The sequence below is a fragment of the Myotis nattereri genome, assembly GCF_964212035.1.
Source record: "Myotis nattereri genome assembly, chromosome: X".
Taxonomy (NCBI): domain Eukaryota; kingdom Metazoa; phylum Chordata; class Mammalia; order Chiroptera; family Vespertilionidae; genus Myotis; species Myotis nattereri.
In genome coordinates, this window is record NC_138078.1 from 140,251,462 (window position 1) to 140,322,909 (window position 71,448).

The window sequence follows — 71,448 nt, forward strand, 5'->3', positions numbered from 1 at the left end:
GAACAAACTCTCCAACAATTCATCTGGAATTAAAAATGACCCTGAATAACCACAGCAATCCTGAGAAAGAAGAAGAATGTAGGAGGAATCACAATACCAGATATCAATCTATATTACCAAGCCACAGTTCTCAAAACTGCCTGGTACTGGCACAAGAACAGACATATAGACCAATGGAACAGAACAGAGAACCCAGAAATCAACCCAAGCCATTATGCTCAACTAATATTTGACAAAGGAGGCAAGAGCATACAATGGAGTCAAAACAGCCTCTTCAATAAATGGTGCTGGGAAATTTGGTCAGATACATGCAAAAAAAAAAAATGAAACTAGATCACCAACTTACACCATACACGAAAACAAACTCAAAATGGCTAAAGGACTTAAATGTAAGATGGGAAACCATAAAAATCCTACAAGACTCCATAGGCAGCAAAATAGCAGACATATGTCGTAGCAATATCTTTACAGACACAGATCCTAGGGCAATGGAGACTAAGAAGAAAATAAACAAATGTGACATCAAAATGATCATCAAAATTACATCAAAATAAAAAGCTTCTGCACCGGAAAACAAACCATCAACAAAACCACAAGAAAGCCCAATGCATAAGAGAATATATTTGCCAATGATATTTCAAGTTTAATCTCCAAAATTTACAGAGAACTCATACAACTTAACAAAAAGAAGATAAATGATTCAGTCAAAAAATGGGCAAAGGACCTAAATAGACACTTTTCGAAAGAGGACATACAGAAGGCCAAGAGACATATCAAAACATGCTCAGTCACTAAGCATCTGAGAGATGCAAATCAAAACAACGAGATACCATCTCACACCTGCCAGTATGTATCAACAAATCAAAAAACGACAAATGCTGGCAAGGATATGGAGAAAAAGGAACCCTTGTGAACTGCTGGTGGGAATGCAGACTGGTGCAGCAACTGTGGAAAACAGTATGGAGTTTCCTCAAAAAATTAAAAATGGAACTCCCATTTGACCCAGTAATCCCACTTCTAAGACTATATCCCAAGAAACCAGAAACACCAGTCAGAAAGGATATATGTATTCCTATGTTCATAGCAGTACAATTTACAATAGCTAAGATTTAGAAATAACCTAAGTGCCCATCAGTGGATTAAAAAACTGTGGTACATCTACACAATGGAATACTACACCACTATAAAAAAGAAGGAACTTTTATCATTTGCAACAGCATGGAAGGAACTGGAGAGCATTATGCTAAGTGAAATAAGCCAGTCAGAGAAAGCGAAATATCACATGATCTCACTCATATGTGGGCTATGATGATCAACATAATTTGATGAACAAGAATAGATCTAGAAGAAAAAAAAAAAAGAATAGACCTAGAGACAAATGGCAGTGGAGAGGGGGTTACAGAGCAACCAAAGAACTTGTATGCATGCATATTAGCATAACCAATGGACACAGACCTTGGGGTGGTGGGGGCTTGCCTGGGGTGGGAATGGCTGGGTCAAATTGGGGGAAAAGGAGACATATGTAAAACTTTAGACAATAATAATAAAAATAAGAAGAAGTAAAGATTAGAGCACACTGACACACAAAGAGGGAAACTCTGTGAGGACACAGGGAGAAGACAGCCATCTGCAAGAGGAAGGAGGCCTTAGGAGAAACCAATGCTGCCAACACCTTGATCTCAGATTCCTCAGCATTCCAATACATTTCTGTTGTTTAAGCCCCCACCCCACACCAGTGTGTGGTACTTTGTTATGGCGGCCCCAGGAGACTAGTATAATATCCTTCTCTGCTCTTACTCCTATGGCATAGACTATGAGTATCTCACAGAGGAGAGACCTGAGAATACAAGGGTTAGGTATCTTACTTAGGGCCACACAAGCCACCACATAGCCAAGCCAAGACACAGACTCAGCTTAGTTTGACCCCCAAGCCTGTGTTTACAAGTCAGCTAGCCTGGGTGATTTGCAACCCAGCTCACCCTACTCAGAACAACCAGAGGCCTTTCCCGGGTAAGCTTGTACCTCTGCTGTCCTGTGGGCTCAGGTATTTCTGGTACAGCTCACTTGTCCCCAAGGCCCATGACAAGCACATTTCTGTCTGAGATTCCAGGTCTCAAAGCTTTCTGGTGGTTGGCTCCTGTGCCCCAGGCTGAAATCATTGCCCTGGCTATATTCTTTCACTGAAGGACTCAGGCCATGTTGACATTTATTGTCCCAAAGACAAAACAAAAGAGTGGTTATGAAAGAACTTTGAAAAATGTCACACAGCAAAGTCTCAGCTGCATGGGGTCCCTAAACCTTTTAGCACTAGGGAGACACTGTCTTTTAAGGTTAAAATGGCTGCCTCATGAAATCCCAGATTCTGCTCTCCTCATGTGAAGGAGTAATTTAGCACTCTCTCTAACCTTCGTTTTATCCCTGAGGCAGCCAACTATCTCCCTAAGCCTAGTTTGACAAGAACTATTTAGCCAAAGAAAACCATGTCACTCACCCTGGAAAGCAAAAGAAACTGCAGGTAGTTAAGGGGGAGCTTGATTCTTTTTTTTTTTTTTCAAATTAAGTTAACAGCTTTTGTGAGGTATAATATATATACAATAAGCTGCACAGATCCTAAGTGTAAAGCTTGATGTGAAATTTAGCAAATGTACACTCCCATGTAATCATCCAGGTCAAAATAATAGTTGTGGTTTTAAATAGAAACCCCCACCACTCTGCTGGAAGGTTCCCATGCACAGTGTGCCAATTCTGGCCATGTCAAGTTTGAGCCTGAGGATGCAGAGTTGAGGCAGAAGGTCAGTGGAGTAGATGGCCTTGCTAACCCAGCAGCACCAGAGCTATGATGGAGAGGACAGGGGCTGAGGGATAAGAACGAATATGGTAGGGGGAGAGGAAACGTAAGAGAACATTGTGGACATAAGGATGTGCAAAGGTTCAGGGGTATCATATAGCTTAGGAAAAAGATTTCAGAGTAAATACAGCATAGATGGCTCATAGGGTGTCATTTGGGTCAGGGACAAGATATGGTTATAGAGAAATGAAACTGAGCTTTCTTTCTGACTTAGAAGCTGTCTCTGAGGCCAGAACAGTCTGTTCCTGTCTAATGGGCATGTCATGCTTTATTGCTTGTGGTCAAAGGCTACTGCTGCACAATACATGGGACAAAGCGCAGGGATGGCATAATTCTCATAGCAATATCGAGAGTTAATGCAAGTCTCTGCCTGAAAAGTGACATTGCAGAACAAGTTACATAGACAGAATTATCTAATAGATCCCAGCACAAATTGATCCACGTACCTACGACCAGCATAGCACTGATGTTTAAACCACTGAATATCAAAGAGATGTTTAGGGTTATAAAATCTAAATGCATATTTCTTTTAAAAAATATTTTTATTGATTTCAGAGAGGAAGGGAGAGGGAGAGAGAGATGGAAACATCAATGATGAGAGAAACTCATTGACTGGCTGCCTTCTGCATGCCCCCTACAGGGGATTGAGCCCACAACCCAGGCATGTGCCCTTGACCAGAATCGAACCCAGGACCTTTCAGTCCACAGGCCGAAGCTCTATCTACTAGGGCTCTAAATGCATATTTCACTTCATTGTCCCAACCTGTAATTTTCTCCCTCTTTAAATATTTGTTTTATTTTGTCACCAGATTGTATCTTTTTAAACTTCCTTAAATCCTTTGGGGAATAAAAGCAAAATATACAAATAGATTACTAGGTACATATATGCATGAGAAACAGTCCATCATTTCACACCATCCCTGACAAAACCAAATTGCTATATACAACTAAGTCTGTTTCAAGATAATTTCTTCAGTTCCAATAGTCATTTGTTTCTGATCTATACCACATTGTTTTTATTTACTGTGATTCCTTCCCTTTAGAGATTCATTCTGAAGTACCTTCCATTTAAAAAATTCTCCCACATGCCACTTCCACATGACCACTAGTTACCATCTTTCTCTTCTTACACTTCTACAGTCAAATTTCTTAAAGTGTTTTACATATAATCCTCTACTTCTTCACCCACATTTTACCCCCAAGCACCACACGATCTGATTTCCACAGAAATTGCTCTTGCTAGGGTCTGTCTCTTGACACATTCTCCCCTTGCTTCTGTGACATTCTATTTCCTTGGGTTTCCTGTTGTCTCTTTCCTTATTTTCATTTTCTTTGCTTTGCCTCGTTTCCTTTCCCATTTCTTAAACACTGAAGCTCCTGGGACTTCAGTCCTGGGCAGCCTTCTTTTAGCAAGCCCACAGTTACCCTAGGAATTCTCCCCACACATATCATATTTATAACATAAGCAATGCTACATATTTATCAAACACCATTTCCTTTTCCTCCTTTACTTGAAGCTAGACCACATTTCCCAGAATCCTTGTGATTCAATGTAGTCATGTGACTGAGTTCAGATCAATGGGAGAGTGGCGGAGGCAATGACACTTGCAGGTCTGGCCACTCAAATCTCGCTGATGGTCCTCCAAGATCTCTCTCTTCACTCATCTGCCAGCCAGTGGAGAGAGAGATACAAAGAAGCCAGTGGAGACCTCTGAGTGCTTAGGGGCCTCTGGACAGAAGAAGCTGGGTCTCTAATAACCTATGTGGAGCAGAGCTCAACCCCCACTTCAACCTAACCCCGCTGACTTTGAACTGTAACATAAGTGAAAAGGAATTTTATTAAGTAAACTCACTAAGATACAGAGATTGTTTGATATAGCAGTTAGCCCATTCCAACTAATACACTACCCCTATGGTAATGATAATCAAATATATGAATTCTAGGCCTGTATTTATTGTGCATTAAATCATTGATAATAGTTCCCAAAATGATAAACTAGAGAATGTTTTTTACTTTCAAGTAACAGAAATTTATTTTCATTCAATAAATATTTGAGTGCCTACTCTGCACCAGACTCTGTTCTAGTCTCTGAGGTTGCAATGATGAGCAAAGATAGATCCAGTTCTCCCTCTGACAGAGTTTAGTGTGAACTGGATAACAGCAGATCCTCGGGTCTCCTTATGATATTCCAACTGTCAGAAACTTCCTCAGCACTTGCTACTTCACACAAACACCCTATCCATAAAAGTGAAGCTGCATCTCTATAGTCCCTAGAAGCCACTCTTTTCCCCTTTATAAAAGGGTACAACTGGATCTAATACTACAGTAGCCCTTTCTCAACAATTCTTCAAGTTTTTTTTTACTTTTGATAAAATATACATAATATTTATCATTTTAATGATTCATACCTGTACAATTCAGTGGCATTAAATATATTCACAATGTTGAATAACCATTGCCATTATCTAGGCTCAAAACTTATTATACTCATCAAAAGCTCATTAAATAATATCACCCCTTTCCCCCTTCCACCAACCCCTGGTAAACTCTATTCTACCTTCTGTCTCTATGTATTTGCCTATTCTAGGTACATCATATAGGTAGACTCATACAATATTTGTCTTTCGATTTAGCATATATAAAAATTTAATTCCTTTTTATAGCTGAATAACATTCCATTGTGTATATATACCACATTTTGTTCATTCATCTGTCAACAGACACTTGAGTTTTCACCTTTTGGCTATCATGGATAATGTTGTTATGAACATGGTTACATAAATGTCTTTTCAAGTCCTTACTTTTAATTTTAGTTTAAAATATACCTAAAAGTGAAATTGTTGGGTCATATGGCAGTTCAATGCTTAACCTTCTGAGAAACCATCAAACTGTTTCCCAAAGTGGCTGTACCATTTTATATTCCCACCAGCAATGGATCAATATTCCTATGTCTTCACATACTTGCCAACATTTGTTATTTTCTGGAGTCATAAAAATTATAGCCATCCTACTATGTGTGAAATGTTAATAATAATATATGTATATATATATATGTATATATATATATGTATATATATTCATACATGAATGCAATCTTGTTTTAAGAAATTCAAACCCACAACAGAATAAAAGCAGGAAGTCCATTTCAGTGTAGCTCCCTCCAAGAGGCTTTCTATCTCCAGAAAAAAACACTGTTAAAAGTTTAGTGTGCATCCTTCCAGATCTTGTTCTCTGCATTTATAGTTTTACATAAGTATAATTGTAAGATTACATTACTGGCATAATGTACGCATACTACTATATCAGTTTCCACCCTTCTTTCTACTCATTCCACTGTACTTTCTGTTAGAGAAGTTCCATCTCTGAAATCTATCCACTAGTTAGAATGCAGTCTTTGATTTCCAGGAAGAGTAAGCTGTGTTGGGTAATTTTGCTGTTCATCTCATGCAGAATGCATTTCCTGCACTGTCTCAAGCCTGTTATGGAATGACCTTCTCTCTCTCTCTCTCTCTCTCTCTCTCTCTCTCTCTCTCTCTCTCTCTCTCTCTCTCCGAAATTACCATTTTTGTCTGGAAAAAGAAAATAATTAGAATGATTTTCTCCCTTTTGAAGAAAACTGTCCAACAGTTCCAAATGGAAACAGGCAGTGTGTGGTAGGAGATCGCCCTCTGCTGGCTGTGTCAGTCGGGGTTCTCCAGAGACACAGCAGCAATAGGAGATGAGAAGAGTGAGGGGAGATTGATGTATAAGAAATTGGTTCACAAGATTATGAAGGCTGACAAATTTTTCAATATCCGCAGGGTGAGTCAGCAGGCTGGAGATAAGGAGAGAACCAGGGTGAGTCAGCAAGCTGTCATTCCAGTCTGAAGGCTGACAGGCTCAAGACCCAGAAAAAAGCCCATGCTTCCAAGGCAGAAAAAAAGCCAGGTCCCATTTTGAAGGAGGGTACCCATAATTTGTGTTCCTCGGCCTCTGGATTTAAATGTTAATCTCATCTGCTAACAACCTCTCACTGAAACACCCAGAATAATGTTTGACACTCCATGGCCTAGTCAAGTTGACACATAAAATTAACCATCGCACTGGTCATGTGAGCCTCTTTGGGGGGCCTAAACCCATAGCACTTAAGTAATTGCCCTGATGGGTGTTGTAGACAATCAAAATTCTAAGTAAGACATTAATAATAGAAACCATGCAAACCAAACCAAAGAGAAAGAGCATAGGATAAATCATTTAGTTTTCACTTAAAAATATTTAAACTAATTAAAACAAGGAGCACATTGTCTTACTTAGACAGCAGAGTGATAGAGTACAATGGGCATGAATTCTCGAGTCAGAAACCCTGAGCTTGAGCCTTGGCTTCCATGCTTAACCTCGCTGAGGAAGATTGCAAGGATAAAGTCCTTTCTAAATCATAAAGAGTTTGGGAAATCCCAGCCCTGGGAGCTGTAGGCCCCTGTCTCTGGAATGATCTATTAAATTGACTGTGAGTGAGGAAATGATCAGAACTTGGGGGAAATAATGACATTTTGAAGTGAATAATAATAATGCAGAAGCTTAGGTGAACATCAGCCACGAGCTTAGGCTAGAGTAGTGGTTGGCAAACTGTGGCTCACGAGCCACATGCGGCTCTTTGGCCCCTTAAGTGTGGCTCTTCCACAAAATACCACATGTGGGCATGCACATACAGTGCGATTGAAACTTCGTGGCCCATGCGCAGAAGTCGTTTTTTTGTGAAAGAGCCACATGTGCCTCGCGAGCCGCAGTCTGCCAACCACTGGGCTAGAGGAAGTGAGAAGGAAGACTCCAGGAAGAAAAAGGCAGAAAACAAAATAGCACACAACACATCTGTGGTCCCACTGCTAGAGGCTCTAGAACAGTGGTTCTCAACCTTCTGGCCCTTTAAATACAGTTCCTCATGTTGTGACCCAACCATAAAATTATTTTTGTTGCTGCTTCATAACTATAATGTTGCTACTGTTATGAATCGTAATGTAAATATCTGATATGCAGGATGTATTTTCATTGTTACAAATTGAACATAAAGCATAGTGATTAATCACAAAACAATATGTAATTACATATGTGTTTTCCGATGGTCTTAGGCGGCCCCTGTGAAAGGGTCATTCGACCGTCAAAGGGGTCGTGACCCACAGGTTGAGAACCGCTGCTCTAGAAGATAAGGTGGCTACTGAAAGCCGATGATTCTAAAAAGGGGAAATTGTCTTCTGTCGCTTCAAATTCCAGATCAAAAATTTCCCAATCTCAAATAATCCAAATGCGATTTTTAAAAAAATATATTTTATTTATTTCAGAAAGGAAGGGAGAGGGAGAGAGAGCTAGAAACAGCAATGATGAGAGAGAATCACTGATTGGCTGCCTCCTGCACACCCCACACTGGGGGATCGCGCTCACAATCTGGGCATGTGCCCTGACCAGGAATCAAACTGTGACCTCCTGGTTCATAGGTCAATGCTCAAGCACTGAGCTACACTGGCCAGGCCAAATGTGATTTTTTAAAAAAGTCAGCCATGTGGTTATGCAGGGAGATCTCTAAATGAGCTCATATGTGAAAAGATATATGCTTCCACCTTTGCTTCCATAGGTAATTCTTAACATTCTCAGCACAGCTGCCAGTACAATCCTTTCCAGTGCAAGGCATGTTACTTTTCTGCTCAGGTCGCAGTGATGGCTTCCCATTGCCCACAGAACATTAACCCTTACCCATGGGGTTTATAAAACCCCTTACCATACCTCTGCCTACTCTGCAACCTGCCATTTTTCACTTTGTTCACTTTGCCCCAACCACATGGGCCTCCTCATTGTTCCTCACTCACACCAAACCCACTGGTGCCTCAAGGCCTTCCCACTTGATGTTTCCTCTGCCTTGGTTGTCTTTCCCCAGATCCTTGCACAGCTTTGGGTCTTTGCTTGAATGTTATCTCCACAGAGGCCCTCCCCGACCAAATAGTACCCCTTTCATCTTTTTATATCTCCGTATCCTGCTTTATTTTCTTGAGATTTTTTTCTCAGTGTCTCCTTCACTAGAATGTAAATCCCATGAGGCTGTATATATTCACTTCAAAGCCTGGATCAGACTAGGTGTTCATTTAGTATTGCTGAATGAATGAATGAATGAATGAATGAATGAATAGAGAACTGATCTAATTATGAATTTTAAAAAAAGCAATGGTGTCATCCGACTGGTGTGGCTCAGTGGTTGAGCATCAACCCAGGAACCAAGTGGTTGCCAGTCAGGGCACATGCCCCAGTTATGGGCTCCAACCCCAGCGGGGGTGTGTTCAGGAGGCAGCTAATCCATGATGTTCCTCTCTCATTGATGTTTCTATCTCTCTATCCCTCTCCCTTCCTCTCTCTCTAAAAAATCAATAAAACGTATGTTTTTTAAAAAGCAATGGTGTAGATCCCAAAGAATAATTTCAGTGAGGCTAACACCAAAAATGGATTGAGGTTTTCAAAGAAAACTAAAGACAGAGAAGTAAAAGTTCTTTCAGGCAATGTAAGGAGGGGTAAGAAAAAGTTTTTAGAAGAAAATAAATTCCCCCTTGTTGGATTTTTTCTTCAAGAAAATTGATTTTCAAGCTAAGAAAGACTGGAGGGAAGGGAAGGAGATGGGGGAAATCCAGGAGAATGGTGAGGTTGCTGGATCCCGGAGGCTCCAAGGAGCTTACGATTGCCAGGAAGTCTAAACAGCCACAGAGACAGCTTGGTAGAGTTTCCCCAAGCCCCAGAGCAGCAGGGAAGCAGCAGCTGCTTTATTCGGTTTGCAGTCATCAGTGTACCTATTGGACCTCTTTGTATGAGGTACAACAGGCTGGCCCAGGAAACAGACAGACCTCAGCCAGTACCTGTGAAAACACACACACACACACACACACACACACACACACACACACACACACACTCGATGACACAATTCTATGGTTTGCATAGTTCTCTTCATGTCCCAAAAGGCAATGTCCAAATCCAGGGCAATAGGTCTAAATCTTTTTTGTTTCATGGACTCTTTGAACAAATCTGATGAAAATTGCCCATTTTCCTGTACACACAAATTGTGCATGTTGTTTCAGGAAATTTAAGAGCCTCCACTGAAGTGTAAGTGTTCCAGGCAAGGAATTCCTTTTCTACTAGTCTACCCCTAAATTGCACCACTGGGAAAAATTATGCAACCCCATAGTTAAAGATTGCAGCCTAATTTTGAATTTATTCATTCAACAAGTGTTTATTGAATGTCTACTATGTGCCAGACTCTGTTCTGATATATTAGCTTATTTAATCCTCATAGATACCCTTGAGGTGAGTGCTATTAATAAACTCCCTTTGGCAGATAAAAACCAATGAGGTAATTTGCCAGAGGTAACATAGAGGAACTTCACTAGTCCAACTCCAGAGATATTTGATTGCTACTCATGGTGCCTTTCATGAGGTTGGTTTCAGTTCTTTCATATAGCCAGGTTCATCCCAAAAACACTTCTTTTCAACTGTATAGAGCAGAAACAAGAAACCACCACCATCACCATCCGAAGCTCTGTCACCTGCTTCTTTTCACTCATCATTCCCATGCTTTTCTGACTCACTCTATAGTCATCAGAGTACCTGATGGACCTCTTTGTAGTAGGATTTGCACAAATATTTTCCCACGTACATGATCTCACAAGGATATAGCTTCACATCAATGTACAAGCTTTCAGGAAGAATGCTGCCCACCCTCATGTGTTCCAGAAGAAGCCACATCCAGCGTGCATGGAGTGAGGAGTTCTACAGTAGAGAGTCCAAGGCCAGGCTTTGTTTCCCCAACAGGGCCATGTGTACTTCTGGTCAGGACACTTAAGGAACAAAGAAAGTTTTCAGTAAGAGAGCAGGATGAATGAGTTTGCTGGGGCTGCCAAAACACAGTACCCCAACTGGTGACTTAAAACAACAGAAATGTATTGTCTCTTCATTCTGGAGGCTAGAAGTCCAAGATCAAGGTGTCAGCAGGATAGGTTCCTTCTGAGGCTGTGAGGAAGAATCTATTCCAGGCCTCTCTTCTTGGCTTGCAGAAGGCTGTCTTCTCCCTGTGCCCTCACATTGCCTCCCCTCTATGCATGTCTCTGTGTCCAAATTGCCACTTTATAATAATAACACCAGTCAATTTGGATCAGGGCCCACCCAAATGACCTCAGTATCACCTGGTAAAGATCCTGTCCCCAAATAGTCACATTCTGGGGTATGGGGGTTAGGACTTCAACATATCTTTTAAGGGAGCACAATTCAAATCATAACAAAAGATAACGGTCAGAAAAAAAAGAGCCACAGAATGCTAGAATTTTTTAATGAGGTAATAAATCATTGATAGTCAATCAACAAAGTTGGTAAGCGAGTGAGACTGCCTGTGAACAGAACATTATACCAGGCACAAAGCACAGCTATGAAGAAATCAAAGGCACATCTGTGCTCTGCCCTTGAGAAATTTTCAGTGTAGTTTGGGAGTCTCAGCAAGACCATGTAGCACGTAAATAATTTTCCCTGCACCAAACACAGAAATGCAAACATATCATTTAGTTATCTTTTAATTAGACCCAGTTGAGCTTCCAATCAGACAAGCTGTCATTCCATCATTGTCCACACCTGGTGCCTTTTCTGAAGGGTCCACAGTCCCTCCAGGAATGTCTCCACTATGGCATCCTTTCCATTGCAATCCGAGGCTATTTGGGACCATAGACCTCTGGAGGCACCAAGAAGCTCCAGTTTGAACCCACTGTTAGATTCCAGATGATTGGGTGCCTTGGAGCTTCTCTGTCCTGGCACTCCACCTCATAGGAAGGGACATATCTTCAAAGCTGCTGTCTCAGAATTCCAGCTGGAAAGTAGCCCACAAGTACTCTCTACTCTATAACCAAAGTCTTTTTCTGGAAGGAGGGAGCTCAGGGGTGGGGGAGAGTTTTATGAGAAGAGAAAAATACAGATTTGGGGAAAATATGGACATAATACTTCGTTAGGGACAATAGCAGAGGCATAAGTACATGTATGAACTCTATATCAAGGGTAACACACATAGGCACTTTTTAAGGACAGAAAAGTCTAAGTTAAGTGTTAGGGTTTGGCAGGTGACGCAGGCTGTGAAAGAATTCACAACTAAAAGAAGAGATGCAGAGAGGAAGTTTATTTTACTTTCCACAAAGGAAGAGGGCCAAATACTGCTAGTCAATAGAGGGCAGACAATAAAGAGTGGCCTGGTCTTTTAAGCAGACATTGTTGCTAGGCAACAGGAAGGGAGTGGAATTCTGTCAAGACTGAGCAGAGATATCTGGAGTTGTCTTGAAAAGTGTTAGTTTGTTTGCTTCCCAGGAGACAGGCAGGCAGAGGTCCTAAGGAGGTGTCTTACAAGTATTTTTCCCAAGCCTGTAAAACAGACTGGAGCAAAAGTTATGAAAAGTTCAAAAGAGGCTTGTTTGAAAGATAGGGGAGAAAGGAACTTTCTACCAACTAGAAACTCCTTGGTTCGAATTATCTCTGAGTTGTGAAAATAGCAGGGAGGACGGGGATGCAAGAATGTTGCCTTAAGACTTGTATGCATGCATATAAGCATAACCAATGGACATAAGACACTGGGGGGTAGGGGAGGCCAGAGGATTGTCAAGGACGGGGGGGAAAAAATGAGACATATGTAATACTTTTTGTAATACTTTAAGCAATAAAAATAAAATAAAATAAAATAAAATAAAATAAAATAAAATAAAATAAAAGTTGTAATAAAAAAAATTTTCCATTTAAAAAAAAAAAGAATGTTGCCTTAAGAGTAACTTATTTTATTCCACAGTTCAAACAGAGGAGCCAAAAGACTGTGGGGTTTAATTATCAGGTGCTTCTCATAGATTGTGGAAGACCACATACAAGAAAAAGAAAGACTTTTTCCCTGTTCTTACACTAAGGAAAAAGAAAAGCAGGCAAATGGACAGTGATAATTGGTAACCAAGAAGGTGGATGGCCTCTACATGAGGCTGTGATGGGAGCATCACCCATTGCATGTCCACCAAGTGTCTGGCACTACCCTATGCACCTGACATTTGTTAGCTCCCTATGCACAGCACCCCTGTTTTCTAAATGAGGAAACTGAGGTTCAAGGCAGTTAAGTCATGTCCCCCAAGCCCACAGCTGCTGAACAGAAAAGTGAAATTTGGACCAGGTATGACTTAATTTGAAGGCCAGGCTCCTTCCTGAGCAAGGTAATGGCATGAGGAAGATAGTACCACAGATCATCTTGGGAAAAGACAGGACAGAGAAAGCAGATAAGAAAACATTACAGCAATCCAAATTTGGTTTGAGGTAGTAGCTTAAGAAATGAAAAAGTAAGGGGCTGATCAGAGCAATTACTATAGGGAAATCTTGGTGACATACCAGATGTTCAGGGCAAAGAGGAGAAAGGAAATGAATATGATAGGCTTCAAAACTATAGCAACCAGAAAGAAAAGGGGGAGGCTCAGAAGAAAATACTGCGGATCATCATATAAAAGCTAGAGAAGAGGTAACTTGGCTTCCAGATACATCAAGTTCCCATGGTGATGTTTTAAGAAATTGCCCCTAGTCCCTGTGAGAGTTTCAGGCACCGCTGATACCATTACTAGGATGCTGTTACTGCTCACAATTGCAATCAATGCAGACTGCTTACTTTTGCTACAATTGAAGATGCACAATATCCCAGCAGCTTCTAGAATATAGGGTGGTGAGCTGAGCTGGTCATGAGACATGGAATGGAGAGAGCTACTTGCTGTAAGATACTATCACAATGGTCCTGAAGGGCTCAAAGAAAAGGTAGTTCCTGGACTTTGGGGAAACTTGGCATCATGAAGGAGGGCGATTTGGGAGCAAGCAGTTCTAATCAAACCAAAGAGTGACTGTGTAGAGGGATGACTAACGGCTATTTTCTATGGAGGTGTGACTGAGTTGTAACCATCAGTAAAGTGTTGTTTGGAATGTCTTACCCCTTTGAGTGTGCTGCCAAAAATCCTAGTATTTTAAACTGTAACAAAACCAAGAATTTAAAATCTGAAGGTGGAAGGACCTCAAGAGGGTCCCCTAGGTCAGTCAATATGCATTTCCACCCTTTAGTGTCCAGTCAGTGGTCTGGGTCCAGCAGCAATTCTATGTCTGTAAGGACAGGATCTGAGCTACCCCCCCCCCCCTTCTTTAAACACTTCCTTAGATAGAATCTACTTAACTCAAAGCCTGAATATAGCTACCAATGAATCCAGATGTTCCCAGCAAGTGAAACAGTTTAGAGCAAAGAAAAGACTAATCCACCAGAGAGTTCATTGAAGGAAGCCTGATACGTCCCTGAGTTACTAGGGAGGACCAACAGGCCCCACAGAAACTGACTTCTTATCCCTCCTCATTTCTCTCACCTTTCTTCCCCTAAAACTCCCATTCCCTCCACCTCCCAGTATCTGTCCACATCCTCATAGGAACTGACTCCATCTCCTTCTCCATCCCCACCTCTCCACTCCCTACACCTCCCTACTCCAGCTTTATATGAAGGAACTTCTCCATCCACATTCCTGTCATCTCACTATGACTCTTTCTGGTTCGTGTTATATCAACTAACTTTGGCTCCCTCTCCTTCCCAATACCCAGCCTAACATAAAATGCCCCCTCTTGCTCTCCATATCCCCCATGTGCATATACTTCTCTATTCCACCCACAAGAACTAACTTCTACTCTCAATCCCCTCAATTACACCTGCATATCTCTCTGGTCAAGCCCCATATGAAGGCACCTTTCCTCCTTCCTCTCCCCCTACCCACAACTCCCATAGAGCTCTCCAGTTCATCCTCCCATAAACAGATGTCTGTGCTCTCTGTGTCAAAATCCCACTTCCACTGCCCTAAAGCTCTCTGGTGCAGTCCAACATGAACTGACCTCTGTATCCTTGCCCTCCCATCATCCCCATCCCACAGCAGCTCTCTGCTCAGGCTGAGTGAATTAAAAACTGCTCTCTCCCCCTCCCCATCACCCCCAAAATCCCTAAAGCCTGAACTAACTTTAGTTAGTTCTGCACATGAACTAACTTTTGCCCTCTTTTCCTCCCCCTCCCCCCACTCACTCTTTTCTGCTCACATAGATGACTTCAGTCCCTCTACTTCCCAGTCCCATCTCACTCTCCAATATCTTGCTGATCCATCCCTAATTGAACTGAACTCTGCTACCTTACCACCTCACTCCACCCTACACCCCCTACATCTCTCTAGTCCACCCACAAGTGCTGACCCCTATCCCCTCTCCCTCTGTGCTCATCACATCCACCCCCTTCAGCTCTGTGAACAATCCCCATGAGCTGATCTACCCTGCCTTTCCCTCCCTATTCACCCCCCCCCACCCCACCCCCCACACACACACATCCAGATTTTACCCAACTACTCCCCTTACAACTCCCTGGTCCAGCTGCACAGAAACTAACCTCTTCTATTTTTTCTGTCCCCCATCTCCCCGACATCTCTTGTCCAGCCCCACATGAAATGACCTCTGCTCCCTTCCCTCACCATCACCCTCCACTCACTCTACAACAGTGGTTCCCAACCTTTCTTTGGCCATGCCCCACGTAAGCATCTCTAAAATCCTGATGCCCCCCTCCCCGCCATGACATATAATTCTTATTATTAAAAAAGTGAACTCCTATTCATGTGGAGGAAGCCTAAAAGGCCATTAACTTGGTCTAAACAGTTTCTAAAAAACGTGGCAACCATGAAAGAGAAAAATAAAGGAACAAAAGGAGAGTTGAAGTACTGAGGAAGAAATCATTAAGAAATTGTTAAAAATAATAATAATATGAAGTGATATGAAAAAATAGCAAATAAGTTTCAAAACATATAATAAAGAAGTGAAATGCATAAATGTCACAGTATATGTTTATATACTGTATACGAGGCCCTTAGAACCATAAGAAATGCAAAAAATTCACTGTTAATAACTCATTCTCAAATTGCCCCCCTGTGGGGCGTGTACCCCCACATTGGGAACCACTGCACAACAACTTTCTGCATCATCTGCACCTGCACTGACCTCTCCAACCATTTCCTCCCCATCCTTCTCACTTTCTCCATCCATTTGGTCCTGTCCCACACAAACTGACCCCAGCCCTCTCTCCATCCACATCCTCCCATCCCCTTGCAGCTTTATTTTATGCCTCCACATGAACTGGCCCCAGCTCTCTGTCTCCATCTTCCTGAATCCCCTGCAACTCTCTGCTCTAGTCCCTCATCCACTTATTCTGTCCCTATTCCCTCCACTGAGTAACTGACAACCTATCTTACAATGGCTGCTTGGCACAGGAGACTCAGGGGTTGGGGGTCAAGTCCACCAGGATGCCAGTGTCCAGGGACTGAAACCCACAGCCATGCTTCTTAACATGCTCCCCACCTAGGGTTGCTAGGTGAAATATAGGGCACTCAGGTAAAATGGAATTTCAGATCAACAATGAATAAAGAAACAACAACAAAGTCTGAATGGGACAAACCTGTACTAAAAACAATTTGTTGATTTGAAATTCAAATTGACCTAGATGTTTCTTTTTTTTAATTAGCTAAATCAGGCAACCCTATCTTGGAACTAGGATGCCCTCAGCAGTCTGAAATTCATTCTCTCCCCACCCTGTGTGGGTAAAGGAACATTACATCCTTACTCCTTTTCCATTCCAGCCCTTCATCCTCCCACCCTCAGCCTAGAGCAGAGGCTTAATGCCATTTGCCAGGAATTCTCTTACAGGTCATCCCTTGTGAGACCAAAAGGGAACTGAACAAAGTCACCCAGTGCAACCTGATGCCAATATTCTAAGAAACCATCCAGCAAATAAACTGACCAGAAGTTGGCTGAATTAAACCTACTGTCATAAGAACCTGGATTTCCCTGATTTGTCCAAACATGAATTGCCAAGAACTCTTTTTTGGCCTTACACTTTATCAAAACCATTTTTAGGGCATCATTTAGGGTTACATGAAGTGGATTCTTCTAGTTTTGACCACTGACAGGTTTCCAAGGCAAAGAAACAACTCATGCCAATAGCAAAGGATTATTTCATTTTCTGCCCACAGGCTGGTAAGGAGTTTGGGATCTACCAGACTGCCTTCAACACAATGGTTTAGAACAGTGGTTCTCAACCTTCCCAATGCCACGACCCTGTAATACAGTTCCTCATATTGTGGTGACCACCCACCATAAAATTATTTTCGTTGCTACTTCATAACTATAATTTTGCTACTGTTATGAACTGTAATGTAAGTATCTGATATGCAGGATGTATTTTCATTGTTACAAATTGAACATAATTAAAGCATAGTGATTAATCACAAAAACAATATGTAATTATATATGTGTTTTCCGATGGTCTTAGGCGACCCCTGTGAAAGGGTTGTTCGACTCCCAAAGGGGTCGAGACCCACAGGTTGAGAACCGCTGGTTTAGAAGATTAACTCCGTCAAGGCCAAAGAACTCACTCTTAGAGAACAAAAGCTCAAAATGCATGCTTTATTTTAACACAAAACAAACAGGAAAAAGACATCCAAATGCAAGTGAGAGTTCACTGTATTTTTTAAAAGAGAAAGCTGCACTTAGGTGTCAATTAAAACCAGAACCATTGTAGAGATGCCTGCTGTTTATGGTGACAAAGTTACAACACATGTTTCCCTGAGAAGTCTTTCTATGGTGGCATAAATGTGGGACTGCATGACAAGAGTGAAGCAATGCAAGGTAGAATGGCAAGTGGGTTAATGCTCTAATGTGCTCTTGTTCTGTTTTGGAGAATTAAAGAAAGCAGCAGGTTGCCTCACAAAGAACAATATTGTCAAAAAACACAACAGTTGAAAATGGATGTGAGGTTGTTACTAAAGGTATATAGGGAGGTTAGTGGGGAAAAAACACTTGTGTTCTCAAAAACCAGGTTTCACACAATAACAGGCAGTAAAACTAGTTGTGTGTGCTTGCAACAGGAGAGAATACTCTTATTGAAGGCTGGTCCTTTTCATCATACGCAGGAAATCTTCCTCATCGACTTTCCCATCTCCATCTCGATCAGCTTTTTCAATCATTTCCTGCATGACAGTAAGGATTCAGGTTAGATTAATTCATAATGAAGCTAAAATATGACCAAGCAACAGGCTTTTCTAATACTACATGAATAGACAACTGTCCAAGGTTCCTGAAAAGTTATCTGAAATCTAAGTCATACTTTGTCATATATATCACCTAGAAGGGAGCTCGAGTGGATTCCTAAAGCCTAACACTGAAAGTAAAACTGTCCATGTGTGTATTTTTCTGAGAGCAGGGTGCATAGGTTTGTCACACTACTAAAGGGAAATTAAGTGGTCAACAGAGAGACAAGAAAAAACACTAGTTTTACTTCAAAGTGGTGCTCACATCAGACAAAATGTAACTCAGAAGAGTCACCCAGAGCTCTAACCAGGAATTCTGGGTTCCAGGCGGGTGCATTACAAACCTGAAGCTCTTCATCAGCTATGTCCTCGCCCAACTCCTTGGATACGCGTTTGAGATTCTCAAACGATATGGTCCCAGTTTCATCATCATCAAAGAGCTTGAAAGCTTTCAGGATGTCTTCTTTGGAATCTTTCTCGCACTTAACAAGTAGAACATAAAATACATGAGTAATGAAACACTGCAGTTATTCATTACTGTATAACCCCTCTGCCCTCCCCTACATCATTGCTTGGTCTTGGTGACAGCCTTTGTGACATAGGTCCTAGGAGATCAAACATCATTCAGGGTAGAAAAAGAGGACAAACTCAATGACATTACAAACCCTAGAAGCTAAAAAGGAACTTAATAAGGCACTGCACTTACCGCATTCTTTCTATACAAACCAAAGAGAAACTGGACTTGTTTTTAAAAAACAGTAGGAGGGGTGCAGTTAAAATTAGGGGAAATATAGGGACTGCACCTTGTCAAAATGTGAGATACTGTAATATTGTTGGTGTTTATAGGCTTTATTGCTTGTGGTTATCATATTGATATACCAGTTAAAGAAAGACAATAGCAAAAAAAGTGACAGCAGTAGTACCTTCACTACAGAGGGTAACATGACTTTTCCTGTGACTTTGTGGTCTTGAAGAGCTAACTTACCATTTTTTGAGTCATCAAGGTCAAGAAGTCATTGAAATTCATTTTTCCTGTACCTTCTGGATCCACTTGATTTATCATCTTCATAATCTCTTCTTTCTTTGGTTCAAAGCCCATTGCTCTCAACACCACCTACAATGAAAACAGGAATATCTCAATATACACATGTAAATATAGCAAGAGCAAAAATGACAGTGTTGGGAGCATTAAGCCAGCATCTGCACTCATTTTATCGAATCACACTTGAAGTAAAGATAGGAAAACAGCACAATGTATTATTCCCTTGTAACTTTTTTCAGGGAGAAGAGGACAATGGGAGTAGAGTGGTGACAAGGAAAGAAGACAAAGAGGCACAGGAAAGGAAAGGAGGCAGAGCAGGAATGTACAGATCTTGCCTTGAGCTCTCTAACATCAATGGTCCCAGTTGAATTAGTATCGAAGAGATCAAAAGCTTGGCGTAGCTCCTGTATCTGCTGTGGATTAAGCTCCAGCTTAGGACTCACTCTTTTTGGCTGGGAAGATGATGCCACGTTTGCCTTCTTATGGCTAGAAGAAGCCTTTAGATGGTTTACAAACACATAAGCACAATATTATGTAACGTAGTCCATATATTACATAAAATAAACACAACCATATATGCTTTTAAAATACTTTATACCAACCAATCCCAAAGCTTTGCTTAATTGGAGGGATAATAGGGTTTATTGGGAATAACAGTCTTTCCATGCACCTCTATCCCTCCCTCTGTTTACTATTGTTTCTAGAAGCAAGGACCAAAAGCTAGCTAAGAAGCAGAGTGTGGATAACTGTACAGACGATAAACATTTCCTGAATTCTAATTCTAGAGGGGTGGGCAAACTTTTTGACTCGAGGGCCACAATGGGTTCTTAAACTGGACCGGAGGGCCGGAACAAAAGCATGGATGGAGTGTTTGTGTGAACTAATATAAATTCAAAGTAAACATCATTACATAAAAGGGTACCGTCTTTTTTTTTTTTTAGTTTTATTCATTTCAAACGGGCCGGACCCGGCACGCGGGCCGTAGTTTGCCCACTAGAATGTCCTTACAACGGCCACTCGCGGTACTCCGTTTCCCTCTAAGTATCAGTTCTGATTACTTCTAGATTTGGCCAAATATTATTAAGATGTACATTCTGTCAATATCAAATAATAAAACTCAATCCATTGGGCATATCTCTCTCTGCCTTCCCCAAGCAGGTCAGAGCGTCTCCCGAATGGCCCTACATTTAAATTTCAAAATGAGCGTTAACAAATATCATAAACCTCCCCCCCAAACACTGTGGGTCTAAGAGGGGTCAGACCTTCGGAGGTTCCGAGTCTTCTTTGGCCTGGAACAGTTTGGCCAGAGGGCCACGCATGAACGGGGGGCGGCTGCGGGCCGGCTGAGGGTTAAGAGGAGGCAGCGAAAAGGCCCCGCGAGGAAGCTGGGGTTTCTTCGGATCCTTCGGAGAAAGATAACAGAGTAAGGAGGGACATGCTGAAGCCAAGAACCGCACGGAAAAGACAGAGGGAAGACCTAGCCCGGGTTAAGGGCTCGGCCTCTAGAAAAGGGGCGCGGCAGAGGGCGGCACTCACCATTTCCAACCGACTCCCGCTCCGCTCCCGCTCGTTAAGGCAGCCAATGTACGCTCACTAACTGGAAGTAGTTCCCGTCGCGCCACGCGCGCAGCCCCGCTCCCCCATTGGTGACGCGCTCGCCACCGCCGCCGCTCACAATTGGCTTAGAGCTTGAGTGGGCGGGACCAACCGACAAAGGCCCCGTCCAAGTCTAGGAGCGGCGCGCTCTTGGCGCATCGCTGACCTCATTGGGCAGGGCCACGCCTCGTGCGTATATTGGGGAAGCCCGGGCCTAGCCGAGCAGGTCCCGGTCTTAAAGGAGCCTCCGCCTGTTCTTTGCTCACGCGGGCTGCAAGAAAAGGGTGGCGGCCAGCGACCGCAGCTCTGTAGGTGCCGGCTGCAGCCGTGCTGAAACTTTCAAGGGGGACGTTTACGGACGGGTAAGGGTCGCGACCTCTCCCTCGGAGGCTGCCTTGTGTTGGCGACTGGGCGGGAAGGCAAGAGGCTGGGTGGGGCGGTCCAGGTCCGGGCTTTATAGTCTGGCCTAACCAGCGGTTCTCAACCTGTGGGTCGCGACCCCTTTGGCGGTCGAACGACCCTTTCACAGGGGTCGCCTAAGACCATCCTGCATATCAGATATTTACATGATGATTCATAACAGTAGCAACATCACAGTGATGAAGTAGCAACGAAAATAATTTTATGGTTGGGTCACAACATGAGGAACTGTATTTAAAGGGCCAGGAGATTGAGAACCACTGCCTAAGACTGAATTGGGGTCAGAGGGCCTCACACCTTATCCTCTTGAGAGTATCCCGCCCTCCGCGGCCCCCCCCCCCCCCGCTTCACACACACACACACACACACACACACACACACACCCAGACCAGGTTCCAAGTGAGAATCACTTCCCTGGCTAAAGCAGCCCAGGAAGGTGGTTGGGGGCCTGGGAACGGACTTGGGAATGAAGGAGATATGAGCGAGCATGAGAGGGAGAGGGCATCACAATACACTCTTTTTGACACCCAGACACTTGAAGGCAGATAGGGAGGAGCATTCCAGGGGAGACATTCGCCTGAGTCAAGTCGCAGAGGAGTTTTAGAAGTGTGAGGCATGCTTGGAGGTGTATAAGGGGGCGGGTGTATGCAAAGGGAGCTGTAGCGGAGGAGCTGCAAGTGCGGGGTCCACCCTCCTCAACCAGCCCTGGGTTAAGAGCTCTAGGGCTCCACGTAGCTTTAAGCCCTTACCTGCTTCCCCTCTGGACATTGGGGCAGTATTTAGGGAGGCAGGGCCCAGAGCAAAAGTTTTTCAGACTGAGAAAGGCCTGAGGTTTATTAGCATTCCTTAAATGAGAATGTTTACACACCTGTCCTTTGCCCTCTTCCGCTTTGAACATGAACTGGGTCCAGACCTTTTGGTCAGGTTATATATGATTCCTTTTTTTTTTCTGTCCCCTTCACATTAACCAGCTTCTCAGTTCCACCCTTAAGTGCCATTTATTTCTTTTCTTCTTTTCCACCTCTGCTGCTCCACTCCCAATGTGGGCCTTCAGCATCAGCCTCCCAACTAGTCTAAGTCCAAGTTCTCACCTTGGTCTGCAAGGCCTGGCATGACACACCCCCTCCTCTCCCCAGCACCCCCAGCCCTGGGACACTGGCTTCCTTATTGGGCCTCAAAAGCACAGGCACACCCCTACCTTAGAACTTTTGCTACAACAGTCACTTCTGCCTGCTTGGTCCACTTCTCCCCCCACCCCCCAGACTTTGCTTCACTATTACCGTCTCAGTGAGCAACCCGAAGCTCCTTATTTAGCCCTGAAGCCCCAGCACACCCAAGCCCCACATCTTGCTCTACATTTTTCCCTACAGTGCTTATCACCTTCTAACCTACGGTACCTTTTACTTATTTATTTTGTCTTTATTGCCCATCCAGCAGAAGGTTAGCTCTTTGAAGGCAGGAACCTTTGTTCACTACCAGCACACCAGTACCTGCAACAGTGAGAGGGGACACATACTAGGTGTTCAATAAATCTTGGTTGAAAAACTGGTGAGTAATCCCCGTTTCCTGCTTCTTACCTGTTTCGTCTACCCGGTTCTATCAGGTTAATCTTCCCAGTGAACAGCTCTGGTCAGGTCACCCCCATACTTTTACACCTTCAGTGGTTCCCCTGGGTACAGAGTAAAGTCCAGACTCAGCCTAGCATCTGAGCCTCCTGCCCAGTTTTGCCCCTGCTAGTCTTTCTTATTTCGTGTCCCTCCACACCCTACTTCCCAGTCAGTCTGTAGGTGGCAGACTGACAAGAAACAACTACACGTTCTGTCTTGACTGTGCACCAGCTGTGTGACTTTAGGCAAGTCGCTTGACCTCTCTGAGCCTCAGTTTGTCCTCTGTTGAATGAGACCAGTACTGTCTCCCTAACTGGATATAGGTTTTCAGGCAATATTAGTTCTTTTCTCTGATTTGCTCTTGTCATTCCACCTACCTAGCATGCCTGGAGCCTTAGACTTGGCTAAAATCCCTTCTCCATACTGCAGCCAGAGTGATCTTTTTGATCTTAACACTCACCCCGGCTTACAACTTCCAAGGGCTACCCCATTTCCTCAAGTAACTTCTTAACCTTGCATGCTCTCCATTTTGCTCCCAATCTTTTTATTATCTTTTACAATCCTAAGTCAAGGATGTGCTTTGTCTTGTTGCTTTTTGTTTGTTTTTAGAGAGAGGGGAAGGGAGGGACAGAGAGAGAGAGATCGTGCGGTTGCCTTCCATATGCTCCCCGACTGGGGATTGAACCCACAACCTTTTTGGTGTACAGGATGATGCTCCAACCAACTGAGTCACCCAGCCAGGACTTTGCTCCCAATCTGGCTTCACACTCACCATGACATTTGTCATAATTGCCACAGCATGCTGGCTCTGTGCCATCACCTCATCATTCTCACCCTGAGCCATGGAATGTCTTTTAGGACACCCACCCCGTCCACTTGACTCACTCCTTCCGGCCTTGAGAGCTCAGCTCAGGGATTGCCTTCTGGATCAGGCTTCCTGCTCTGGGGTTATCCTCAGCAGAGCTCAAAGGCACTTCGGCAATGCTCTCCTAGGTCTGTCTCTCACACTAGGTGGTGGGCTCCTTCTTATGCAGGTTCTGCTTAGCAGTGGCCAGCATGTGGTGTCTTGTGAGGGAGAGAATGTAGGAACAACTGAGCTGACACACCTGGGTGCTCTTTTACAAGCTGCAGCTCCCTTTTATCCCTGGGGCTTGTTTGGGTCCCCCGTAGCTCCGGGGTCAGCAGGAGAGATTGGCTTCCCTACAGGTGAAGTCTCTTAGACCAGCCACAGCAGCGCAGATCAACCCAGACTCCATTCCAGGCTCTTTGCTGGACCTCCAGGGGCTCACAGCCTAGTGGGCCAAGACCGATGAGGAGGAAAGGTATAAACCAGTGTGCAAAGTGATAGAATGGTGCTAAGGAAGCTGCTAACCTTTCTTAGGGAGGGAGAAGGGGTTTCACAGCAGTGACAGTTGAGCTAGGCCTTGAAGGATGAGGAGGAACTCACCATGGAGCAGAGAGGAGACCACATATGCTAAAGCTCACAGGCATGCTGTTGGCTTTTCCAGTGGCCACCGTATATTCAAAGCTAGGGCCTTTCTGTGTCCTAAAAGTAAATAGATAAGCAGAGAGATGGATGACTGACAGAAACATATAGATACCTCAGGCCTGTGAAAGGACAAGGAATATTCATCTTTCTCTGTCTGGTTTGACATGGACAGACTATCCCTTCCTTTTCTCTCCAGGACTCAGCCGTGTGGAACTTGTCCCAGCAGAAAGGAGAAAATAGGCTTCACTCACTCCTCTCTTCATTGGATCCTGTCAGCAGCCCTCCTCCTCTTGCCCAGAAGTTGAGTGAAGCACTTGGATTTCACCAATAGAAGGTAGCTCTCTTTTCCTAGATTCTTTGCAGCCTAACACTTTGTCCCAGTGTGTAGAAGAGCACACATATACTGGTTTTTAATGGATTCAGAGATCTGCCATTTTAAAGGAGAAAGACTTCAGGCTTCTGATTTGTGAACTTTAACAATCAGCCTCTCACACGTTGCTCTTTGGGGACTTATTTTCCCATTCAGAACTGTTCTGAGTGAATGTGCAGTAAAGTAGAACTGAAAATTTACCATTTTCACCATTCTCAAGTGAACAGTTCAGTGGCATTTAGTAGATTCACATTGTTGTGCAGCCATCACTACATTCCATCTCCCAGAATTCTTTTCATCTTGTAGAACTGAAACTCTATTATATCTACTAAGCAGTCGCTCCCCAATTCCCTCCTCCCCCAGCCCCTGGCACCCAACATTCTACTTTCTGAATGTCAGAATGTCTCCTTTTTTAAAGTTTATGTTATTGTGGAAAGAATACTGAACATGAGATCTATCCTCTTAACAAATATGTAAGTGTACACTGCAATATTGTTGGCTATGGGTACAATGCTGTTCAGCGAATTGCTAGAACTTATTGCTCTTGCTTAACTGAGACTTTCTTCCCACTGATTAGCAACTCCCCATTTCCTCCTCCCCTAGCCCTTGGTAACTCTTTGATTCTATGAATTTGACTATTTTGTTGTTGTTGTTGCATTTGACTAGTCTTGGGTACCCCAGCCCGTAGAGACAACTAAAGTATCACCAAAGTTCTTACCTGGCTCATAGTATTTATACACTTTAAAATAATTTGTATATAATTTGATACAACATAGATTTGATTTTGTTCTTGTTTTCACAAGAGGCTGGTTTGCTAAGCATCGCATGAGACTTGTTTGAATGGTGTGGATCCATGTGAGCAGGATGAGTTTCTTCTTTTCCCTCTAAGATCCCCCCCTAGAGATGGAGGGGAGACAGCTTTAAGACTTCTTGCTTTTCTAGTAGGGCAGGTGGGCTATGGAATTGACAACTGTGCTATTTGAATTGCAGGACTGTGAAGAATACTTGTGTGGATTTCCTGCTGTAACAAATGACCACATACTGTGGGGCTTAAAACAACACACATTTCTGCCTGGCAGGCATGGCTCAGTGGCTGCACATTGACCTAAGAACCAGGAGGTCACAGTTGCATTCCTGGTCAGGATACATGCCCTGGTTGTGAGCTCAATCCCCAGTAGGGGGCACACAGGAGGCAGCCAATCGATAATTCTCTCTCATCATTGATGTTTCTCTCTCTCTTTCCCTCTCCCTTCCTCTCTGAAATCAATAAAAGCATATTTAAAAACCAAAAAAAAAAGAAAAGAAGGCTTCATCACAAACAGGACCATATTTGGAGCTGAAATGGAACAAGCAGTTGGCGAACCAAAGAAAGACCAGGTTACAGGGACACGTTTGACAGAAGACATTCCAAAAGTGAGTACTGGCACAAAAAAGGTTAGCCCAAACCAGATAAGGGCAAAGTCAAGCACATACATACCAGTAAGCCATTGATAATTAGCTGTGGGTTAAACATTACATTTGGTACATTTATTAAATCAATTAATGTTGAATATTGTTTTTCTAGATAAGATAGATATCTTTATTTAAGGTACCAGCTACTGCTGTGTACCAATGTCAGAACATAGTGGTTTAAAACAACACCCATTTCTTTGTTCACGATTCTATGGTTTGGGCTGGACCTAGCGGGGAGTCCATGGCTGGTCTCCCCTGGGCTCACTCCCAAAGCTGCAGTCATGGGAACTTCCTAAGGTGTATGTTCCAGGTGGCCTCACATGCCTGGCAGGAACTGCTGTCTGTCAGTTTGCCTTCATGTGGGCCCAGCAGGCTAGACTAGGCTTCTGGGTAGAATGGCAGAGGCCTTCCTCGGGGCAACAGGGGCAATAGCAAGGCCTCTCAGAGATTTTTCCATTCACTTTTAATGAATGCTGATGCTTCAGAAAGGTAATCATGCCAAACTAAAATGTGTTTATATCAAATGTTAATAAAGGAGAATTCCCCTGAGCCACCGCATCCCCCTGGTTGGGGGGTCAAGCTCAGAGTGAAGCCTCCTCTGTGCCCTGGAGTTTAAGGTTCATCTGAGATTCTGTGTTCAGACGAACTAGAAGAGTCACGTGCCAGCTGGACTTCCTCATTTGAATAAATTAGGATTTTACTGATACTCAGCAACCAAAAAAAAAAAAGCCTAGATTCCAATGGTTCTATCAAAGGTTGTTCCAATACATTTAAACTACTAAGATCAAAAGAACACTTTCATCTGAACTTATTTATACATTCTGTGTGAGACATCTCTGAAAAACAGGAAAACAAAAGGTTGGAAGGAACCCATGGGCCGAGACCAGGGGTGGGCACACTTTTTGACTGGAGGGCCACAATGGGTTCTTAAACTGGACCAGAGGGCCCGAACAAAAGCATGGATGGAGTGTTTGTGTGAACTAATATAAATTCAAAGTAAACATCATTACATAAAAGGGTACGGTCTTTTTTTTTTTTTTTAGTTTTATTCATTTCAAACAGCTGGATCCGGCCCGTGGGCCGTAGTTTGCCCACGGCTGGCCTAGACATTCTCTTATCTCAAGATCATACTGCAATTAAAATAGCTTGTCTAGATGAATTCCTTTCCTATTAACACTCTCTCTAGAGCAAGAGTTTTGTTTTTGAAATACAAATTGGAAATCCTTAAATCACTGTGATCCCGAACTAGATAACTTTAGGTTAGGAATATCTTTTGAAATGTGAAATTTATACTTAAGTAGTTGGAAGCAGTAGATAGATATAGATATATAGATGGACAGATAAATATTGGGCACTTTTATATATTTTTTTTCAATTACAATTGATATACAATATTCTGTTGGTTGTGGGTCTACAGCATGGTTATTGGACATTTATATGACTTGTGGGGGGATCACCCCAATAAGTGTCCATCTGGCACCATGCGCAAGTATTGCAATGTTGACTGTATTCCCTATGCTGTAGCAAGTATCTACACTAATAAAAGAGAAAAATGGTAATTGGCGTACGATGCTACCCTTTTCATTGGCTAATCAGAGCTATATGCAAATTAACTGCCAACTAAGATTGGCAGTTAACTGCCAACTAAGATTGGCAGTTAACTGCCAACTAAGATTGGCAGTTAACTGCCAACTAAGATTGGCAGTTAACTGCCAACTAAGATTGGCAGTTAACTGCCAACTAAGATTGGCAGTTAACTGCCAACTAAGATTGGCAGTTAACTGCCAACTAAGATTGGCAGTTAACTGCCAACTAAGATTGGCAGTTAACTGCCAACTAAGATTGGCAGTTAACTGCCAACTAAGATTGGCAGTTAACTGCCAACAAGATGGCGGCTAATTTGCATATGTAGGCACAATGCAGGGAGGCGAAAGGGAAAGCAGGAAGAAGCCCCCTGCCACTGACAGTGATCGGAAACCCAGGGGGGAGCTAAGAGCTGGGGGGCAGGGCAAAGGCGGCCCTGCCCCCCAGCCATGATCGGAGAATCAGGCACCTTTGCCGCCCTGGCCAGTGATAGCAGGAAGTAGGGGTGGAGCCAGCGATGGGAGCTGGGCATGGTCGAAGCTGGCAGTCCCGGGAGCTAGGGGTCCCTTGCCTGGGCCTAAAGCGGAGCCCACGATCGCGGGGCGCTGCAGCTGCGGGTCCCCGCTGCCCGGGCCTGACGCCCAGGCCGGACGCCCAGGCCAGAGGCGTTAGGCCTGGGCAGGGGCGGAGCCTGCAACCACAGGGAGCTGGGGGTCCCCTGCCTAGGCTTGACACCTCTGCCGGAGGCCTCAGGCCTGGTCAAGGGGCCGATCCGGTGATTGGTGATCGGAGGGTGATGAGGGTCAACTCCTCTGGCCGAGGCATCAGGCCTGGGCGGGGGGCTGGGGGTCCCTTGCCCAGGCCTGATGCCTGGGCCAGAGGCATCAGGCCTGGGTGGGGGGCGGAGCCGGGGATTGGGGAGATATGATGGTCCCCTTACCCAGGCCTGAAGCCTGGGTCAGAGGCGTCAGGCTTGGGCGGGGGTGGAGCAAGCGATCAGAGGGAGATGGGGGTCCCCTGCCCAGGCATGATTCCTGGGCCAGAGGCCTCAGGCCTGGGTGGGGGCCAGAGCCAGTGATCGGGGGGAGATGGGGGTCCCCTGTCCAAGCCTGACACCTCTGGCGGAGGCGTCAGGCCTGGGCAAGGGGCCGATCCTGCGATTGGAGGGTGATGGGGGTCAACGCCTGAGGGCTCCCAGTATGTGAGAGGGGGCAGGCTGGGCTGAGGGACACTCCCCCCCCCCCACACACACACACACCGGGCCCCTAGTTATCTATAATAGCTGAGATATGGAAGCAAACTAAGTGTCCATCAATAGACAAATGAGTAAAGAAAATATGGTGTATATATATATATATATATATATATATATATATATATATATATATATAAAATGGGTCCCTTCTTGGTTTGCCTTATTACATTTAACCTTTCTTTTTGTAAATTTAAAAGATATGTACCTGGATTTGCTTACGTTTTTTAAGAATGTTTGAGAATATATATCACAGTGAATCAGAAAAAAATACTCTCTAAGATGTTGATTTTATAACTCCCCTCAGTAACCCATTCTTGAGTTTCGTTACCTGTTTCTAGTCTGGAGTTTTATTCTTCCTTCTAATACATGTTCCTTGTCCATTGTGCCCACTTCCCCTGCATTGCTTCTCATGGCCATGAAGAGGGGTTATTTCACCTGATCTCTAACTGCGTGGCATTATAGTATGATGAAAGACATCAGCCCCGCTTTAGACCCAGGCAGATTTTGCAGAAACCTAGAGAAATCAATTAGAGAAGCAGGGAGGGTCAGAGTTATTTGAAAAAAAAAAAAAAACTGAACTTGGAAGGAGGGGACGAGAGAGGATTGCCAAAAACAGGACTGAATGGGATTAGTATTTAATTTGCCTACGCCCTGGGAATATCTTAGAAATTTCAGTCAAGGTGCAAGTTATTGAGCATGATATGATTACATGTATGTGGGAGTAATCAAAACAGTGTAGGCAAGACTGAGTTGAAAAGATCATATGGTGGGAGTGGCATAGTGAGACCTGGACAAATGATGCCAAAGCTCCAGAACCATCTGCAGATGCCCAGTGGACCCCAATAAAAATGTCATTCCTAATGGGACACCAGGGTGGCAGGGGTGGGTCTATAGAAGGGGCCCTGGCACCCCTGGAGTTTCCTGCATCTCAGTTGTATAGGTATGTAAGGAATAAGTAGGTGAGTTTGCTTGTTTGTACTTAATCAGGAACAGAATTTCTTTAAGATTTTTACTTTCTAGACCCCACTTTGATTTATTATACATTACCTTAGGGAAAATTGGGGTTTGTCATCTTAAGGAAGCCCAGATTTGGTTTTAGAAAGACCTGAGAGAGAGGAAGGATATCACAGGTCCTCCTTTGGGGACGCTTGTAGCCAGCATAATAAACATGCAGCAGCCACAATTTTGCATTGACTCCATGGAGTGAGAATATTTAAGTGCTTACACATCGTACTCTGTCCTTCCATAATTTACCAGAGTTGGAATTTAGCTAAGAAAGTGTCCATGTTGCAGGAGCTGAGATGTAAAGATTAAATAGAGCTCTTTTGCCCGACCGTGGTGGCTCCCTGGTTGAGCATCAACCTATGAACCAAGAGGTCACAGTTCAATTCCCAGGCGGGGCACATGCCTGGGTTGTGGGCTTAATCCCCAGTGCAGGGCATGCAGGAGGCAGCCGATCAATGATTCTCATCATTTATGTTTCTATCTCTCTCCCTTTCCCTTCCTCTCTGAAATCAATAAAAATATATTTTAAAAAAAATACTAGAGCTATCCCGGATTCATTGACCTCAGAGCTCAGAGAAAGGAAAGCAAAGCCCTAGGCCTGGCTAACAGATCACCCATCTTCACGGAACCCCCACCAGCAAATGCCATTGGATTGTAACAGTCTTGGACATACTAAGGCGAGAAGTGGTTAGACAGTGAGCCCAGTGCCAGCCAGCTCAGCCCCATAGGATCAGGGAGAAAAAGGGCCTGACTTTCTTTTACAAGTATGAAGCCTGGGCTCTCCTCTTTCTCATGTTTTAAGTGCACTCTGATGTTGAGTGGGAGCATGTTTTGTTTTTGTTGTTTGTTTGTTTTGCCTTATAAGTGCCCAGAAATCAGCTACCAGAAGCAAAAGATGTCACTTTTGGGTTTTTTTCATATTGTCCAGTGTTTTATGTGTGTGTGTTTTTTAACATATTTTTTTATTGATTTCAGAGAGGAAGGGGGAAGGAGAAAAGGATAGAAACATCAAGGATGAGAGAGAATCATGGATCGGCTGCCACCTGCAGGACCCCCACTGGAGATTGAGCCCGCAACCCGGGCATGTGCCGTGACCAGGAATCGAACTGCGACTACCTGGTTCATGAGTCAATGCTCAACCACTGAGGCATACCACCTGGGCCATATTGTTCAGTTTTTATCATAAGGCGTTTACGTTCTTTCAGAGCTGCCTCCTTTGCCTTTCACTGAACACACAGCAGATATTGGGTCATCAGTGCAGCCAAAGTCTTTCTCAGTCTCATTTGCTCTCGCTCTTCCCTCCTCACTGATCCCAGGAGAGGAGGTTGCCACCGGGGATAGAATACCAGAATTCTATAAAGCTTCTAACTTGGTTCAAGAAGGGTTTCAAACAAAGAGATGGACCTGCCATCTCAGTGGCTCATGACATGTGAGTTCAGGCTCTTTGTAGGTTCCAGTTCTCACCGCATCTGTGCCCCCTGCCGTCCCTCTCTCTCCACAGGCCAAGAAGTGCACGGTGATTGGAGGCTCTGGGTTCCTGGGGCAGCACATGGTGGAGCAGTTGCTGGCAAGAGGCTACACCGTCAATGTGTTCGATATGCGGCAGGGTTTCGACAACCCACAGGTGCAGTTCTTTCTGGGGGACCTCTGCAGCCAACAGGTAATGGGCCAACCAGCCTTATCTATTTCCCGTCGGCCCCAAATGGAAAGCGGTGGACTTCCCCTGCTCAGAAGCCAGGCACATTGCTGTTCCAAAAAATTTTTATTTTGAAAAATATTAAAGTTAGAGGAAAGAATTTGACACACACCCACATTCTTACTCCTCAGAATAAATAACTGTCTTTTCTGTCCCTACTACTTCACTCTGCCGTGGTAGTGCAAAAGCAGCCTGGGCAATACATGCATGAATGGGCATGGCCATGTGCCAATTAAACTTTATATACAAACAAAGTTGACCATGGACTGTAGTGTAGCTGGTAAGCTGCTACTCCAGAGTGTGTACCCAAAAGTACAATTCTGGGATTTTTTAATTTTTCTATTTTTAAAAAACGTTTGTATTGATTTCAGAGAGGATGGGAGAGGGAGGGAGAGAGAAACATCAATGATGAGAGAGAATCATTGATCAGCTGCCTCCTGCATGTCCCACACTAGGGATTGAGCCTGCAACCCGGGCATGTGCCCTGACCATAATTGAACCATGACCTTTTGGTTCATAGGTTGACGCTCAACCACTGAGCCATACCAGCGGGCTGCCAGGGATTGTTTAAATTTTTATTCAGATATAACTCACATTCCATAAATTTTCTATTTTTTAAGTATTCAATTCAGTGGTTGTTAGTATATTTATAAAGTTGGGCGGCCATCACTACTAATTCCAGAACATTTTCATCGCCCCAGAAGAAAAACCCCAGGCACATTAGCTTCCCATTTCCTCTCCTACTCACCCAGCCACTCATCTCCCGTCTCTGTGGATGTGCCTCTTCTGGACATTTCAAACATGTGTAATTATACAGTGTTTGTCCTTTTATGACTAGCTTCTTTCACTGAACATAATGTTTTCAAGCTTTACCCATGTCAACAAAGTATTAATATTTTGGATTTTGTTAGATTTTTGCCAAACTGCTTGACAAAGCTGCTACATCAATTTTTCATCCCCACCAGCAGTGTGGGAGTACTCCCATTGCTGCATATCCTTGCCAACACTTGGTACAGTTAGTCTTTTTGGTGTCACTGTTAGGCAATGCTTAATCACATGTCCTCCCTGTTTGGGAGTGAGAATGAGATCATCACTGAATGCTGAAATCAGTTGGTAGAAGGTTGCTGGGGAGGAAGCTATTCACACAGTCTCAAATGATCACCCCACTGAATCACTTTTAAAAATTGTTTTTAATCTTCACATGAGGATATTTTTTCAGTTGCTTTTCAGAGAGAGTGGAAAGGAAGGGGGAAGGGGATAGAGAAAGAGAAACATAATTGCCTCCCACATATGCCCCGACTGGGGCCGGGGATGAAACCTGCAACCCCGGTATGTGCTTTCGACTAGGATTGAACCCTTGACCCTTCGGTGTGCAGGCCAACACTCTAACCCAGGGGTCCTCAAACTTTTTAAACAGGGGGCCAGTTCACTGTCCCTCAGACCATTGGAGGGCCGGACTATAGTTTAAAAAAAACTATGAACAAATTCCTATGCACACTGCGCATATCTTATTTTGAAGTAAAAAAACAAAATGGGAACAAATACAATATTTGTATTTGCATGTGGCCCGCGGGCTGTAGTTTGAGGACCCCCCTGCGCTACCCACTGAGGAACGCCAGCCAGCGCCCACAGATTACTTGTTAATTACACAAAGAAAGAAGTACCTTTTTGATGGCCAGAATCTGACAGCCATCACCTTAACCAAGTGATCAAAGCCAACATGCCAAAAGTATTAGGCCTGAATCTAATCATGAGGAAACAGACTAATCCAAATTGAGGGACACTCTGAAATAACTGGCTTGAAAAGTGACAGTGTTCCAAAAGACAAAAAAATAATAAGATAGGGAGATTGTTCTATATTCAAAGACCTAGAAGAGGTACGAGGACTAAATACAATGTGTGATCAATCTATGATTGTCCTAGATCCAAATATGAAAATGGCTATAAAGGACATTATTGGGACCATTGGGGAAATTTAGATATAGACTAATTATTGGACAAGAGTGTCCTATCTGTTACATTTCTGCATGTGATCATTGTTTTCTAGTTATTTAGGAAGATGGCTTTGTTCTTAGGAGATGCTAGGTGAAGAGTTTAGAGGCAAAATAATCTGATGTCTGCAGCTTACTCTCTAATGGTTTCAGAAAAAAATCATATGTCTATATGTATCTACATAGAGGGCATTGCGACACAATATTAATAATCAGTGAATCTAGGCACATAAATCATGGGCGTCTTTGTCTTGGTAATGTTAGCATCTATTGATGGTCATTCTTAGATCTTATTACTTATTTAAGGCTTTGCCAAATGGTGACATGCTATCATTCTTACTTTGTTTCTTACCTCAGATCTTTGTAACTTATGCAGATTAAATGTGTGACTCCTTCCCTTTATTTACCAGTTTGCAGAAGCGTATTTTACTGGTGATCAAATTGTCCCTTCTTTGGCCAGTGGGAGCCTTTATAAATTGGCTCTTAGTCCTTTTAGCAGGACCCCAGGAGTCTTGGCGAGCTTTCTCGCTTTCCAGTATGGCAAGGTGTTGCTGGCTTATCTCATCTGTTTCCTGCCCCAGATCTGCAATCAGGCATTGCTCTGGGGAGCTCTGGTTCCTCTTAGCAGTAAATTAAACATACCTGTTTTCAACCCCTTTAACACTATACTTTCCGTCCGGAAGACAAAACAGGCTGGGTGCTTAACGTGTTAAGGTTGTTGTTTTATGTCTAGTTTCACAGAAAAGAATACTCCTGTATATTGGCCATTTACACTGTCATGTTGTGGGACTTTTTCATATGATTTATAATTTGTGTCTATAAGCTCATCTTCCCCAGAAGTTTTACCCTCAGGTGTCCTGAATCATGCCCTTACCCCATGGCAAAGATGTTGCCTCTGGCAGAGTCCCTCCGGCTTCTTTAGGGACCAGTTAATGGGGAGGGGGCGATTAAAGGGACAGCATTGTTTCTTTCGCATGTACTGCTGCACTGTTTGAATCTTTTACAATGAGAATGCATTTCTTTGTTAATTGTAGAATTCTAAAAGGGCAAGACACCTATGCGCCACAGATTGGAGAGTGGGAATGTGAGGAGGCTGTTTACTTGTGTAAGGCGGGAGTGATTTGTTTTGTCTTTGTTTGCTTTTCCAGGACTTGTACCCAGCTCTGAAAGGTGTAAGCACAGTTTTCCACTGCGCATCACCCCCACCATCCAGTAACAACAAGGAACTCTTTTATAGAGTGAATTACATTGGCACCAGGAACGTCATTGAAACTTGCAAAAAGGCTGGGGTTCAGGTAAGGGGAAGGCTGGAGTGAGTGCTGTCACACATTTCTGTGCATGGGTCTGTCCCTGGCTCTCTCTTCCACTCCGTTGGCCTCTGTCTGTGCTCAGGCCACTGTGCTCTGCCTTAATTCAGTGAGTCTAAGGATGAATCTCAGTGTGTGGTAGGACAAGTCACCCCCAACCACGTTCTTCAGAATTTGCTTGGTTAACCTTAGCCCTTTCCTCGTCCATATATTTTTTTTAATGTTTTTAAAATTGATTTTAGAGAGGAAGGGAGAAAGAGAGAAAAAAACATGGATGTGAGAGAGAAACTTCCATCAGTTACCTCCCATACATGCCCCAACCGAGGATCAAACCCACAAACTGGGTATGTGCCCTGATTGGGAATCAAACCCGCCCCCTTTCGGTATACGGGACGATGCTCCAACCAACTGAGCCTTACTGGCCAGGGTTAATCCATATACTTTTTAGGATCAGCTTGTTGAGTTGATAAAGCCTACTGGAATTGTTATTGTAATTGCATCAAACTTTAAGGTCATTTGGGAGAGAATTGACATGCTTTCAATATTGAGTCTTCCTATTCATAAATACATGTGATCTCCCTTTATCTCTCTCTTTAATGCCTTTCAGTAGAGTTTTATACTTCATAGTGGTTTTTTACATCTTTTGTCAAATTTATCCCTATGTGACTCATTATGGTTGTTGAAATATCTTTTACATCACATTTTCAATTGCTAGTGTATAGGAACACAGTTGATTTTTGTGTTGATTTTGTACTCAGCAATTTTGCTGAACCCTTAACTTTAATATTCTCTGGCTATTCATCGTGTTTTCTGTGTCCACATTTCCCATATCTGTGAATGGTGATAGTTTTGTTTCTTCTTTTCAAATTATTATACTTTGTTGTTTGTCTTATTCTAGGACTCCAGGACAGTGTTGAATAAAAGTGGTTAAGATATTATTCAAGCCTGGCCATTGTGACGCAGTGGTTGAGCATCAACCTATGAACCAGGAGGTCACATTCCATTAGCAGTCAGGGCACATGCCTGGGTTGCGGGTTCGATCCTCAATAGGGGGCATGCCGGAGTCAGCAGTTCAATGATTCTCTCTCAAAAGTGATATTTCTATCTCTCCCTCTCTCTCTCTCTCTCTGAAATTAATACACACACACACACACACACACACACACACACACACATATATATATATATAAAGATACTCTAAAAAAAAAAAGATATGATACAAGCTAATGATATTCAGTGTTGGATGAGATTCCTTTAACCAGATGGGCTGGGAGCTGGAGATCCTCATAAGAGAGCATCTTCCTTTTGAATAGTATTTCTCAAGTGGGCATGGGTGTGTGCCTGCATGTGCTGACATGCCAAGGTTTGTGTCAGAATCAGCAGCGGTCTTCTTCAGACAGATCTCCCTTAGAGTTTGTGGGCTATCCTTCCGCCATGGAGAATCACTCCCACAGTGAGATACCATGAATAATGGAAGTCTGTTCTATCCCTCAGTTGTGATAGGAGAGAAAAAATGTGAAATCTACTGTATTAGAATGTAATGTCATAATGTGCCTGGGATCCTCGTAGCTGCAAAAGATGGTGATCTTTGGATTATTTTAAGAAAGCCTGAAAAGTGAAAGCACTACAGTCAATAATTTGTATAGGGCCTTGCATACAAGGGTCATGAGCAGGTACCATTTGATCCTGTTTCATTCACGACCATTGGCGTGTTTAATTAGGGATCATTCCTGACTGTATTTTTTTTTTTCATCTTCCTTTCTCCTCTGCCAGAAACTCATTTTAACCAGCAGTGCTAGTGTCATTTTTGAGGGCGTTGACATCAAGAATGGAACTGAGGACTTCCCTTATGCCATGAAACCCATTGACTACTACACGGAGACAAAGATCTTGCAGGAGAGAGTACGTACCTGAGAGCTGGTTGAGTGAGTGACGAGCAAGTGCCAGGAACATCTGAAGGGCTTAGATTCCTAAGAGAAATATCTGTGAACATGTGAAGTTAGTATTCTGAGGCCTAAGTGCCTAACTTGGGAAGTAAAATTTGTGGATGAAATTCAGTTTAAAAAATCATAACAAAATAGCTTAAGGTGGCCAGACACTGTTCTGAGTCTTTTACAGGAACTGCCTCATTTCAACGTCACGAAGACGCCCTAAGGTAGGTACTATTATCTTCACCAGATTACAGGTGAGGACAGTTGATGCCCAGAGATTCAGAAGGTCCCTGAGGCCATGCAGCTGGTAGGTGGTGGAACCAAGGCAGTTTAGCTCCAGAGCCTGCACTCCAGCTCACACTATGAAGGGTTGGTTACTCAGTTGCTATAGAAATCAGAAAGTAGGCAATTTATGGCGATCCAAAGTATGCAGGCAGAACTTGGGCTTCACACACAAGGAGTGTGTTTGCATTTGAAACACCTTCCTGGTGGCACTCTTGTTCCCCTCACTTTGTAAAATTAAACAGCAGAAGGATCTTGCTTTATTTTAAGGAAAAGTACTTTTCTACTTGACAGCCTGGTTTCTGTGAGAACCCAGATTTAGCAGAAGTCTGAGTTGAGTAACAAGCACCAAGCCTTCAGACTCCCAAGCTCCGGGGACCCTGACAGCAGCTAGTTCCAGGTTTAATGTCCAGGGAGGGCACTGCCGTGAGGACAGCCTCGGCTGAAGGACACGAATGCTCATCAGCCACAGACAGCTTGCCTTAGCTGGGGTGCTGGGGGCTTACCTCTCCCAGGAGTTTGTAGCACACCACCGCCACTAAATCAGAGTTTATTGTCCAATTGGCATGAGTGCCCCCGCACTACCTGAGGGCCTGCTGCCTGTTTGCTATTACTCCAGCTCAGAAAGTCCCAGGAGAACTCATCTTCAGAGAGACACAAGGTCCTCCCCTCTCCAGGGAGTAGAGGCCTAGCCTTTTGCAAGCTGGAGTCCTGTCCCTGCCCCTTAAGCATAGAGAGCCTCAAAGAACTCCCACCTTCTTGGACTTGACCGAGAGCGCACCGAAGCATCCAATGGGCCCTGTGCACTCACCCAAGGTGCTTGAGACTCCCACCCTTTGTGCTCAGGAGCTGCAAGCCGCAGCTATGGCCCAGACCTTTGGTGTGTCACTTGCACTGACTTTCGGTGCTTATTGGGGAAAAGCAAAGCCTGAAAACGCCCAGAAGTAACCCCCTAAAGCAGTGATGGTGAACCTTTTGAGCTCAGCGTGTCAGCATTTTGAAAAACCCTAATTTAACTCTGGTGCCATGTCACATGTAGAATTTTTTTTATATTTGCAACCATAGTAAAACAAAGACTTATGTTTTTGATATTTATTTTATATATCTAAATGCCATTTAACAAAAGTCAACCAAAAAAATGAGTTCGCGTGTCACCTCTGACACGCATGTCATAGGTTCGCTATCACTGCCCTAAAGCGTCCTGTCAGCCGTTGTTGGCGCACAGTAACTCACTGTCGGTGTTCAGACCTCCCAACATAGAAAATGAATGCGGTGTTGATTTAGGACCCCTTCACCTCTCTTCTTTTTAGTAACAGAGATGAGCCTTGGTAGAGGGCATTGGAAGGCTTATTTAGTCATTTCCCCCATTGCCATGGGGACCAGGGGCCTGGCGGGAAGAGGAGAGACAGCTCTGGGAATCTGATGCGAGGCCAATTCTTCACTGTTGGGCAGCTACAATGGTTCTAAACTCAATAAGTCACTTCAACTCTCTGGCACCCACATATATACAAAAATTTTGCCACTGCAGAGTAGAGATCCTAGGTGAGGTGATAACGATACTTACCAAGCGTACTTACAGAAACAAATGGCAGGGCATCCCATTTCATTAGCACGCAGCCCTGTCAGGGTAGGCACTGGCACGTTCCCTATTTTTACCAATAACATAGCAAATCCTTCAGGAAGTTGTGTAACTTTTGAGGCAAAACCTGTTTCTCTGTACTTATTCCCTTAAGTTCTAGTTTGTCCGTTAAGCCACACAGAATGTAGCTTTCCTCTCCTGCTGACAGTGGATGACAGGAATAGTGGCTGTCTCCTCTTGAGTGCTTACTAGGTACTAGGCACTGCTCTGAGGACTTGACCTGTACTGGCTGCCCTGTTTCTCCCATACCCTTCACCTTCTCAGGCCCTTCTTCGTGACCCACGTGGATTCATCAGAGCCCCTTACTGGGAGGTGGTGCTCAGCACTAGCCAGGGCAGCCCACGACTGGCAGAAACGTGCTGTCAGCACATAGAGCTTAAAGCCAGAGCCCCTTAGGTGGCAGCAGCCTCGTGGGAGGCTCAGGGTTGACTGGCTCACCGGAACCCCCAGATCTTTCCCACAAAAGGCTGCCAAGGCTCATCATCCCCTAAATGCATTTGTGCATTTTAGTCTTGAACCCAAACCCAGGCCTTTCTGTTTGATCTCACTGGTTTTGACTCAGCTGTCTCTTGCATTTTCCAATTTGGATGGTGGGGGTGGAGGGGTAGAGAAGTAGCCAGAATTATACCACTGATTGATGCAGGTCTTCAGCCCCGGGCAGTGGGCAGTACACAGTACCCTTGTCCCCTGTGGGAGGGGCTGCTTAGCCGGTACGGCACGTCCACTGCTCCTTCTGCTCTCCTTCAGGAAGTCCTGGGTGCCAATGATCCTGAGAGGAATTTCTTAACCACAGCCATCCGCCCCCATGGCATTTTCGGCCCGAGGGACCCCCAGCTGGTCCCCATCCTCATTGAGGCAGCCAGAAAAGGCAAGATGAAGTTCATGATCGGGTAAGTCGGCCAATGTTGCTTTTCTGCAAGATCCCCTGAACCCATGTAACAAAGATCAGTTACATTCAGCTCTCTTCTTTTTTTTTTTTGTTTTTTTTTTTTGTTGTTATTCCTCACCGAAGGATATTTTTCCATTGATTTTTAGAGAGAGTGAAAGAGAGAGGGAGAGACACAGAGAGAGAAACATCGATGTGAGAGAGACACATCGATTGGTTGCCTCCCACACATGCCCAGACCAGGGCTGGGGATTGAGCCTGCAACTGAGGTACATTCCCTTGACCAGGATAGAACCCAGGACCCTTAAGTCCATAGGCCAGATGCTCTATCCACTGAGCCAGACTGGCTAGGGCCAGTTCTCTTTTTATGTGGCCTTCTCTACTGCCCTCTACGTTCATTTGCTGAGACTCCCATAGCAAATGACCCAGACCGGGGGCAGGGGGCGAGGGGCGTGCGGAGGGGGCGGGCGGGTGGCTTACAGCAACAGAAAGGAATCCTCTCCCAGTTCTGGAGACCAGAAGTCTGAAATCCAGCCATGGGCAGAATTGGTTCCTTCAGAAGATTCTTCGGGACAGTCTCATCCAGGCCTCTCTCCCAGCTGGTGGTGGTGGCTGTCAGTCCTTGGAATTTCTTGGCTTAGATAGATGCATCACTGCAGTCTCTGACTCCGTCTTTGCATGATCTTCTTTTTCTGTGTGTCTTTGTCCAAATTTCCCTTGGGTTGTAAGACCAGCAGCCACGCCCTAACTGGTTTGGCTCAGTGGATAGAGCGTTGGCCTACAGACTGAAGGGTCCCAGGTTCGATTCCAGTCAAGGGCATGTACCTTGGTTGCAGGCACATACCCAGTAGGGGTTGTGCAGGAGGCAGCTGATCAATGTTTCTCTCTGGTGGATGTTTCTAACTTTCTGTCCCTCTCCCTTCCTCTCTGTAAAAGATCAATAAAATATATATTTTTTTAAAAAAGAACAGCAGCCATTGGATTTAGAGCCCATTCTACTCCAGTATGACCTCACCTAACCTTGATTACATCTTCAAAAACCCTATTTCCAAATAAGGACGCATCCACAAGTTCCAAGTGGACATGAATTTGGGGAGGACACTATTCAACCTGGTGCACTCTCTCTGACAGGCTGGGAAAATATTGGTGTCCCTGTTTGGAAATTGAGGGAACAGGCTCAGAGGGGAAAGCCTGACCCACGGTCAGGGGCCAAGCAGGCCCTCAGCTCTTGTTGCATCCATGAAGATAGGAGGAGGCCTTAACATTCCTTTCTGAGCAAGGTGCAGGTGGCGGGGCCTAGCAGGTGGTGGCAGTGTGGCTGGCTGTCTTCCCCAATACATTTACTTTTCCTTCCTTCCTTCCTTTTTCCCCTTTTCTTCCTGTCTTTTTCTTGCTACCTTGCCTCCCTGCCTTTCACTTGGCTGCCCTGTCCTATTGCTTTGAGGGATTACACAGAGATGGTAGAAACACATGAGGCCAGAGCAAGGCATTAACCCAGAGTGTCCCAGAAGGAGTGAAGGGCTGCTGCCCAAAGTGGAGCTGAGAGCAGACAACACCGATGTTGGCCACGCTGGGATGGGGCAGGCAGGGCACCAGGCTTTCTGATACATTAGTTGGCCCTTAAGTATCCCTGAGGGCCCCAGGAGCCCTGGCCCCTTGCACATCTTTAACTGTTACAGATGTCAAGATGTCAGGGGCTGGCATTGCCAAGGCAGGTAGCAGTCTTTTAAAATGTTGAGACTAGCCAGTTTGGCTCAGTGGAAGAGCGTTGGCTTGTGGACTGATAGGTCCCGAATTTGATTCTGGTCAAGGGCATGTACCTTGATTGCACGCTCGATCCCCGGCCCTGGTCAGGAGGCAACCAATTGATGTGTCTCTCATACATCCATGTTTCTCTCTCTGTGTCTCTCCCCCTCCCTTCCACTCTTTACAAATCAATGAGAAAATATCCTGGGGTAAGGATTAATTAAAATAAAATAAAATAAAGTGCTGGGACTCGGAAGCAACCCCAGGTCCCTGTGCAGTGTCTCAGCGTGCAGCTGAGTGCTCCCAGCCCAGTGTAACCACATCTGTATGCGCACAGAAACGGGGAGAACTTGGTGGACTTCACCTTCGTGGAGAATGTGGTTCACGGACACATTCTGGCTGCAGAGCACCTCTCCCAAGACACGGCCTTAGGTGGGAAGGTAAGGCACCTGCTTCTCTCAACTCGGAAATGGCTGGCCCACCACATGCTCCCCCTGCATGTTTTCCCATCTTCAGATTTCTTCTCTGTGTGATTGGATGCACTGGCACATTCCCTCCGTGATTCTGTATCCTGGTAGACCTGCTTTAGGATCCTGTGGTCTTGAGATTAAGCCCCTATGGTCAGGTGTATGGCGTCATGGCAATACCATATCGCACAGGGCAGCCCAAGTCCAGAGGTGTGGACTGTGGTTGAGAGATTCAGGACCTGGTTCTCTGATTTTAGGGCCTGGTTCTCCATGAACGTAACCTGACTACCTACCATGGACATGGCTGCTCCAGGCAGGGTCCTGTGAACATTGGCCAGAGTGTGTGCTATTCACCCTTCCTCCCACTCATTCCAAGTGTCTCCATTTTCCTCTCATCGTCCAGCCATGCTCATGCCTCTCACCCGACCTGAGGTGCAGATGTATCTGAATCTCCTGGTGTCTGGCATCCAGTGGGCAGGCTCGGCATGTGGGGGAGGTGAACTCACCCAGAGATGGGAGAGCACATTTGACCCCTCATCCTTTCCTCTCATTCCTGCCTTGCTATCCCTCCTATTTGGGCCTCATTTGTTTCTCCTGGACTTGTTTCATTTTCCCACTCATATAACTCTTAGGGTGGCTTTTGGTTTAAACCAAGCAAGTCAAACTCAAAAGCTAACACGGGCCAAGTAAACAAGATTAAGTTTATGTGGCCCGCAAAAAAACAAAAGCTTTAATTTTCATAGAAACGTTGGTTTATTTCTGTAGAGACATGCTGAATACAAAGGGCTAAAATAAATGAGCAATCATTCACATAAAATAATAGAATACTTTAATAAAAAGTAATATTTTTCTTGAACATTAACTTACCAGACACTGAATAACTGCACACATTAATAAGCATTAACACAAATAAACCTATGTTTCTTGTTCTCCTAAAGCGAAATACTTCCTGTTGCACACACCAAACAAGTCAGTACAAGACTAACTTGGCAACCTGCTGCTAAAATATTCACTGCTAGTATTAGTGGAGAGAAATGGTGCGCCTGCGTGTAAGGCACCTAAGGGAAATGAATGCAACACGATTATAGTAATCAGTCATTAGTGAACGTTGTAATTCGTTATTAATAATTATGTATAAAGGATATTGTAAAAATTAAGATGAAATTTTTATTAAAACGTTTCTTACATAACGTTACATTGGCTAGGCTGCAAAAATATTCGTTGTGGGCCGCATGTGGCCCGCGGGCCGTGAGTTTGGCATGCTTGGTTTAGACCAAACACAGCACATTTGAGAAACTTAATATGACCCATTCGTTGTGCCTGAAGATAAGATGTCACCATGCTTAACACAGTTACCAAATGAAATTAACAAACGTGCCTTCCCGAATGCAATCTAAACTTCACTGAAAAACCTGACTTACAGAGGAAATTTTCACTGCCTTCCCTCTGCTCCTAAAGGGGCCCATAGCTGCAAATCCAAAGGTTGTCTGCCAGCGGCTGACACTTGTGGATTAGAGGACCAGGGAAATGCTGCAATCTGCATGCACTTAATATCCACCTCACTTTTGAGCTGCCCTGCGAAGGAGCTGGGGTAAGCAGGCGGGCAAGGAGTGGCCACTGGTCCTAGGCTGAGCCAACAGCTATGGCTGAGCTCTGAGCATGGCCCGCTCACCCCTCCAGCTGCGGAGCAGTCTCTAACTTCTTGTTCTGTCTTCAGGCATTCCACATCACCAATGACGAACCCATCCCCTTCTGGACATTCCTGTCCCGCATCCTGATAGGCCTCAATTACGAAGCCCCCAAGTACCACATTCCCTACTGGGTGGCCTACTACCTGGCCCTCCTGCTATCCCTCCTGGTGATGGTGATCAGTCCTGTCATCCAGCTCCAGCCCACATTCACTCCGATGCGGGTCGCGCTGGCTGGCACATTCCACTACTACAGCTGTGAGAGAGCCAAAAAGGCCTTGGGCTACCGGCCACTGGTCACCATGGATGACGCTGTGGAAAGAACTGTGCAGAGCTTCCACCACCTGCGGAGGGTCAAGTGAGGCCCTGAGACTGGGCCCTCTCACCACATTCCGCCTCCAATACCTCTCCTCGTGGATCAAGAAACTAACCTCCTTCAAGTGACTTTCTTCTGAGCTCAGGTACCTCCTGCCAGTTAGATAGGAGCACCCCCGGCCTTTCCATGACCACAAGTAAAGCCTTAGTGGGAGCACGGGATCAGACTTGGACTTTTAGCGGGCAGCTTTGTATTCTTCTGTTTTGTGTTCTCTCTCCCATCCCCCCCTCTATCCCGGGGTCCTTATCATCCCACTGTCCTTGTACATAATCAAGGAAGCTGTAGCAAAGAACTGATCCCTTTGCTAATTGAGGATGGGAGAACTAGATTCATTTCCATGCAAACCAATACAAGAGTAGAAGCCACAGGCTGTTCAAGGAGCCACATATTACAAACATCCTAGAGGAGAAACAGAAACACATGGTGAGACTGCAAGTGTACATTTTAAATAGAGTTTAGAGCAAGCAAACACTTCCAAAAAGCTTAAGCAACTGTAACCCTCCCCCTCCATCCCTCATGGTTTCCCTCCTTACATGCTTCCAAGTTCTCCAAGGCCCAGTTGCAGTGCCTGTCTGCATTGTTTTGTTTTTTTCTTCATAAAACATTCTGTCATGGTCACATTTCACTTTATCAACAGATTCCTGTTGTCCTTAGTGACACAGCAGTGGCCTGACCCGTGGCATGCTCTTTCAGCTGTTTAGCGAATCTCCTGACATCAGACTGCTTGATAGTGTGGTATGGGAAAGGTCAGACAGAAAAGAGTCTCCTTTATCTGCTTGGAGTTTGGGCAGAAAGGGCACTTCACTCATAGAACCCCTCACGCAGAACCCTTCCGGCCAATTTCCAGAAGGCCTAGCACACATAATGACTCAGCGTTCTCTCTTTCCTGGTGATGTTCTGCTTACAGAACCTGGTTTCTTCTAAGACTAATTGACATGTAATCTTCAAGACCTATTTTCTTTTCTCCTTTTGTCCAAAGTTGGGGAGGCTGGAATAAAGACATTGCACGTGCCATTTGGTTTGTGTAATATGATCATGACACCCACCTGTGGAGAAACTGCTAAGCCAATAGAGTAGGGGGAGTATAAACAGAAATAAGACAGTCTTTACCCGAAGGCACTTTAAAAATAGAGGAGTTAAGATACAATCCTGTGTAATACCCGGCAGGAAATGATACACTGGAGACAAGGTGGTGTAAATTCAGAGGAAGGAGACATGGCTTCTAGCGAAGACCATCCAAAACACCTTTGTGAAGGAGGGAACAGTATTGAGTTGGACCTTGAAGGATAGATAAGAGTCAGTAGGTAGAGGCCAGTAGGTGGCATTTCAGGCTTAAAGGTCAGGTTCACAGTCATTGGCTTGTCATAGTTTCATTAGTAGTGTGTGGTCTTCCTCAGATTTAGTGAAGTACAGAAGTGACCAGCCTGGATTGGGGTGGGAGGTGTGGAGCAGTGGGAGGTCAGTCAGGCTGGAGAGGTAGGTAGGGCCTCAGATGCAAAGCCAAGGGGACTGAACTTTATTTACCCTGTAGGCAGGGGAAACCATTGCCAGTTTAACCATGGCGGGCTAAAATCAAGAAACTCATTTTAGCCACTCTGCATGGAGCCTGGGAGGTCAGATTAGGAAGTGATGCAGCCCTGGAAATAGAAATGAAGCCTTCATGGAAGCAACTAGAAAGGAATCAGAGCTCCCTACCTGATTTCCTCGGGGAGATGAGAGGGAGTGAGGAGACTGAGGCATGGAATGGGAGGACTCCGCTTTCAGAGCTGCCGGGAGGAGGGTCTCTGCTTGGAAGACTGAGGCTGGCAGGCCTCACCAAGAAGCATCTAGGGCCAAAGTGTCCTCAGCTTTGTCCTCTCCGCTTCCCTGGGGAAATGCTAGCAGCCGCCTTGACCAAAGATGTCCCTCGTCAAACTTGAACTGTACATGTTTCCACATGTTTGTTGGGCGCTGTCCGGGCTTCAGTGGTGAGTGAATAAATAGACACAGCCCACAGCTGACATTCTAGTGGCCTCGTACAAATCAATACATAATTGGAAACTTGAAAGTTCCAAGAAGGAAAGGTGTGGGAGTGACTGAAAGTGAACATGGCCAGGTTGGAAATGGGGCAGAACTGCCATCAAAGGTTTCCCAAGGAAGCACTGTCCATGCAGATCAGAAAGGTGAGACAGATCATTAAGTGGCTGAGAGAGCCCTCCAGACAGACCCTGAGCCCCAAGTGGGCAAAGGGCTGCCCTCCCCACCTGGTGAGGGCTTTTGCTGCCCTTCCTTGCTCTGCCCTGCAGCCCTGACCCAGATCCAAGTAACCTGCCCCCCAACCTGTGTGTAGAAAGTCTGACTGCCAGGAAACCACAGCCTCCAGTCCCTCCCCCTGAGAGCTTGTTAGAAACTCTGGCGCCCCACCCCATACCTACTGAACTGACACTCTGGGGGTGGGCCTGGCACATTGTTCCCAAGCCCTGCCAATAGTCTGAACCTCTGAAGTGGCCTCCCACCAGGTCATTGAGTCTAACTAGGACCTTGCCTCAGCCACTGCAAGACTGAACTTGCCCCCTCACAGGCCCAAGTCCCTGGGCCACCCGACCTGTTCCTTTGCTGAAGGACAATAGCCTTGAAGCACACCTCCCTAAAATGACTTCCTGGAGAACCTACCAGGGCCTGTGCCCCTCCTGTGGCACATCCATCTGTAAAATCAGGGCCAAGGGAAAGGAGACAGCTGAAAGAAAGTCCATGCCCAGTTCTGCACATTCATTGGGGAGATCTCTCATTTCAGTCATCTCTCCACCTCATTGACATCGACCTAGTTCATTTAGCAACTGGCTCTGTCCGCACCTGGGTCAGGTGTACTGGGACAGCCTAGCTGATCTGTCTGTCTCCTCTGATCCAGCCTCTATGCACATCCTTCCTAAAACAGGCCTAGACCCTCCCTCTCTTCTACTGAAAACGCTTCAGTGGGTCCTAATTTTCTCCTGAACACATTCCACGGCCAGTCCATCATGGCCTGTGCTCAGTCCACCTTTCCAGCCTCTTCTATTGGGCTTCACACCTGCAGTGCTCCACCCAAACTGCTCATACCCTGTCATACATCCCTTTGCTCAGGTTGTCCTGGATTCCTGCAATGTCCTCTCCATATGTCCCCAGGTTCAGAATGGCCAGCACCCTTTCACCCAAAAGCCTACCCGGATCCTCCCAATTGAAAACCGTGCCTGTTCTCTAGGCTTCCAGCCTGGGAATCTCAATCTTTGCCTCATTTAGTGTATTCCCTCTGTGTACTTTCTCCCACCCCCACCAGCCCAGGAGCTCTTATGGCAGAGCCAACCAATGTCCCCACAGCACAGAATGGGCATTTAGGAAACACGTGCAACCACCTGACTGGCCTGGAATCCTAGAGTAACCACAGCAACAGACGGAAACAATGCAAGGCCTGGGGAATGGAGCAGCCAGTGGGACTGGTTGGAGCAGAGGTTCTGGGCCCGGCATTCATGTGTGGTTTGGGAGGTCTGTGAACCACATAAATTGGATGCAGCCTTTGGGTCACCTGTAAGTGTGTTTCTTTTGGCAGGAAAAGAAAGGCACATAGCTGTCATCTGCTTTTCAAACATGACTGTGGCCCAATCAACATTTGAGCCAGTGGAGTGGGGGCCAGTAGCTGTGGAGAAGCCCACTTTGTAGAGAGGGTCCAAGAGAGAGAAACTGAGGGACAGAATGGGCCTCCAGGCCTTATCAGCACTCCGTCTGCATGTGTTCCTAGACCAGAAGTGCTTGTGGCCAGCTGTTCCATCTGTAGAGTCTGTGACTCTAGGGAAGGACTGGAACCAAGGCAGAGGATGGCTCAACAGACAGGACAGGAATGGTTGAGGCCTCTGGCCACAGCACTCCAAGCTCTGGTATGCATTTCTGTGCACTGACAAGTAGCTCAGAGCTTCCTCTCTCCTTGGTGTGTAATAGCCCTTGCTGGTGGAAATTTCTCCCTTCTGCTAAACTGAAATACCTCTTGATGTGACTTCCCTTGCTTTCCCTCCCTCTATCCAATCCCAGCAAACTAGCTTATAAGCTTCTCCTGTGGTCCTGCTAGGCCCACAGCCTCCTTTTCATTCTAAACCTTATCTCCAACAGCATTTCATCCTCCCAGCTTTCTCTCAAAAGGGTCTCTCTCTTTTGGCTTCCTACAAAGCCTGGTCGCCATCAAAGCACTTCAGTTATAAGGTAATCATCAGTTTAGCTGCCCAGTTCTCCTATGTCCGCTTGTCAAGGGCCACGGGCTTTTGATTTATTTCTCTGTCCCTGGATTCATATTCAATGCCTGCTCCTGGAAAGGTGCCCAGTAAGTGTAACCAGACTGGAAGAGTATTTAGAGGGGAAAGCTACCAACACCCACATTGACCAGCTGGGGGAGCTCCAGAGAGAAGCCACAGCCAAGGACATTCAGGCAGTTAGCAGATCCCTGGCTAGACCCTGGGTCCTGACCTCTGAGGCCAGTGCACTGCAGGTTACCCATTTGATCAGGGGTCCTCAAACTACGGCCCGCAGGCCACATGCAAATACAAATACTGTATTTGTTCCTGTTTTGTTTTTTTTTACTTCAAAATAAGATGTGCAGTGTGCATAGGAATTTGTTCATAGTTTTTTTTAAAACTATAGTCCGACCCTCCAATGGTCTGAGGGACAGTGAACTGATCCCCTGTTTAAAAAGTTTGAGGACCCCTGCATTTGATTCAAGCAGCCTAATGCAGCAAAGGTGCCCAGGTGGGGAGGGAGAGACATGGGCTCTGATCTGAGGCTCTCCAACGTGAAGGGCTTGAAGAGCACAAATAGTTAGGAATGGAGAGAAAGAAAAGAGGCTTTGCCCTAGCTGGTTTAGCTCAGTGGATAGAGCATCAGCCTGAGGACTGAAGTGTCCCGGCTTCGATTCCGGTCAAGGGCACATACCCAGGTTGTGGGCTCGATCTCCAGTAGGGAGTGTGCAGGAGGCAGCCGATCAATTATCTTCTCTCATCATTGATGTTTCTCTCTTTCCCTTTCCCTTCCTCTCTGAAATCAATGAAAATATATTTACAAAAAAAAAAAAAAAAAGAAAGAAAGAAAAAAGAAAACAAAGCTTTGGGAGATACTACAATCTTCCCTCACCAGCACTGCTTAGTTATTGATCATAGAAAACCCAAAATGATGGTGGAGCCAAATTAGAGCCTTCCTTTTGTCAGATCTGCCTCTCAACCCCAGGAGGTTTGCTCACATTTGCTGCTTCGGCCCAGAGATCTTTCTAGAGTGACATGGATAGGGAATAAAAGGAGAGAGAAGAGGGTGAAGTCCTATCAGCCTTTTTTCTGTACTGCAGCCTGTCTTCCAGCACCTCTTACAAGATGCCTTTTTTATCAACTTCTGGGAGACACACACACTATTGGCTTTGTTCTCCATTGGGGCAAGGGGGTGGAGACCATCAATTCAGGAAATATTAACTGAGCACCTGCTGAGTCCAAAAGGATGCAGAAGTGACCAAGATAGAGCCCTTACCCTCTGAGTCCCACAGAGAAAGTAATAATCCAAGTGCTCCTTGACTTAAGAGTAAGGGCAGAGGTCTTAGCGTGATACATGGTCTTCATCAGATCCTGGTTTGACCAGAGGTACTTTGAGAGACATTTGGAAGAAAATAGTGAAATTTGAGTGTGAATTGATATTAGATAATATTAGGAAATTATTAATCATTAGGTAAATTAATGGTATTGGGGTTATGTAAAAAAAATCCCTATTTTGTAAAGATGCATATTAAACTGGCAAAATGTCAGGAGATGTATATATAATTTCATTTTAAATATTTAAACTATTTCAAAAAACTAAGGTTGGCAAATTAACAATTGTTAAACCTAAGTAATGAGTATACAAATGCTTATTATATATTTCTCCACTTTTCTGTACATTTGAAATTTTTCATAATACACAATTCCAATAAAGCAGTTTTCTAACATTAAAAAAAAAGAGAGAGCAGAGTTCTGCAAATGGTGAACTCAGGGTCAACTCCCACTTGCTGTCCACTTGGGTCAATAAAGTTTTATTAGCACCCAGCCACATTCATTTATTTGCATATTGTCTATGGTTGCATTCATGCTACAATGGCAGAGTTGACCGGTTATTGTGTGACCCACAAAGCCTAAAATGTTTACTATCTTCCCCTTTACAGAGAAAGTTTCCCAATCTCTGCTTAAGAGTGACTGATAAACCAACAGGCAAATGAAAAGATGCTCAACACCATTAGTCATTAGGAAAATGCAAATCAAAACCACAATGAGATACCACCTCACACCCACTAGAATGCCTACTAACAATAACAACAAAATGAACCAAAAGAAGAAGGAGGAAAAAAAAAAAAAACAAGATGAGATCAATTTGGCCAACCTGAGCAGAGAAGGAATGGCATTCTAGCCTTTGGCTGAGGCAACCACTGTGGGCTATGGCTAGAAATGGTAGAAGATGAAGTTGCAGGGGTCAAGGAGCTTGGACTTGATCACCCCCTAGAGAGTGACATGGTGACATTTGTGTTTGAATGGTGAGGGGAGAGTGCAAGGTGAGGAACTGGAGGCAGGCACCAATGGCAAGCTACTTCTGCAGTCCAGGAGAGAGGGTGAGAGTGTGTCTGTCACAGGAAACTGGTTATGGGGATACAGAGAAGAAATAGTCTGGAGATGGTTCTGGGCTAGAATAGACAATACTCAATGATTGATTGGATGTGGAGCTAATGGACAGGGAGGGATCAAAGAACTAGAACGTTTACATTCTGGCCACAGTGAGTCTGAGGAACCTTGGGGTTCTAGAAAGCAAGAGATCGATATTTGAGGGGGCTTGGCATACTGCTGCTACTTGAAGTCATGGGAACACAGGAGGATGAAGGACGGGACCTGGAGGATTAAAAGGTGAACTCAAAACTAAGGCATCAAGGAAAGCTAGGGAGAAGAGTGGTCAGTGGTGTCAGCAAGTTCAGAGAAGCTGAGGAGGCTGAAGGCCAAGAGTAGATGCCCAGACAGTGAATAGAGAAGTGTCCCTAAGGTCTAACAGTCACAAATATGTTCTGAGCACCTCCTGTGTAACTGGCCTTGTGCTAGGGGCAAGGGCACTGTGGTGAACAGTCTAGATAAGAGTCCTTGTGGAGCTAATGACCCAGCAAGGGAAGGGGAGGTAGTCATTAATGGAAGAATCACAATTTATTCACCTGGACTATGTGGTCACAGGGAAGCTATAGAATGAGGCAGCAAGTGCCATCCCAGCTGTGGTACACTGGTGCTCAAGGCAGATTTCCATGAACTCTTTATGAAACTTGTCTCTTTTCTTCATCTTCCCCTACATATTCTTCTTTGATGGTCGCTTTCTCGAAGGCAGATTTTCTTAGACTTTGGGGACCCCTCCAGCTCCCTCCCCAGACAATACTAGTCATGCTGTAGACACTCCAGATTTGTTGAATGGTTTTGGTAGGAGGGGATTAGAGAAAAGACCAAAGATGAATGCTGAGCGAGATGACAGGAACAGAGTTATGGGAAGGCTGGCAGACAGCTGGCTTTTTTTCAACACCTCCTCAGCCAGCACATTCCCAAATATACAGATGGACAGACACATGGACCAGTGTTCTTTCCTTTGATTGTCACAACAAGCCTGTTTATTATGATCTCCACTTTGTACAGGAAAGCCCGAAGCCTTTAGGCAGTGGTTCTCAACCTTCTGGCCCTTTAAATACAGTTCCTCATGTTGTGACCCAACCATAAAATTATTTTTGTTGCTACTTCATAACTGTAATGTTGCTACTGTTATGAATTGTAATGTAAATATCTGATATGCAGGATGGTCTTAGGTGATCCCTGTGAACGGGTTGTTTGACTGCCAAAGGGGTCGCGACCCACAGGTTGAGAACCACTGCTTTAGAGGAAGGGCTTTCACAAGACATGTAGCTGGTTGGGGCAGAACTGGGCCTTAACCCCAGGCTGGCGGCCCTCTGGCCCAACATTATTTTTCCCAATGGCCTTTCAATTTCCCAGGGTAATCCTGAGTGGCCTAAGCCCCTTCCTTACCTCTCCCACTGGGTAGGAACACTGGATGTGTGAGAGTCCTGTGGTGACTATAAAAAAATTACCACAAACTTAATAGCTTCAAACAGTGCAAATTTATTCTCTTATAGTTCTGGAGGTCAGAAGTCCAAAATCAGTTTCACTCAGATAAAGTCAAAGTGTTAGTAAGGCTGGTTGCTTCTGGAAAATTTGAGGTGAAAGCCCATTTTCTTGACTTTCTCAGCTTTGAGTGGTTTGGCTTGTGGCATCACTCTAATCTGCTTTCATTGTCATATCTCCTCAAAACATGGACACCTCTGGGGGCCATTATTCAACCTACCACAATGGCTAGATGTACATAATATCTAGAAAGGGACCCCTCTGGGCCAATAGTCAGCAGGGCGGGAGTGTCCTGGCAAAACCAGTCAGGCATGAGGTTATATCTGAACCTCAGTACAAGGTAGTGAGGCAACTAGCTGAGTAGGTAGCCTGGTAGAGTCACGCCTGAAGCCTGATCAATATAGGCAGATGCACCATAAGAGGGCGCTAAGCAAGCTGCTTAAGCATGGAAGAAAGGCACAGGTATAAGGCAGGCCTCCTGCTAGAAGGGGGACCAAAGACCAGACAAGTTCCAACAAGTTCCAAAGCCATGAATCCAGGGTGTGGCAGCCTCTGCCAAGCTCACTGGGGGAGGCAAGCCCCTGGGTAGAGTGCCAAAGGACTGTCTACCCAATGCTCCAACTTACCTCTGACAGGCCAAATGCTTTGAGCAAACTGTGCTGGATCCCTGCAGTCATCTGCCAAATACTATTCTAATCATTCCATGGCTAGTTTGGCACCAACTGATGATTGCAAAACTTGTACAGAGGTCACTAATAGAATGATGCTGGCTTAGAAGGTGCTGAGAAATGTGGGTGGGTCTGTAGGGCTGGTTCAGAAAGGCCTGAGAAGCCTGTGGCCCAGGTGAACCAGTGTTTGTCTCAACATTGCCTCCAGGCCCAGGGCTGTGACCTCTGATCCTGGGACTTTCATCTTGGGGGGGGGGGGGCCACTGGGAATTGGACACGCCTCTTTGTGCCTTGTTTGGGGCTGGGATTAGCTTTTGGAAGAGTGAAGCTCAGAGGCTAAGTGAAGGCTGCCCAAAATAAGGCCATCTACTCATAGCCGACCAAAGGGGCTCCCAACATGGGCCCAAGTGGAACCAAGACCAAGCCTGAAGAGACTGGGCCCTGCAAGAAAGGCAGGGATAAGACCCAAAGCTCCAAGGCTCTGCTGGTAGTTCAGCAGAGGTCACCCATGCCACTGCAGACCTAAGGGCTCCAGAGGTCTCCAAAGCTAATTCTTGCTCAGACCACTGGGTGCTGAGGGGCCAATTTCATTGTGGAGGGGCACAAGATAACCTTTGACATCTATAGCCTCTCTAGACTTGGGGATCCATGGGCAGTCTTCTCAGAACATTTACAGGAAAACCTACTAGTTTAGGAGGCCCATTTCTAATGGAAGCATTTGGGAGCTCTCCTTGGAATGCCTCCTGCCCTCTGCCTGGCAAGTCTCTACTGGATTGGCAACCAGGCCAGGTGAAGTTCCCACTGTGCCCTCCTCTAGCCTCCCACTGTGCCTGCTCAGAGCTTCCTCCACTGATGACACCAGCCTAACATGTCTGGCTCTTGTATCTACCTCCCTCCAGGCTGAGGAATCCTCTAAAGCAGGACCTGTTCATAACCTCCCTGTGACCCCTGCAGTGCCAGCACAGGCATTAGCACCCTAGAGCCTGCCTCTCCCCATACAGCTTGAATGCTCCACAGACCTGAGCTGAAGGGAATGGAAGGGAAAGCAGAAGCTGCCTTGGGGTTCACCAGAGGAATCCTTCACTGTGGTAGGCCGCTAGCATGAGAATCCAGCAGTGAGAAAACTGTAATGACCGGGGACTGAAGGAATTCTCCAGGACCCAAGTTCATTGGGAATAGTCAAGCCCCACCCAGCATACTTCTGGAGCCAAACTCTAGCAACCCCTCAGGCTAACCTTCCTCCTCCAGTGTTTGAACTCAGTGAGGGAATATAGGCCAGCACCTTATTGTTCCGATAAGGGGACCAAGACTTAGGGAGAGCTGAGATTATTTCAAGAAGAAAAGTCTAGCCCAGCGGTGTGGCTCAGTGGTTGAGCCAGGAGGTCACAGTTCGATTTCCAGTCAGGGCACATGCCTGGGTTGTGGGCTCGATCCCCAGTAGGGGGAGTGCAGGAGGCAATTGAACAATGATTCTCTCTCATTATTGATGTTTCTATCCCTCTCTCCCTCTCCCTTCCTCTCTCTGAAATTAATAAAAACATATTTTTTTAAAAAAAGAAGAAAAGCCCATTCATGAAAGAAGAGCTATTACAATGACAATCCCGTCCTGGAATCTTCTGTCCAGCTCCTTCTAGAAGCCTTTGGCCTTCTCAGTCAATTCCAGGCTCCTATGTTGAGGAAAGGAGTGAGGGAGGGAAACTCATAGGAATGAAGCACTTGTAGCCACCAGAGATCAGATGGGCGGTGTTATGGGTTTCATTGTGTCCCCCCAAAAGATACTTGTGAATGTGACCCAATTTGGAAATGGGGTCTTTGTAGATGTAATCAAGTTAAGATGAGGTAATTCAGGTGGGCCCTAATGCTATATGATGGTGCCCTGTGAGAAGAGAAAACAGAGACACAGACACAGGAGAAAGCCATGGGGAGACGGAGGCACAGATTGGAGTGATGTGGCCATGAGCCAAGGGATGCCTGGGGCCACCAGAAGCTGGAAGAGGCAGGAAGGATCCTCCCTTAGAGGGTTCTGAAGGAGTGGCCCTGCTGACACCTTGATTTCAGACTCCTGGCCTCCAGAACTGGGAGAGGAGTAATATCTGTTGTTTTAAGTCCCCCACTGTATGGCAATTTATTGTGGCAGCCCCAAGACAATCTGCAGACTCTTTCCCAAGCGTCTCCTAGTAGGCTCACAGCAAGTCAGAGGCAGAGGCCTGGCCAACTTCCCATTCCAATGTCAGTGCCCCTGTGCTGCCTCTCCTGGCCTGCTGCTTCCATCCAGTCATGAATAAACAGAGCTCCTCAGCTTCAAAGTACTTTGGACATACTAATTAACTCTTGGTTAATTGGATGAAATAATGTGAAGCTCTAGTGACATCATCTCCATTCTGTGCCCAGATTTAGCCACAAGTGAAGTCTGGTGACTGCTAGGCTATGAGCCTTGTCTTGTGGTAACATGTTGTGCCTTTCACAACTGTTCCACGAGTCACTGGTCAGGGAGGCCCCCCAACCCCCCTCAGCTCCACAGGCTTCAGAATGGCCAGCTTTAGGGGACTCTTCACCAATCAAGCATGCACAATCCAAGTGGTTTCTGTGATTAAGTGTGTGTGTGTGTGTGTGTGTGTGTGTGTGTGTGTGTACTACATACCTCTGCGCTGTCCCACATTGCTAAAATAGTCTTACTGGCAGCTCTAAACAAAAGCCTACAAAAACTCAGGTGTACCTTCAAATCTTCCATAGAATGACCCTCAAGTTCTGTGGCCCTCAGGATCTGTGCACCTCCTGCCTTACACAAGAAGAATTTATCTTCCCTTTATGTTCAGGACCCCAGAGGGTGAGCAAGACTTGAACTGGCAAGTAGCTGCTTATAAGGCCTAGAGGCAGAAGCCTGTCCCAAGTCAGAATGGGGAGGGATTCAGACCAAGGCTTGCAGGTCATAGCAGGAGGGGCAGGGCTGGGGCTCTCCTGATTGCACCGGGCTTCCAAGTAGATAGAAATGCACAGGCTGTGGTGCACAGAATCAGGGGACCAGGACTGGAGTTTTGCCTTTGACTCTGCCACAAGTGAACCTGGACGATAGCAACAGCCCTATCCCAGGTTTCCCTGACTCCTTTCAGACTCCCCTTCATCCTCTACCCAACATCCAGGGGCTCTTGCTCTCATCTGTGTGCCCCAGCAGGTGGGCTGGAACATCATCTGTGGTACAAAGGCCATCATTGTCCAATAACAAAGGAAGGAAGGCCATCCCTGCATAATTCTCTTCCAATCTTTCAGAATATGAAAAATGAAACTCCGAATTTGGTGCTCTTGTGTGTGTTTGTAGTTGCAGCTCATTCTCCCTGCTGTGGAGTATTATAGTACATGAGGACACTGCAACTTTCTTGTTCTGTCTGACAGACACTTTGGCTACTTTGGGCTATTATAAATAGCGCTGCTATGGCTATTGTTGCACATGTCTTTGTTGAACATATATATGCAATTGTGTTGAATGTGTGTACCTGTATAAGTTTGCTGGGGCTGCCGTGACAAACTACTGCAGTTTGAATAGCTTAAACAACAAAAATGTATTATCTCCCCGTTCAACCTTCACCCACCTTCCCAGGTTCACTTGTGGCAATGTCTCCCAAACACCATTGTTTATCAGATGCATATTATAAAAGAGCTACATTTACAATGTTTAAGAAAATGAATGAGATTTCAAAATAAAATGTCGACAGAGAACAGGACTGAAATCATATAGAGTATACCCTCTAACAAAAATAAAATAAGCTACAAACTGATAACAAAAAGATAGCTGGAAAATATTGACATGTTTGGAAATTAAGCAGCATGCTTCTACATAGCTACAGGTCAAAAATCATATTGGGAAATTAAAAATATTTTTAGTATTTTAATAAGGAAAATACTACATATCAAAACTTGTGGGATATAGTCAAGATCATGCTTAGAGGGAAATTTTAGCCATAAATATATGTGGTTGAAAAAGAGAAAAGGCTAAAATTAATGAGCTAAGTATCCATCTCAAGAAATTAGAAGGAGAGGAGCGATTAACCCAAAGAAAACATGAATTAATGAAGGTAAGGACAGAAATTAATGAAAAAGAAAAAATACGACAGAGAGGATTGACAAAACCAAAATTTATTCTTTGGTAAGAACTCTTTAAAAATTCAATTAGCAATTAAAAGCCCCTGCCCCTCGCCAACCTCATGATGGTCATTTTTTTTTAATATATTTTATTGACTTTTTACAGAGAGGAAGGGAGAGGAATAGAGTTAGAAACATCGATGAGAGAGAAACATCGTTCAGCTGCCTCCTGCACACCCACTACTGGGAATGTGCCCACAACCAAGGTACATGCCCTTGACTGGAATTGAACCTGGGACCTTTTAGTCCGCAGGCTGACGCTCTATCCACTGAACCAAACCGGTTAGGGCCATGACGGTCAATTTTACATGCCAACTTGTCTAGGCTATAGTCCCCAGTTACTCCATCAAACACTGTTCTAGGTATTGCTAAAAAGGTATTTTATAGATGTGATTAAAGCCCATAATCAATTGACTTTAAGGGAGATTATCCTGGATAACCCTGGAATAGTGTGGCCCTGATTCAATTCATTGAAAGGACTTAAGAGCAGAGCTGATGTTTTCTTGATGAAGAAATTCCTCCTGTGGATGGAAGCTTCAGCTCCTGCCAGAGGGTTCCACAGCCAGTGCTATAGATTTCGGGCTTCCTAGCCAGTCCCCACCATCATGTAGCCAATTCTTGGCAATATATCTCTATATATCTCCTACTGATTCTGTTTCTCTGGTTGAACTCTGATACATCTCCCCCCAAAACAAAATTTCCAGGCCCACATGGTTTCAGTGGTGAATTCCACCAACAATTCAAGGAAAAGATTCCAGTCTTACAAAAAGAATACTCTGTAGAGACTAGAAAAAGAAGGAAGGTTCCCTAATAGGAACAGAATGGAAAAGGAAAATGACAGGCCAATCCCACTGATGAGCATAAATGCAGAAAGCAACAAAGCAAAACAGGCAAACAAAAATATTATCCAAGTGACCATAGGCAAAGGATCTTATATCAGAACCTAGGGTATCGGTGCAGGGGTGCAATTGCAAACCAGGTCTTGGAGGGCCAATGGCCTTAATGTAAATGGTAAAATTCAATTTGAGAATAGTAGCACACCAACAGTCAAATTTTCTAATGAAATGCTTTTTTATTTTTTAATTGTTGAAAGTATTACATGTCCCTTTTCCCCTACTCCCATTGAACTCTTCTAGCCTATCCCCATACACCCTCCCCCAACCAACTTTTCACCACCCCATTGTCTGTGTCCACAGGTTATGCATGTATGCATATACATTCTTTGGTTGATCTCTTCCCATTCACCCACCCTCCATGAAATGCATTTTAAATGTGCACATCATTCAATTGTACCTTTGATGCCTTTATGCCACAGGATCCAAGGCTGAGAATCTGAGTTGAGGAAGGTTCTTGGCCTCACAACTGCTTGGGCTCTACCCCTGCATTACTTCCCTGAAAATCCCCCTCACTTGAAAGCCACAGTCCTCAATCTTTGCCGCATACCTGATTCTTCAGGGACATTTGCTAAAGATGTGAATTGGAATCGTTAGACCTCATTTCTAAGTCGAGAATTAAGAGTTCTGCGGGAGGAGCCTAGGCATGTGTATATTTCAAAAGTTATCCCAACATCTCGTGCCTTCTAGGGCTTTCAGAGCCAGGTAGCTGTGTCTCCTGAGCAAGCTACTTTCCTAAAAGGCTCTGGCTGCCTTGGACTGCTGTGAAATAACACACTCCTCAGCTGTGTCACCTTGGGCAAATGCCCTCATGGCTCTGAGCTCCAATGTCCTCATCTTGACCATGGTAGCATTCTGGCCTATAGGAGAGGAAAGGGTCACTGTTTTTCTGGCTTCCAGGAAGGGCCCAAAATGTGCTGAAGACCTGTGGGGAACAAGGGTGGATTCCCTTGGGAAGCCTGCAGTCCACAGGGTCAGCTCTGCCTTGCTCATTCCCAGAAGTAGTAACGCTTCTGCTAGAGGGCTCAGTTGGGGTGAGCCACCATCTCCCCCTGCCTCTTCACCGAAGACAGACAGACATGGGCCATTTCCTGGAGGGGCTGGTGAGGTGCAGTCCTCATTCTCTTTGTAAGCAGTCAGATATTCAAGGTCAGGCTGCTCAAATGCAAGTCATCCCCTGATCTGTTTAGAAATATCCTGCTAAAAGCCAATCATATGCTTCTTTTTTAAATGTGGTATCTTGCACAGATGTTTAAACTCTGGCATAAGCAGCAGGTTGCAAAAGCCTCTCTTATAGTTAAAGCCTGCAGGATTCCAATAATTTAATTTTGACCAAAAGAAGAAAGCTTCCTTACAAAGTGGCAGGAAAAAAGGGGATCCAAGCCCCCTAAAGGATTTTCTCAGGACACCCACTAACTGAAGCACTTAGCATTGTGCCTGGCACATAATAATCCTACAATAAATATTAGCCTCACTATTAGTATGGCTAGCACGACTCCCACAAATTCCCCCTGGTTCCTGATTCTGCATGTAACCTGCTAATTGAGCAGTCTGAGCTCAGTGAGGTAATAGACATGGAAGTTAGGAGTCAAGGCTCTAAAGCGAGACAGCCAGACTCAGATCCACCTTGTGCTTGCTGTGTGACTGTGGGCTTCAGTCTCCTCATCTGTAAAATGGGAATAATCATAGTATTTATCTCATAGGGATGCTTTGAGGCCTGTATTGCCACCTTTTGTACATCCTGGTGGAAGGTATCTGGCCGCAACTATTGCTGGCTGTCTTTAGCCTGTAAGAGCATTTAATGCCTCCGGTTCTCAACCAGGGATTCGAAAAGCACCTGACTCTTAGTGGGAACAATTGTTTTCGAATGGCTCCTGGTATCATTTGGGGAGCCAGCAGGTCATCCCCAGTGGGTATTCCATTTCCCCTCTGCTCCCTGCTCAGGCTGGGTTAGTAGGTTTCTGCTCCTTGCAACCAGATGAATCTTGACAAATGTAACTGTTATTGCCTGATCTCTGACCCCTTCTTTGTAGGCTCTTTCCTCATGGAGCTGGGCAGGGCTCCTCCCTGGCCCTCCTTATCATTCTACAGACACACAACCCTTCCCATATGGCCTAGGTGAGGCCATGCCATCTGTGGCCTTCAGGGTCCACCAAAAGCTGCCTCTGCCCTGGCACATTTGGCCTCTGTCCTCAACATTCCCCCTGTCTCATTATCTTTTTTAAAAATATATTTTTATTGATTTCAGAGAGGACAGGAGAGGGGGAGAGAGATAGAAATATCAATGATGAGAGAAAATCATTGATCGCCTGCCTTCTGCCTGCCGGTACACTGCCCGCAACCAGGGCATGTACCTGACCAGGAATGGAACTGTGATCTCCTGGCTCATAAGGCGATGCTCAACCACTGAGCAACACTGGCCTGGAGAGTCTCTATCTTCTAAACCAATTTTATTACCTGCCCCTCAGATTAGATTCCTACCCCATGCCCTTCCTCAGTTATTTCCCATGGCTTCTCTAATTCCTGAATAAAACCTTCGTGCAGGTAACTAAAGCAAACAGGCTCGCTCTCTCTCTCTCCCCTCTCCCCCATTCCCATTCCTTGTTCTAATGCACACCAAGCATCTATCCTTCTCTCTATGGATGGGTCAAACATTTTAACCCCTTCAGACCAAAGGAGGAGAGGGCCAGTGGGGGCCTCCCTTGCCGAAGCTGGGAGTGGAGGCCAGGGAAAAGGGAGATGAAAGTATATCCCAGCCACATAGGAACATTTTTGTTGGTGCAAGAAACCTACATCAAAGTGGCCACAAGATGAGCTAATAGAAGACAGACAAATGTGACTCCACTTTTACTTAGCTTGATGTGGAGTCTTGACTTCATAGGGAGGGGCCCCGCCCATGCCATTTTGCTGACCTCTTCCCCTCCTTCCCAAGCTCATGGAGCAAGAGCCCCCCCCCCCCTTTAAGGTTGGTTTACGGCATTTGGTATTCTTTTCTCTATTTTAAAGCACATGCTGACTTTCTGTCCCCCTCCCTGCCTTTCCCCCTGGGGAAATATAATAAAGGAATAAAGACATTTGTCTTGAAAAAAAAAAAAAAGCTGTGAATCCAACTTTTACATGTAGGGATAAGCTACAAAAAGCCTTGACCTGATGGTGGCATTTCACTGACAGCAGATTTCCTCCTTCTTTCCCTCTCTCCCCCTTTTTGTAGTCATTAACCTGTAACTCAAAGGAGCACTCAGCCACTCCAGAACAACATGATTTCACCTTTCACCTCTGCCTCCTCCTTCCTTTAGACCTGAAGCTCCAGGAATCATGGAAATCTGCTCTAAATGGGTACAGTCTCTGCCATATCCAGGCTCCCCTCCCACCTACTCTTCCCAGGACCCTCTCTTTCAATTTTCCTCCAATGTCCCTCTTCCCTCTCCCAACTGGTTCCCACCCCATTCCAGTGGCTCCTCTTCCCTCTGACACTAGCTCTTCCCTCAGGACTCAGTCACTTGTTAAGCCTCTTGGGCATTTGTTCTCCCCTACCTGACAGAGCCACCTGGGAACTGGGCTTGGCACAGGCAGGCACTTGGGACATATACGTGGGCTACCTGAAGCCTGCCTCCAGGTGTCATTTTCTTCTGTCCTGTATCACAAGGAGACAGTAGGGTCTGGGGTTCACGGGACACCTTCTGGGGTGACTTCATGGAATTTTATGTAATCTTGATATTTTGATAATTTTGACTTTTAAAATGTAAATTTAAAAAATACAGTTTAACATGTTTTTAAAGCACACCACATTACCTGCTTTGTACTTTGCCAGTTGGACTTATGTCTTTAAAGTGGGGCCTTGACTTACGAGTGTCCCGACTAACGAGTTTTTTGAGATACCAGCTGTCTCTTGGCCGATTTTTTGCATTGAGTTGATAGAGTAATTTGAGTTAACGAGCTCCTTAACGAGCTCCTTAACGAGCTCGGTCTCAGAAAGAATTAAACTCATAAGTCAAGGCCCCACTGTATTGGTCATTCATGTAGGGCAAAGGAAATAGCTTTTAAAACTCAAGCAAGCTGGGTGTTTGTCTTGTATCCTGTCAGAGGAAACAAAATGGAAAAAAAAGAAAAAGAAGTAAAACACCACATATTTACTTGTGAATAAATATTATTACACAAATGTTAAGAGTTGTACGAAGACAGCTAAAGGCTGGCTGCCCTGCCATCCACGGTGTGATGGGGTGGGGGAGGGTCGAGTGCCACCACTGGGTTTAAGTTTTTGTTTTGTGCAGCTGTTTTATTAACGAGAAAGAATATATCCAAGAGATTGTCACCTCCAAGTTACTCCTTGGGGAGGGACCCACTTGTCCACGGAGACTGCCTTGGTCTAGAATCCAGCAGTGCGAGGTGAGCCCCGTGTGCCACCTGCTTGATGGACATGCTGGGCCACTGCAGATTGGACAGTGATGCCAGGGGACACCCAGTTGTCATCCTCTACCTTGAGATACCAGCTGTCTCTCGGCCAGATGTCTCCCTTTTTGAAAAGGGAGCATTTACAGAATGTCATCTCCATTTTATTTCTATACTGGAGAGGAACCCATTCCATTGCTCCAGCATGAACTGAGTACTTAGTGTGTTCCAGGAGGGGAGGAATGGGAGCCGGTTTCTTCCTTCTAGAGGTCACGGGCTATGGGGGAGACAGAGAAAAACCATGATGTGTTCTGTGAAGGGAGCACATATGTTGACATGGCAATCGCTGATAGCTCAGAGGGGCTACAGTGAGGAGAAAGCTCACCTTTGAGAAAAGTGGCCTTTGAGAAAAGAACAGCTGTAGACAGTTCCATGTGCATCCAATTCCTTCTGTGTGAAGTTTCTGTTTTAGGTCAAATTAATTCTTTCTCAATTCTGGGTAACCCCAGATTCTGTCGTACAAGTTTGTTGTAGAAGAGTTCACGTTCACCATCTCTACATTTTCTGATTTTGCAGAGTTATTCCTTCTTAACACTGACCTTTACAGACTTAAAAGTGCTTTGTTATAAACACCGGTTCATTATTGGAGTTTCCCGCCTGTGACAGTCAGTCAGTTCCATGGCTGTGTTAGTGGCTTCTCTCTGGGCCCCCTGCGGGCCTGGCCTCTCCTTCCAGCACAGACAGTGGGGGAACCCACAGCTGCAGGCTTTGTGGGGGTAACATATTACTCTTGGCTCAATGCATCACCCAGAAGCAGGAGGAGTTCCCTCCTGAGCAGCCCAACTACTGGCCCTGGCTCCGCAGCTCCAGAGCTCCTCAGCCAGAGGAGGTCTGGCACGATTTGAGTGGGCTGCCTGTGAAGTCGGCAGGGGCCTCAGCATGGCTTGGTGGGCTGGGCTGGGCCAATAGCAGCAGGGGCTGGCAGGGGTTGACAGGGCTGGCTTGGGTGTTAAGAATAGCTCTCTTTTCTTTTTTGTTTTCATTAGTGTTTTTTTTTTTATTACAAAAGTAATACTGTCATAAAAATTCAAAGAGTGGAGAATGGAATAAAGAGAAAACTCAAAGTACAAGTACCTTCCCACTCAGCCCACACAAACCCACTGCCTAGCGGCAGCTGTTCAAACCAGTGTCATATGAAACCTTCCAGATACTTTCTAGCATATACAAACACAAATATAAGGGTGTACTTTTTAAAAATCACTTTCTTAAGAAAAAGAGATATGTATACTTAAAAAACTAAACACTACAGAAAACATTTTTTAAAAAAGTAAAAGTAACTCCAAATCCATCTCCTAAAGATAACAAGTGTTAACATTATTAAAGGTGTTTCTCAATGCCTTTGGACAATTTTACAGAAATGAAGTAATGCTATACCTGCTGTCATGTATCTTATGTAAACTGCTTTCCCCACTTGTTTAAGAACATATTATAGGCATTTCCCAGGTCCCTAACTAGAGACCTATAATCATCATCTTGATCAGCTGCATATTAACCTGTGATAAATTTTGAACACACCTATGGATAAAAATGTAACCTAAATGTTAGCATTTTAAAAAAATATTCTTATTGATTTTTAGAGAGAGGGGAAGGGAGAGAGAGAGAGAAAAAAAAATTGATGTGAGGGTGAAACATTGATTGGCTGCCTCCTGCATGCCCCCTACCAGGGACCAGGGATCGAGCCTGCAACCCAAGCGTGTGCCCTGACTAGGAATGGAACCAACAACCTTTTGGTGCACAGAATGACACCCAACCTACTGACCCCCGTCTAGGGCATTACCAGTTTTTAATATCATAAAAAATACTGCAATGAGCATACTAGTATTTGTCTTTGTTACCTACCCCATGCAGTTGCCACCTGAGCATAAATTCCAGTAATACAACTCAAAACTGCAATGAGCTAAGACTGCATCCACTACATTGGCAACAATAACACATCTGACAACATCAAGTGTTGGCAAGGATATGGAGCACTGGGCATTCTCAGACATTGCTGACAGGAAAGAAAATCAATGCTCTGTTATCACTTTGAACATGCACGTATCCTATGACCCAGGCTTTCTACTCCTGGGCATCATATACCCCTAAAGCAGTGGATCTCCCGGTGTGATTTCCTAACGAGTAGTGTCAGCATCAGCTGGGATCTTGTTAGAAATGCAAACGATTCCTAAACAAATCAGAAAACCTGGGAGTGATGCCTAGCACTATAACAAGCTCTCAAGGGGATTCTGATGCCCACCAAAGTTTGACAACCATTCATCTGGAGAATTTCTTACCCATGTAATCAGGAGATGTGTACACAAATGTTTAGAGCAGTGTTGTTAACAGCAAAACCACTAGAAATTCACCAAGTAGTGGAGTTGGGAAAATGTAGGGAGATTTCTGGATCTATTGGGAAGGTGAGGCTGGAGGATTTCCTGACAGATAGGATGTGAGGAGTGAAAGAAAGTGAGGAGTCAAGGATCACACCAAGGTTTTTGGCCCCAGCCACATAGAAGGATATGTGGCTATCAATTTTGATGGGGACAGCTGCAGGAAGAGTGGATTTGGAAGGGCTGGTAAGGAGTTTGGTTTGGAACACCAAGTACAATGCCTAGTAGGTATGCAAGTGGAGATATCAAATAGACCTTGGGATATAGGAATCTGAAATTCAGGGGAAAGGCTGACTTGGAATTGTAAGTTTGGGAGTCACCAGCCTTCAGATGGTATTTAAAGACAGGAGATTCAGACAATGAAAAGAGGCCAAAGGAGACTTAAATGAGGCCAGTGGGATAGGAGGGAAAGTAGAAGAGTAAGGAGTCCTAGAAGCCAAAGGAAAAGTGTTTCCAGAAGGAGCATTTCTTATGTCAAATGCTGTTCATATGTCTAGTAAAATGAGAACTTAAACTGATTATTGGATTTAACAAGATGAGAGCACTGTTGGCATTGGCAAGAGCCATTTCTGTGATATTCTGAAGAGATAGAAGAGAAATCAGAGACAAGGAGTATAGATAATTATCTTCAGGATTGTTACTAAGAAGGGGAAAGGGAAATAAATAAATGGGGGGATCAAGAAAACGCTTTTGCTTTTTTTTGTCATATAAATTAACCCATTTATTATAGGCTCACAATGTTTCAAACTGTGGAGCTTCTACTGGTCTTTCAATTCCTTTGATCTTCTGATGGCTGACTTTACTGTGACGGCAGAAGTGATATTGTAGGTCCAGGCACCACCAACGACTGTTTTCATGCAGGAACCACAGTGCCAGATCCCCACGGCTTGCCTCTTCATCTTGGTTTTGCCAAAGAGGGAGCAAGTGTACTTGGCATGCTCATTGATTTCAATTTTCTTCACCATTTTCCTGAGGGAGGTGTCATAATGGGTCCGTATTTACTGACGATTCCGATCCATGTCGCCGTGAACTAGGTCGCACGCCAAGAGCAGGTTGTTTTTTTTTTTATGGTGGGAAGAATTATAGAATGATCCAGCCAAGAGGAAATTATTGATGACTCGGGAGAAAGGGAAAAATGTTAGCCAGATGTCCCTGAGTAGGTGGCAAGAGATGTGATCAAGGGCACAAGCAGAGAAATTTTCCTTTCATCTCAAGCCAGGACAGGTCATCCTGAGTATCAAGACTGAAGATGGAAGTCATAGATAATGGTGCTGGCTGGTGGGTAGATGTTTATATACATCACATTTTATATACTATCCATGTATACCATTTATATATCAGATAATAAAAGTAATTTTTAAATGGCAGTATTGCTGGGTCAAAGGAAGTCCTCTCTGTTCATTTTGTTACATATTTCGCCATCCCAGAAAGGTCACAGCAATTAATACTCTCACCCCTATGGCTCCTGGGACATGAGAGTAACCATTTTCCCACATCCCACGTAACCCAGGTTTTGCAGATCCATTTTAACCTTTGCATATCTGATGGAGGGGTAGGAATAGTTGCATTTCCTTCATATATTAATGGACTTCAGTAAGTCTTCACTTGTGAATTGTCTGTTCCCAATTTTGCCGGCCCATTTTCCTATTGCTTGCTTTGAAAGGAGCCCTTTTTTATTTTAGGAAGATTAAGCCTTTGGCTGTCATATGTGGTACAAATAACTCTTCCTCATTTGTCATTTGTCTAATGACAGTTATGGTGGGTTGTGCCATACAGAAGTTTTTAATTTCTCTCTCTTTTCTTTTATGGTTTCTGGTTTTCATGACATACTTAGAAAGGCTGTCCCCACCCCAAGATTCCTTCTAGGACTTTTATGGTTTTATTTTATTTTTTACATTAAATTTCTAAGCCATCTGGAGTTTATTTCTGTGTGGAGTATGAAGTAGGAAATCCAGTTCCGCGCCCCCCACCCCACCTCGCGTCAGTGCAACATCATCTATTGAGTGATACACTTCTAATCCACTGATTTTAAATGTTACCTTGATCATACACTGAATTTGAAAGTAAATTTTATTCTTTCCCTTACTCATTTTGCAAATATCCCTTGTGTGTCCACTCAGTACCATACCAGGCACCTGGGGGAGCAGGCAAGCACAAGATGTGTTTCCTACATACAGGAGGAAGGGAGGAGACAGACAGGAGACAGTGACTGCCGGGTAATGAGTGCTGGGCAGAAGTGCAGCCCAGGAAGAGACACTTAACTGGGTCTTGTGCTTAGGGATGATTTCCTGCTGGATGCATGAGTATAGTAGGGGTTAACCAAGGCAAGAGGACTTCAGTCAACAGTAAGGTTTGGAGACAGAGAACAAGGCTTATGTGGGAATCAGCAAGAAGTCCAGTATGGTTTCAGTGTGCTGGGAGCTTGGAGATTGAGAGTTTGGAGAAGAGATGAGAGCCACAGCAGGCACCAAACCTGGTCAGGGAGAGGGAAAGATGAGTCTCAGTTGGCACCCCAGTTTCCAGCTTGGACAGCTGGGTGAATAGAATCACCTTATTGCCCAGACAGAGAACACAAGGGGAGATCATTCTGGCTGATTTGTGGAAAATAGATGCAACAGGGCAAAAGTGGAAGCTGGGAGACCAGGGAGGAGCTGACAGAGGATACTGGCTTGAACTAGGATGGTGGTGGCAGTGGAAGTAGGGAGAAGTAGTAGGGTATAGTTTGGAAGTAGAGCTGCAACCAGGGCTTGCTGATTAATTGGATGTGAGAAATGAGGGAAAGAAAGAAAAAGAGGAGGTAGGAGTCAGAAAGTAGAAGGCCTGCACTAGACATTCCAGAGGTGATGATAGGATGCAGGCTCTACCCATAGGAAAAAGTGGCTGCAGTGTAGTTGACAAGGTCTTCAGAGATGTCAAGGTCAAAGAACTGGGAGGCCTGAGGGTAAATGGATGTTCCACAGGCATGGAGGCTGAAGTCACACATTCACTACTCCACCTCATTGCTATCCTGCCCCCATCCCTCCCAATCACTTCCTCACATTCAGTGAGGTATGGAGAGAAAGGAAGAATGAGCCAGGTGTGAAGATTTGCCTGGAAGTTGGATGTGTTAGTCAGTTAGCCTGAGCATCAAGTAAGGTGAGGTTTTCATCCAAGAGCAGATTAGTCTATCTGAGGTAGGTGGGGTGTGGGAAAAGGAAGACTCTCCCCTGGGGAGGCTGTACCTTGCTTAGTGGAGGGAGCCCGGCTCCAGTTAAGGAAGAAGTGAAGCAGCTAGAGTGCCTCTGTCCCCCAGAACTTTCTGTGCTGATGGAAATGTTCTCTATCTGTGCTGTGCCACATGGGGGCTATTGAGCACTTAAAACTAGACTATTGTGACTGAGGCACTGAATTTTCCATTTTATTTAATTGTAATTAATTTAAATTTAAATAGTCGCATGTGGCCAGTGGCAACTATAAAGGCAAGTAGAGTTCTAGAGATATGTGCTGGTTAGGTAGCTGCGGTCCTCAAGGTCACAACAGGGCAGGTGGGGGAGGAGGGGGAAGGGAGGAGAGCACAGTGCCAGAGATCATTGAGCTATTTGGTTGAGTTCATAGTCCTCAAATACAGGTTACTGGGGCCAAGAGGGATGGATAGGGGCCAGGTGATGAGAGTCAGTCCTTCCCTCTATGCTGAGAATATTTGAATTTCCACCCAGGGGGGACTTTGGCCAGCAGCCCCTTGTCCTGCTCAGATGGACAAGGAGGCAGCCTCTAAACACTTCTCCCCTCTAATCTCTCAAAGGCTGGAGGAAATCAAGGTAGCTGAGCCCCCAGGGAGGGAGGTTTCCAAAAAAGACTAACAGAGAAGCATACATCCTGTAAGAGGTGAATCACAGTAGCCTGGCTCTCCTGTGTGAAGGAGTTTCAGGGATCCACTGCATTTCCCCTTCCCAGGTGGGCATTTCCCAAGTGCAAGGGCAATGCTTAACCATAAGGAACAAATCAGCAACTCTCGGAGTTGGACAGACCCTCAGGTTTCTGTGGCCTCGGCTTCCCAGCCAGCGGTTTTGCCAAGCTAGGCTTAGCAGGGCCCCTGAGTGAAAACTCCCTCCCTCTCCAGACAGATCTAACTGTTCAGAAGTCCATTTTCCCATGCAGACTGCATCCCCCTGCCAGGTCTCCCAACCCAGGTCCCCAGTCAGTTCTGGGGGCACCACACAAACTCCAATACTGACTCAGGCTTCCTGTTTCTTCAACAGGTGGTGGCTTCCACACCTTTTCTCTTCTGGACCTGGACTCACAATACCTAGAGGGCATCAGAGGGTCCTGGAGCCCAGGCTGCTTCTGAGGCAGACAAGCTGGGGGCCCCCAGGGGTGGGGCTCGGGCCAGACTCAGGGGCATGGCTCCCAGCAGGGCCAGCTGATTCCCCAGGCTGCCGACAGACTAGACCCTCAGTATGGCCCCTTGGCGGGAGTGGCTGAGCTCCAGGGATGAGGGGGCGCTGGGCAGGGAGCCTACTGTCTCCTCCTTCCCTTCCTCCTTATCCCAGGAGCCTCCGTGCCGGCCAACTGTACTAAAACTCCGGAAAACCATGGCGGGGAGGTTTTCCAATTAGAACATTCTTTTTCCGATCTGTGGATGATTCTTAAAGCAGCAAAAAGCCATTCTTCAGGGCATGTGGGGATTATCTGCCAGCGGGGCCTTGGCTCGGCTTGCGCACTCGTCCTCCAGAGGCCTGGCCTGGGGCTGCTTCACAGCCAAAGACAAAAAGCAGTCTGCATTCTGGGGCATCAGGTCACACAGGCCAAGACTGATGGTGTAGAAGTTCCTGGGCTTATTCAAAGTAGTAGATTCAAAAGGCAGCGGGAAGTTCAGGCTGCAGGGGTGGGAGATGTCCCAGTGGCCAGGGAGGCCTGCTTGCATGGCCTCCCTGCTCCCAGTGGAGCCACTGTCCACAGAGCATGGATTCGTCTCCTTGGAGCTGAACTGGTCTGCCTTCTGCACCAGACTGGGAGTTGTTCCAAGCCAAGACTGGGGGTGGTAGTGCGTTGGAGGAAGGAGGCCCAAAGGGGGCATTTGGTGACTGAGAGTATGTGTGAGTGCCAGGAAGGGGGACCAGTCCCTTAGCCAGAAGTGCAGGCTGATGGTGGGGCAGGGGAGCTCTAAATGCAAGACCAGGCAGGCAGGGTCTCACTCAGTGTGCTGGCCCTGCAGGTTCAGGTCTCTAGGGGCCATTGTGGGTGCAGCCACACGTGTGGACCCCTGCCCCCAGGGGACCCACCCTACTTGAAGCCTGCGGAGTCACCCAACAAGTGGAAACTGGTTGAAGAGCTTAGAAGGATGAGGCGGCAGGGCGGGCCCTAGAAGGGAGGGAAAGAGGGGATTAGGGTGCAAACAGGAGCCCAGCCCTTCCCACACATGAACCTGAGCACCCAGACTGGGTGGGGGCTCCATTCAGAACAATTGGACCCCTGGTTTTAGTCCCAGCTATGCCTCAGGCTGGCTATATGACCCCAGCTTGATGCCATCCCTCTCTGGACTTATGTTTCCCAAATTACACAATGGCAGAGTTTGGGTCAGATGTTCATCTCCAGTGCCTTCTGGTGTGGGGAGACTGCCTGGGTTGGCTTTGAGGCTGACAGCTTTCAGTGCCCCATCCATCATCCCCCTCCCTAGCCTGGGAACTCTTCAGCTAGACTGGCATGCCTGAGTATTGTTCTCAGCCCTGGAGATCAGAGGGGCCTTCCTGGATCTTGTGAGCACTGCTGGCAAGTTCTTTCTAAACAGCCACCTATCCCTGTACTCATCTGCTTGCTTCAACTTGGCTTCCCAGAGAATCTATTTCCATTGTCTGCTCATGGGCTACGGCCTTACTTGCATAGAGGACCTCTCCACCCCTGCCTCTACTTTCCAGACCTCTTTCCTACCCAGGCAGTCAAGCTTAGCCCTACCCTTAAGCCCACCCTACTTAGAGGCAGCACCTAAGGGCCTTTGTGCCAATGGAGAGACTGCCTGAGCTGCAGGCTTCAGGAGGATTCTGCCAGAGCTTGGCCAGCTTTAAAGCTGGAGATAGGAGCCAAGACATAAGAGAAGCTGAGAGTAGACAAGAATGGGGCCAAGTTCAAGCCAGGCAAGGGTAGCTAGAGCCCAGACTTGGGGCAGACAGCAACCACCAGGGTCTTGGCCCTCAAATTCTAGGCCAAGGAGAATTTATAAAGGAGTAAATGTTGCGACTGAGAATGGGGAGGAGGTCACCACCAACTGAACATCTTGTGTAGGGGCCTGGTGGTATGAGAGCAGTTGGTGTGCCTGGATCCAGGTGCCTGAGGGCAAGGAGTCAAAGGAGAGGCTGATAAAGTTGGCAGGGGCCCTGAAGCTTGGATGAGGTGGCTGGGGTGGCTCTGGCAGGGGTGGGGGCGTTCTACTGGGGCAGTGAACAAGTGGGCAGGGCAGGGCAGGGCAGGGCAGGGCAGTGACTGTTCGAGTCAAACCCGTTTGCAAGTGAGATCAGCTGCAGGGCCTGGCAGAGTAGCAGGGAGGGAGGAGTTGAGGAAAGTCTGGTCCCTTTGGCTGACGCTGTCGTGGCAGATCTGGCCTGGGCAGGGCTGAATCACCTGGGACATGGGAAGAGCTTGAGGCCCTGGGGCAACCCAGCTGATGCCCTCCCCTTGCTGACTGGCCATTGGTGGCTTGGGACACCACTCTTGATTGTGCTCTCTAGCTGGTCCACCCAGACTTTGGGCTCTAGAGCGAACTTGCACATTCCTAGTGGTGGCATTGGGAGGGAAGGCCACCTCTTCCTCACCCCTACATCAAATCCATCACTGTGTCCTTTACATTTTATCTCTTTAAGAAAGGGTCTCTTGAAGAGGAATGGGGCCCAGAGAGGGGATGCAACACACTCTAAGTCATATACTAGGTATGTTTAGGAGCTAGGATGGCAAGCCAGATACATCCACAGCCACCAGCAGCTCAATGCAGGAG

The 71,448-nt window shown here is 45.4% G+C and overlaps 2 protein-coding genes across 3 annotated transcripts; one reads left to right on the top strand and one right to left on the bottom strand.

The window, feature by feature from the left end:
- Positions 1-17,350: 17,350 nt before the first annotated feature.
- CETN2 (centrin 2) lies at positions 17,351-20,623 on the bottom strand. The gene is made up of 6 exons (XM_081115281.1): positions 20,571-20,623; positions 20,297-20,437; positions 19,370-19,531; positions 18,978-19,106; positions 18,337-18,474; positions 17,351-17,932 (listed from the first exon to the last, which is right to left on the bottom strand). Exons 1-6 carry the CDS (start codon positions 20,571-20,573, stop codon positions 17,843-17,845), a joined length of 663 nt encoding a protein of 220 aa, XP_080971407.1. The 5' UTR covers positions 20,574-20,623; the 3' UTR covers positions 17,351-17,842.
- A 183-nt stretch (positions 20,624-20,806) lies between these two features.
- NSDHL (NAD(P) dependent 3-beta-hydroxysteroid dehydrogenase NSDHL) lies at positions 20,807-44,834 on the top strand. 2 transcript variants are annotated; one of them, XM_081081478.1, is made up of 10 exons: positions 20,957-20,992; positions 22,485-22,598; positions 24,343-24,480; positions 25,790-25,929; positions 31,314-31,472; positions 34,648-34,794; positions 36,580-36,708; positions 39,406-39,548; positions 41,628-41,730; positions 43,475-44,834. In XM_081081478.1, the coding sequence occupies exons 4-10, from the start codon at positions 25,858-25,860 to the stop codon at positions 43,805-43,807; spliced, it is 1,086 nt and encodes a 361-aa protein (XP_080937604.1). In that variant the 5' UTR covers positions 20,957-20,992; positions 22,485-22,598; positions 24,343-24,480; positions 25,790-25,857; the 3' UTR covers positions 43,808-44,834. The 2 variants fall into 2 exon arrangements, with proteins under 2 accessions (XP_080937605.1, XP_080937604.1); XM_081081479.1 differs by lacking the exon at positions 22,485-22,598 and having other exon boundaries at positions 20,807-20,992.
- Positions 44,835-71,448: the final 26,614 nt, after the last annotated feature.

Excerpts from the sequence above, each read along its gene's own strand:
- NSDHL (XM_081081479.1), top strand. The coding sequence starts at position 25,858 with ATGGAACAAGCAGTTGGCGAACCAAAGAAAGACCAGGTTACAGGGACA. Across the intron at positions 25,930-31,313 it reads TGACAGAAGACATTCCAAAA|GCCAAGAAGTGCACGGTGAT; the intron begins GTGAGTACTGGC and ends CTCTCTCCACAG. Across the intron at positions 34,795-36,579 it reads GCAAAAAGGCTGGGGTTCAG|AAACTCATTTTAACCAGCAG; the intron begins GTAAGGGGAAGG and ends CTCCTCTGCCAG.
- CETN2 (XM_081115281.1), bottom strand. Across the intron at positions 19,532-20,296 it reads AAGACTCGGAACCTCCGAAG|GCTTCTTCTAGCCATAAGAA; the intron begins GTCTGACCCCTC and ends AACCATCTAAAG. Across the intron at positions 17,933-18,336 it reads TAGCTGATGAAGAGCTTCAG|GAAATGATTGAAAAAGCTGA; the intron begins GTTTGTAATGCA and ends ACTGTCATGCAG.